The sequence below is a fragment of the Brassica napus genome, chromosome C8 (assembly GCF_020379485.1).
Source record: "Brassica napus cultivar Da-Ae chromosome C8, Da-Ae, whole genome shotgun sequence".
In the NCBI taxonomy this organism is placed as follows: Eukaryota; Viridiplantae; Streptophyta; class Magnoliopsida; order Brassicales; family Brassicaceae; genus Brassica; species Brassica napus.
Genome location: NC_063451.1, coordinates 36,641,038 through 36,706,922, shown reverse-complemented (window position 1 = coordinate 36,706,922; position 65,885 = coordinate 36,641,038). Strand labels below are relative to the sequence as shown.

The window sequence follows — 65,885 nt, the reverse complement described above, 5'->3', positions numbered from 1 at the left end:
TGGTTTAGGGTATGGTAACATATGTTGTAGTATTGTTAGAATTTTTAGGGTTAGATTTTGAAATCTCATCTTATTTAAAAAAAAAATTTGACCTATATGTGATTAGTGAATATCTAATAACTTGATTTAAACACTTTCTAAATATCTTAAAAGTTTAAGAAAGTGTTTTTTGCTTAGTTATTTGAATATAGGGTCCAGAAGACTCACACAAGACTTCTTGGAAGTCTTCTGAAATATCCCGCCTACATTTTAGTAGAATTATTTAACATAGATGAGTGAATGTAGAATTAGGGAAAGTCTTCCCAAGAAGTCTTTTGCCTAAATCGAAGTCTTCCAGATGTTTTATAGGAAAAGCCTTCTCATGTATTAGATCTTAAAAATAATTAATAATTTTAATAAAAAATATTTTGAAAGAGAAAAAAATAGAAATCATGTATTAATAAACATTTAAAAATGATAGAAATTTAGTTTTATTAAATTTGAATTATTTTTAACATAGATGAGTGAATGTAGAATTAGTCATGATAACATTTAGTTTAGGGTTTGATAACATATGTTATAGTATTGTTGGTATTTTTAGGATTAAATTTTGGAATCTTAACTTTAAAAAACTTGTTTTGACCTCCATGTGTTTAGTTTTGTGTATATTAAACACTTTATAAGTTGATTATAAGTTTAATGAATTATTATTTGTTATTTAGTTAGTTATTTGTTTAGTGGGTGTTTTTCAAAACCAACCCACAATTTCTAGTCAAACCCAAAACCAACCTCTTTTTTTTTGTCATTACTATTCATCAATAAAATTTTCATACTATCCCTATGTTTTTGAATTATTCACAAAATTGCCATTTTTATTTAATTTTTTATTTATTTCGAAATTAACAAAAAACCAAATACACCCTAACCATTTTTTCTTATTTACAAAAAAACCATCATCATCAATTTTTCCAACCACCATGAACCACCATTTTTGAGCTCTAAAGCTCAAGAATTCAATTTTCAACCACTTTTTTCTCATTCTAACCCAAAAAACTTCATCTCCTCTCATCTCCTCTACATTTCCATCTAAAAAACTCTCATAACTTTCATTTTCATAATCACAAACTTCATATTTTCGAGTTTCTTCATTAGTGAATAGTCAAAGATGTTTCTTTTTGCTCATATTTGGAGTTTGGACGGTTGAAAAGGTTGGAAACGAGCTTTACACAGGAAAAATGTAACTATTTACATGGTTTTCGTTCTTTTTCAGATCTGTGTCGCGACGGTAGACTGTTTTGTATGTCTACGCCTCCGTGGAGACTTACGATGCAGTCTATTTGTCAACGCGCGGGTTAGTTTTGCAATTGACTAAACCAAATTTTTTTTTCTGACGCAGACTTCCCCAGTAGTCTCTGTCTTTACTTTTGACAACAAAAATAAAACTTTCGGTAGACTTACTAAGACGTCTACCTAAAAGAGGTTAGTTTTTCATTTGATCAAACTTTTGACTTTTCAAAATAGACTTCAACGGAAGTCTACAAAATGTAGACTGCCAACAAAGTCTATAAAAGGTCAGTTCTGCATTTGACCAAAACTTTGACTTCGTTGAATAGGTTAGTTTTGTGTTTGACCAAAAAGTTTAAAAAGCCATCAAAAATTTATTAAATTGTAGACTTCATATGCAGTCTTCTTATCTTAGAAAAAAAAAAGTAGACTGCATATAAAGTCTACTTTTTTTTTTTTTTGGTCAAATGCAAAACCAACCCGTCGGATTTGAGAGTAGACTTCACAAGAAGTCTACACACCCGTAGACGTTCATTTCAATCTACTGATTGAAAGTCAAACTTGGTCAATTTCAAAACTAACCTCTTTCAAAAAAATTCAAACATGTAGACTGCATATGAAGTCTGGTTCTGAAAGTCAAATCTTGGATGAATTCTGGTCAATTGCAAAAACTAACATTTTTAAATTGTAGGCTGAAATGAAAGTCTACATGTACAAAATCACAGCTTTTTTTCAACTATAGAAAGCAACCCGTAAAATGGTCAATTGCAAAAACCAACCCAAAGAGTAGACCTATTTGACAGTCTACGTCTGTAAACTGAAACGAACGTCTAGATCTTCAGAGACTGAATATTAAGTCAGCATAGAAAAATCTATAAAAATGTGAATTTGTGTATTATTCATTAAGTTTTTTTTAGTTTTTTTTGTTTGACAGTGTGTGTTAGTTAATCCTAATGGGTTTGAGTGATTTTGAAAAGAAAATGTTTTATAATTATGAAAGTGTAATTCATTTGATTTGACAATATTGTTAGCTAATAATTGTAGACGTATTTGTAAGTCTTCTTTTGTAGTTTTATGAAACATGAAATATTTCTTTGCTGATTATGTAAACCTGTATTTTTTTGCAGGAAATGGCTCAGATACCTGTTGTATACGGAGAATGGGTGGTGAAAGGCTCTTTGCGGGAGTTTGTGGTCAATAATCGGAAATGAGGGAGTATGTTTCTTATGTCGGGTGGTTTTACACATGGTGAACTTCTTGAAATGGCACTAGAAGATTATGGTCTGGACAAGAAAATCGAGAAGGTGGTGCTAACATATTCCTTACCAGACGTCATTTTACAACAAATGGCTCCGGATACTCCTCCTATGCATGTCACGAATGATAGACAAGTGCGGAACTTGATCGAGTTAGCTAAGACACACTTTGTACGCCTTTGTGTATCAAGTCAGAGCCAACTAGAAATTTTTGGTGTTAGATAATAAGTGTAGACGTCTTTGTAAATCTACAAAGGTAGACTGTAGCTGAAATCTACGTCGTAAATTCTATTAAAAGTGCAATTGTATATTATTCATCATATTTTTTTCATGATTTAATTATTTTACAGTGTATGTTAGTAATTTAATGGTCTTGGGTGAATTTCAAAAGTTAATGTGTTATAATTATACACTTGGAACTTATTGCAAAAAAATTTGATTAGTTTTACTCTTGAAACTTTTTGAGAATTTTGTATAGATTTTCTTCTTCTCACATGTGTGTTAGTTATTATTTTAGCCTATGGTGGTTTTACTTGTTTGGTTGATTAGATCTTATGAAAAAATTGATATCTAACAAAAAATTAATAATATCATACAAGTGAAACACAACTATAAATGAATACAATCTTTATAGATTATGCATTAAACAATTATTTAAAAATTAATATTTTATTACGAGAAATTATTACAGAGCAATATATTAAAAATTATTCTTGAGTATGTTTGATTTTTCATAATCTTGATGCCTCAAATAAAGTCTTGAAAAAAGTACCTGCAAAATAAGATAGAGTTATGAGAAAAACATAAGATAAAAAAATAAATCGTATTTTAGTAGACTTTTTATTAAGTCTACGTAAAGTTATTGTTTAGTAGACTTTAGTTGAAGTCTACACTGACGTAAAGTTTTCATATCTAAAAGTGTACATTTAGAAAATTTGAAAATATTCTGTTCTGGAATATATTTCAAAAATAGTTTTTTTTGTCATCCTTGTAACAAAGCAAAAACATATAGTATGAATCTTTAAATTTAGTTTATTATAAACACAAAATATCTTATAATGAATATATGTAAAGCTTACATTTTTGGGAAGATGATTTTAAAACTTTGGAAGAGAATACCTGCAAAAAAAAATTAAAAATTAAAATCATATTTTGAGTAAGATTCTAATGAAATATGCTTAAAATTCAAGGCTTGTTGACTTCTTTTCAAGTCTACCAGCCCTAACTTTTAAGTTGAAGTCTACTCTATAAAAAAAAAAATAGATCTGAAATAAGTTAAATTCTAAAAAACTTTTAAAAATATAATTTAATAGATAAAATAGTAATAATTAAAGACATAGAATTTGAATATGTAACTTTATTTTAATATAAATATTAGAACACATATTTAAAATCTATAGATGTAAACATTACATTTTTGGGAGGAGAAGAAAACAACTATGGAAAAAAATAACTGCAAAACAAGATAAAATTATTAAAAAACATAGAAAATAATTAAAGTCATATTTTTGTAGGCTTACAATGAAGTCTGCTTAAACTTTGTGGTTTAGTAAACTTCATATGAAGTCTACTAGCTTTAGTAAACTTCTTTGGAAGTCTACACTGTCTTATAATTTTCAGATCTGAAAAAATCTATACATTTTGAAATTTGAAAATAATTTTAAATCTGAAAATACTTTTCAAAATAGAATTTATAAGATAAACTAGTAGCAAATTAATGCACAGAGCTTGATCTATAAATTTATTTGAATATAAACATATAAATACATATTTAAAATCTATTAATCTAAAACTTACATTTTTAGAGGAGAAATGAAATCCATGAGTGATAATACCTACAAAAAAAGATAATATTATTAGAAATAAATAACATAAAAATACACTTTTAAAATCTATAGATTTAAAACTTACATTTTTTAAAGGAAAAGATGAAAACCATGAATCATAATATCTAAAATGACAAGATAACATTGTGAGAAAGACTTGAGAAAATTTTAGAGAGAAAGAAGAGAAATGAGAGAGTTTTTGAAATAATTGAGAGAATTTTAGGGAGAAGGAAGAGAGTTTTAGAGAGAAGGGAGAGAGTTTTAAAAACTTGTGCGGCCACTTTAGATAGAGACTGTATTAATTTTGTTTATATAAGGAGACAAAAATGTAACTAGGTTAAAATTTACGATGCTGTAGACTTCTTTTGAAGTCTAATAAAATTAAATTTTGGAGTAGATTTTACTATAACATAGTAGACTTTTTTAGAAGTCTACTATAATAATTTCATTATTGTTGCTTATTCTTTATTATTTTAATAATTTTAATATATGATTTACTAAATTTATTTCTTTATTTTTTAATAGTTATAGTTTATGATTTAATTTTTTTATTTTTAAGGAACTTAACTTAGTTTAAATATAATGATTTTTTGTAAAACAAATTGAAAAATATAGACTAAAAATACGTCTTCAAATAAATAGACATTATTGTAGGTCTACGATACTCTAAACCACAAATTTCAAACCCTAAATGTTTTGCTTGATAATCAAAATGTCTCAATTATACAAAATATAAACTACTAAACATTAATATGCAGATTTAAGTTAATAAAACAAAATCAAAACAAAATCTAAAATCTAACCCTATGAAATCAACCACTAAAAGACATAACATGTTAGAACTTTTTGTTTCTAAACTATGAACATTGTCTAACACATGATAACCAAATTAGTATATATTTTTCAAAATTGTTCAATTATATGAAATTTTAATTTATTTACTTCATATTATCCATTATATTGATGATTAGTTAAAAATATCACAATAATTATTTTTATATATTTTCAAAATTAAATTATTAGATCAAATTAGAGTGTAGACTCCAAAATAAGTCTATAAGGTAGACTTCGTAAGAAGTCTATATATATGTAGACTTCTTTTATTACGTGTAGACTTCCGAAGGATAAAAACATAAAATATATTTCTGTTTTTTTGTTTGGTCATAAGGGTTAAATAGTACTTTCACTATCCCTTTAGGTTGGCTTTGCATTTGACTGAAAGTGGGGTACACTTTTAGGTTTGACTTGAATATTTAGGTTGTTTTTAGCAAATGTCCCTTGTTTAGGTCATGGTTTGGATTGTGAAGTCTTCTGATATATTCCCGCCTAAATTTAGTAGAATTTAAGTTTTCCGCCTAAATTTTAGTAGAATATAGGTTTTCCGCCTAAAGCGAAGTCTTCTCATGTATTTGAATTTAGGATCTAGAAGACTTTCCAAGAAGTCTTCTCTTAGAAGACTTCACAAGAAGTTTTCTATATCGAAAATATTTAACCTAATTGGAATTTTTATCTCCATATATAAAGAAAATTTACACATTATCTTTCTTCCTCTCAAATGGCTGCAACAAAAATGTAATGTTTCTCACTCTAAAACTCTTCAACCTTTCTCTAATCTCTTTGAACATCAAAACACCAAATTTAAATCCATTTCTCATTTTTTTCTTATGTCTTCTCACTAATTTATCTTCTTTTTGCAGGTTTTTCATTACATCGTTCTCATCGTTCACCCATTCAATGGTAGATATATAAATGTTGGATTTGTATTATTTTGTGTTTTATATCTTATATTCTAAAAAGGTATAGATTCAACCTATTGTGACTGTTTTGTTTATTATTTAAGCATAAAATTACATTTTTGAAATTTTTTATCTGTTTTGAAGTCATTTGAATGTTTTTGAATTTGTAGGTTTTCCAGATCTGAGACTGACTTTGAAAGACTTCTCAGAACACTCTCGGAAGACTTCTAGACAAGTCTTCTAATGCATTTTATGCTAGAAGAGTTCCCACGAAGCCTTCAGGAAGTATCTGCCCAAAGTGGTACAAATTTTGGATATGTATTTTTTGTGTTTTATTTATTGGATTCTAAAAGGTTATAAATTCAACCTAATGTGACAATTTTTTGTTTATTATTAAGCATAAAAAGGTATTTTTGAAGTTTTCTCCGTTTTGAAGCTATTTGAATGCTTTTGAATATATAAAATTTTCAGATCTAAATCAGACTTTGGAAGACTTCTCATAAGACTATTGGAAGACTCTCAGAAGACTTCTTGGGAAGTCTTCTAATGCATTTTATGTTAGAAGACGTCCCACGAAGTCTTCAGGAAGTCTTCCAAAGTTTGAATATGCAGATTTTTCAGATATGACTTAGATTTTGGAAGATTTTTCAGAAGACTCTTGGAAGACTCTCAGAAACTCTCGGGAGACTCTTGGCAGACTCAGAAACTCTCGGAAGACTCTTGGCAAACTTTTTGAGAAGTCTTCTAATGTATTTTATGCTAGAAGACTTTCCACGAAGTCTTCGGAAAGTCTTCCAAAGTCTTATGTCCAAAGTGGTACAAAGGAATGATGTCAAGTGGAGTCCAAGCTTATCTATATTGAAAAGACTTAAAAAAAAACTTAGTCAAATTTACTAAAACTAAGAGAGAAGACTTAAAAAAAACTTAGTCAAATTCACAAAAAGTCAAACTTGAATTTTAAGTGAAAGTTGAAATTTTTAAATTTTAGATAAGTTAAAAATTATATCTTATGATCTAAAAAGACACATTAAACCACATGACTTGATATTCTTGAAGTTACTTAACACTTTTGAAAGTTAACACTTACGAGGAAGACTTACAGAAGACTTCTCCATTTAGCTAGAAACATTATTAAACATCAATGTTTGTAACTTCATAATCATCACCAATTAAGTTATAAATTTGATTCAGTAGTCCCAATATTGATTAATAAACATGAATTAGCAAGAAAATATTAAAAATTCATTTTAATTTTGGATAAATTTGAAGTTTAATAAATATTTACGTAGAAGACTTCTTTGGAGGTCATCCACGGTAGACTTCAAAAGAAGTCTTCTGTTTAGGTCATTTTTGCAATTGCAAATTTACGAAGGAAAACTTCTTAAGAAGTCTACTCTACAGAAGAAAGTCTTCCTTTGTAAATATTGGCTTACTTTTGAAATTGAATTTTTTTTCGAAATTCTCAGAGAAGATAAATAGGTTACTTTTGAAGTATTCTCGGATAAACATGTTACTTTTGAATTTGACCGAAGTTGGTCAGAATTTTGACTTTTTGTACAAGACTTCTAGGGAAGTCTACCTGGAGAATACTTCAAAAGACGTCTTCTCTAAGTCTTCCGGAAGTCTTCTCAATGTCGCAAGAAGTCTACTGGGTTACTTTTGCAATTGACTATATTTGACCTTTCGAGAGAAGACCTCTTTAGAAATCTTCCGTCTGATGACTTCTCTAGAAGTCTTCTCTCGCGGGTAAAGGTTTGACCAAAACCCAGAATTAAACTCGAGAAGACTTCTACTAATAGAAGACTTCACATTGATATTAAATGTTTTACTATTATTTTTTCAAATGCAAAAGTAACCCACGCAGACATCTTCCGGCATTGAGAAGATTTAGGGAAGACTTTCACAAGACTTCTGTTGAAGTTTTCTCCAGAAAGACTTCTAAGGAAGTCTTCTACAAAAAGTCAAATTCTGACAAACTTCGGTAAAATTTAAAAGTAACCTGTTTATCCGAGAAGACTTCTAGAAGGTCTTCTCTGGGAATTTCGAAATTTTTTGTTTAGAAAGGAAAGTTAGAAAACTTCTAGGGAAGTCTTATATTAAAAATACACAAAAGGTCAATTGCAAAACTAACCTATGCATTGATGAAGAAGACTTCTAAATCGTGAGCTTAAAGAAGTCTTCTTCGTCGAACATATTTGAAAAATAAAATGTAGTTCGCGCTTTCATACCTTGAACTCGTGAGATGACTTGCGTGGTTTCTTCAATCACCCAGAACTTCACCAGAACAGCTACCTACTCGTTAATCACCAAGAATCGTGAGCTTATGAACCTTACATAATTTGTAATTAAAATCTTCAGTTTTTTTGATGAATTTTGAGAGAAAGTGTAAGATATATGGTTTGTATGGATAGGAAATGAGAAAGGATGAGAAAAATCGAAACTTTATGACATTAACATTCTCAATTTGGTAGTTCATGGTGGTTGAGGTATTGAGGTCAATGTCAATGTTATAAATATTTGGTGAAAATAATGATGGTAAGGTAAAAACATTATTTTCGGAAAAAATGTCATTTTCGTAAATGACTAAAATTTATAGGGTGAATAGAACGAAAAAAAGTTAAAAAAAAAAAGCCCATGTTTACACGTAGACTCATGCATTAAAAGCAAACGTTTAGATAAATGCCAAATGGGCGTTGGGTATTAATATCTACTATAAAATTGTGAGGCGGACTGCTTGTGTAATTACAAGTATATAAACAAATATCATTATATCAAGTTAATATCTTGATCGTGAGAGACTGGTGACTATAGTTGCAAGTTAAAGTCTAACGTATCTTGGATTTGTATAATTCTGATCAGGTACAACTTGTAAGTGTACCTAAAGAATTTCAAGTAATATTGTATCAAAATTCTTGTGTAACAACTCACAAGTATTTCGCATTGTCACACAGTTCGTGTTTTGACAATATTTCGTAAAACTGAAAACGTCGTATCGTGTTAAATTATGGACTGCACAAGCTCGTGATGTTCATTGATAGACTACAATTCTACAAGCGTACCACTATAAAACTTGTATATAGAGAACTTCTAAATTCACCAACTATATTTGAACAGGCGTTTACGTTTGTATTAATTTACATATTTCATTTACATTTCTTCTTTAAATAGTTTAGTCCTCACAATATAAAAGCGCAAAACGCAAAACAATAGTTGTTTTACAGTCTTTGTTTTGTTTCTTGATAAGTACCAAGAATTATTGATTTCAGACAAAAAAAACTCAATTTATTAGTTCTGGGAGACGTGCAATAATACAATCACAGAATTTGTTTCACAAGAAAGGAATCATAAGATTTCACTTAAACATCTGCTACACACAACAATGTTAAACATGTATATTAACTTTTGAAAATGCATTCATAAGCTATATAACATGTACATTCATGACCCTGCGCTTTCAACTCACCGATCACATGTCCATCCTAATCCAATGGTGAAACAACTCATTAAATGAATCAAGAAAATATTACCAGAGAAATGTTGATGTACTATTGAAATAATATTATTAATATCATGTGATGCATTTGTTTTTAAATGTTGGATCAGATCATTTGTAATTTGGAGTTATGTGGAATAGTAGCTGTAATTAAATTTAAATTCATATATTCAACCAAGTTGCTGAACTTTATTACATATTAGTGGTTAATACAGCATTTAAACTATCAGCAATTTTGTACTCTCTGTTACTAAATGCAGGAAGTTCCAAAAAAAAATCGATGTTCCAATATATAAGATGTTTTCAACTTTCTAGGTAATTTTTACTTTATTAAAAACTGTGTAACCAATCATATTTAATAATCTATTTTGTAATTGGTTGAATACAATTATTTTATAGTTTTAATGATATTTTCTAGAAAAAAAAATAATTTTTTCAATATGTGTATTTTTTCCTAAACATATTATTTCTAGGAACAGAGCGAGTATAATTTATCATTATATATAAAAACTCATATTTTAAAAATGGACGGTTCTGATGAAATCAGTGGATCCAACAACAGACAAAGCATCCAGGAAACTTCATCATTGGTCTCTCTTTCTCTCCTTTTCAAATCTTATAAGTTATAACTTTAACATTAGAAGCCATAAGCTAATCTTCTCACAATCTCTCTCTAAAAACCCCTGAAAAAACATCACAAGTTTGATCAAGAAAACCAAGAAATTAAGATGCCGAAAGACAGGAAGATTGGAATCGCCATGGACTTCTCGGAGAGCAGCAAGAACGCACTGAGATGGGCTATCGACAACTTAGCTGATAAAGGAGACACGTTTTACATCATCCATGCGTTACCAACATCTGAAGCTGGACCACGTAACTCCCTCTGGCTCAAATCCGGTTCTCGTAAGTCTTCTCTTTAGTCCACCGGTTTTTGGAATATCTTGCCATTGGAATGTCGGTTTAATCCGGTTTAATATGTGCTGCAGCTCTCATACCTTTGGTGGAGTTTAGGGAACCAGAAACTATGGAGAAATACGGTGTCAAAATCGATATCCCAGTTCTTGACATGCTCGACACTGGTTCGAGGCAGAAAGAGGTTTCTTTTTTACAAATATATTTCTTGACCTAATTAAAATACATTATTGTGTTTTTTGCAACCTTTGGTTATAATAAAATTGGAAACAGATTCATGTAGTGACGAAAATATACTGGGGAGATGCAAGAGAGAAGCTGGTTGATGCTGTTAAATCTCTCAAACTTGATTCTATTGTCATAGGAAGCAGAGGACTCAGCGCTCTTCAAAGGTTTCTCTTCAATTATTTATTTATTTGTTTTCTTGCCAAAGTGCCATTTATTGATTGGATGTTATTATTATCGTATACGAAATTTATAACGTAAATGGATGATCGATGTAATTAAATTATTAAAGTCGGTCCGTTATTAAAATTATTAGTTATCTGAAAGATAATGACAAATACCAGATAGGTATGTTGTCTTTGAGTTCACGGTTTTACAATCTTTAAACCATGTCATTTTGATGGCTCTTAATATTTTGTTAATTAGTCTTAACTTAATCAAATTGTTATGTCTTAGCTGGTTAAGAGATTTATTTGTATGGAAGATGAACAATTTTAGCTAAATAAAGCTTCTATGATAATAACTTCCCACCGAAAATTAGATTAGGTTAAGTTAAAAAAATAGATTAGGTTTCACTTTGAAAATTGGTCTTCATATAATAATTAAGAAACAAACAAACTATTTAGCCCTTCCTAGTTATTCTAAAATTGAAATCTAATCAATGCTTATAAATATTTTCATATCATTCATGAATTTTCCAAGATTATCATTTTTACCCCTGCAAGTGTAATGAATTTTTTTTCAAGTGTGAAGATGACTAATTAGTTTAAACACTGAAACAGGATAATAATGGGAAGCGTGAGCAGCTTTGTGATTCAACACGCCCCTTGCCCGGTCACCGTTGTCAAGGACTAAACAAAAGGCTGTGATCTCATATGTTTGATCAAAAATAATAATCGGAATTATGCTTTTAATAAAATCTTTCTTTCGTGGTTGTATTTGTATTTGAAATCATATCAATATATTAAGTTCGATATTTGTTGTTGACACACACAAACAAATAGAAGCGATGAGATTCTTGTTACAATGTTTGGTTTTCTTGCTAACTATTTCAAGTATTTTCGGTAAGTTTTTTTTTTTTTGCTGGAATCACTCCATGTGATCTTCGCATGAACATGCGGTGGGCTCGCTTAAACAATTTATACCGATCCAAAACAATTAAAATAAGTGAAATCACATGGACAGTTGTGTAAGTGAAGCCCGCAACAATATGGCCCAGGAAGAGCCCAAGACACTTCACCCTCACTTGTCTTCTCGGAAGACCTTCTTGTCGTATTGTAGAGCTGAGGAGAGGAGTACGGAGAGTCCTATCCACAACCGTTACGCTCCGCTGCTGTCGCTGTGTGCTGGCTAATATACTTTTGCTTTAACAGCTGTTTAGTTGTTTGGATCTAGATCCTTCTTTGTATCCTTTATATTGCCTTGTAACCCCATTGATTCAAGGTAATGAGATCGTAGTATTCAGTCAAACATCTCTCTTTCATTCACTTTCACATGGTATCAGAGCCAGGTTGGATGCCTTCTCCATTGGTCATTGATTATTGGTGGCAAAAATTGGAATATTTATTTAAAAAAACTTCCACAGCTTATATCAAAAAAAAAAAAAACGCATAGAAAAAAAATACTAATTTCCTTAAATATATACCAAATTTTGTTCTTAATACATGAATTACTAATAGACTTTTAATTAACACCATGGTTTATTTTTAGTTTCAGGGGATCATTGGTAAGTGAATTCTCATGAACTTTGAAAATTTTAAGAATTCATTGTTATTGGTTCTTGGATATACAAAAATCTTAGTAGAATCCTTTGCTATTGGTTTAAGAATTTTCAAAATTCATTCAAATCTCTTGTTATTCAAAAAATTTAGTTATTATTGATTATCCAATTATAACTAAATCTAGTGTTATTGGGAGATGAATTATTTTACTCATAAGACTCAACTTTCAAAATATCATATGTATCCATGTGATTTTCAAAATCCTTGTGATAAAAAAAACTAGAAAACAAAATAATTATTTTTACCAAATATCTATTGCACCTTAAATCCAAGTTATATGTTCAAAACTATAATTCATTACATTTATATACTTTTACATTTTTGAATAATTATTTTTAAAAATATTATACTTTTACATTACCATTACAAATCTTAATAATTTTAAATAACATTTTAAATAGTTTCAAAAAACATTTTCGAATTTCAAAAAGAAAATTTGAAAAAATATTTTTTTTAAAACAGAAAAATTATAAAAAAAATCGAATTTGAAAACATATAATTTGAAATTATATAAATTTTTTTTATTACTTATACATCTATACAACAAGGGGTAAAATAGTTTTTTACCTTTTTAATAAAATTTCTTTTGGTCATTTTTTTAATGATCTTTTTGTGACAAAATCTTTTAAAATGGTTATTTAAGAAAATTGTTCAATTATGTATGTATCAGTATTTATTTTTTGAGTATTTTTTTTTAATTTTAATGCAAAAAATAAATAATCATGCTATATGATTTAGAAAATAAATAGATTATATATTTATTTTACAAAAAATGATAGAAAATAGGTAATACAAATTAATGAAAATCTATATCAATCTAAAAAAATTATGATCAAATTTCATAAGTCAATGTATATAAATTTTCACAATCCATATAATTTTTTTAAATCTATCAACTCTCAAAATTAACAAACTCTACACAAATTCATCTCCCAATAATCCCTCCCCCCCAACTTATCATTCTGATAAGAGCAGCTTATCATTAATATGAGGAATAAGTTTTTCAAAATTGATTAATTTCTAATTAAAACAAAAAATAATTGATGGGGTTCTAATACCCACCCAATAAACTTTCAAAAGTTTTTTTTTTTAAATTTATTGGGTGGATATTAGAACTAGGCCTGAGACGGATCGGGTATCCGGATCCGGATCCTTATCCGGCGGATCCATAATTTTACTATCCTTATCCGGATCCGGAGTTTTCGGATATCCGGATGTCGGATATCCTTCTAAAAATTGTAATATCCGGCGGATATCCGGATCCAGATTTGGATCCTTAAAATAAATAAAATAATAATATTAATATATATAAAATATTAAAAATAATTTAAAAATAATAAAATATATAATGTTTTTAATTATTTCTATGTATAATATTACAAAATTTACATAAAATTTACATATACTATTATAAAAATGAAAATATATTAAATAAAGTTAGTTTTATATATAGATATTACTATTTTTGAAATAGTAATTAATAAAACTTACGGATCCGGATATCCGGACTAAAAAATCAAGATATCTGGATCCGGATCCAGCTCTGACGGATCCAACATTTTACTATCCGGATCAGGATTTGGCCCCTCCGGATATCCAGATTTTCGGATAGGATCCGGATCAGGATTCGGCCCCTCCAGATATCCAGATTTTCGGATAGGATCCGGATCGAATCTCGGATCGAATCCGGATCTCAGATAAAAGTCTCGGGCCTAATTAGAACCCTATCAATCATTTTTGTTTTAATTATTAAAAGAGAAGTACCCATTTGAAAATGTTCTTACTTCATAAATTAAATTCCCTATTTTTTTGGTTGTTTTTTTCAGTTACATTTATGATTATCCTAATTCGAATAAAACTGCCTAATTTATTATTTGTCTTTTCAGTTACATTAATGAAATATGCTTAAATGAATTTAAACTTCCTATTTTATTGTTTGTCTTTTTCAGTTACCTTAATGAAATATCCTTAAATAAATTTGGACATAATGTCATTTAATCAACAAAAAACCTCATTAGTTTACGTGCATAATTTTAATAATGGAGATTTTAAAAAACGTACATCATTAAAATGTTACCTAAAACATACAGCACTAATATATAACATGCATCAATAAAACTAAAATTTGACTCACACAATTGTACGGATATTATTTTCAATAGATTAAATTAAAAAAATATTTATCTATTTAAAAAATATTTAAGAATGACTATGTTTTTAAAAGTTATATGGTATTATTTGCTCATAACTCATTTGTCAATTGCTAAATTGTTAGAAATAAAATTTTAGCATAATATAACTCAGTTGTCATTTGCTAAATTTATGGTTTTTATTTATATTTTTTATTATTTAATTATAATATTTTCATTTTATATTTGAAAGAGAAATGAATTTTCTTTCAAACAATATTTTTGTAAATGTATTTCTTTTTTAAAATAATCAATTTAAATTGCTATTATCATTGAATATAATTATTTTTGACATAATTTAAGTTTTCGTTTACATCAAAACTTATCATATTTTAGGATAATTTTAATTTAAAATGTAATTTTCATATTTTTCAAACAAATTCTAAAAATATTTTTTAAATATTTTGTTATAATTTTTTAAAAAATATTGAGTTGCATTTCGAATAAAAAGGTAAAGATATTAAAAATATTCTAATTAAAATATGTAAAATTTAATATAGTTTTAAGGAAATAGTCAAAAAAAAAAATTACACATAAAAAAAATCATGATTTTTGTTAACTGGGCGGATCATTATTTATATGATATCTCAAACGAAAGAAAAATTTATGTTTTTACAATTATCTAATTAACTATGTATACTCATTTTTTATATTTTTTTATATGATATCATACATTCGTAAAAAAGTAGATAGTTTAAGATGCAAAAAAAAAATTACTTAATGAATATAATATGAATGAATTTTACAAATATAAAATTTAATAAAATAAATAATTAAAAACTGAAAATTCATACCCGCGCTCAGGATATAGTCTTTTTTTTATTGAACAACCCCTGAGATTGTCATCTAATTGTTGCCAAACCGTGTTTTTTTTCTTATAGTGGAAAAAACGAATGAGGAACGACGATACAGAAGCTCGAGCGAAACGAAACTGAGCCTTTCGACGCCAGAGCCAATAACATCTCTAAGACCAACACACGATAACAACAATACATTGAGAAAACTAAATTTCAGCGGTTCCTTACAATGGGAACACTAAACAAGTTTTAACACACTTATACAATCCATGCATGAGGTCGATTGGAACAGCCAGTGAGACGCATGTATCATAGATACATAAATTCATACAACCAGAAGCATAGTAGTTGAGATGCTGCTCTAGTTTTGAACTATCAAGCGAATTGATTCAGACGCTAACAAGAGAGAATTTCCAAAAGCTAAATAAGCCAAAACTTTATTTATTTATTTATTTATAGATCAAAGTTATAAACATAAGCAGACGCTAACAAGAGAGAATTTCCAAAAGCGAAATAGCCAAAACTTTATTTATTTATTTATTTATAGATCAAAGTTATAAACATAAGCAAGCAGCTATGCAACAAAAGCAAAGAAAGAAATAAACAGCTAGGGAAATCTTGACAAAAAAAAAAAGCAAAGATGAATTTATTACTAAGACCACATTTTCTTGTGCTTCTTTTTGAAGATGGCTACATATAATCTTAACCAAGCCAGCGGCGAAAATGCTGAAGATCGGGATGAACATCTCCTCACCTCCTTGGAGGTTGCCTATCAAGACAAGCGTCAGATAACAAATTTGAGTGTGGAATATATTTGTTCAATAAAAAAATTAGACTACCGTACTTACCTTCTGAACGGGCTTGGCTCAAAACCTGGGCCAAAATCTGGGCCAATAGGTGGAGGTGGATCATAACGAACACCAGGAGGTGGAACACCCCTGTCAAAGCCAAAAGAATCCATGTTAAGTTGAGAACTTTTCTCACTATATGAGCATTGAGCTGTGTATATGTGCACTTTGCGTAAAAGAAAACGATGCAATAAAGGGAGAGAGATTTTACGGTTGTGGTGGTATCATGAAGTCAGGATGATCACCAAATCGGGGGAACATGCGAAGATCATTTGGTCCTACAAGCATGCTTCCATCGCCAAAACCACCAATCACCGGAGGGAATGATGGAACAGGCCTTCGACGACCGTAATATCCAGACTCAGACTCTTTGTTACCCTCCGAACTACAAGCCACACATATGATAAAAGATGGAGGTCTTAGAATACACTTCACGAATTACAAAATCATATATCATCCTAGTCCAACTACTAACAAATGCCTTCACAACATAAATATAAGTTTAACGATGAGAAATCTATAAACCACGGAAAAAACCTTGTTCACAACAGAAACCGAGATACAAATACAATACTAGTAGTCTCTGCACATTGACGAAACAGTTCTATGTAATCACATCTATCAGGACAAAGCTAACTTTTATGTTCATTCCTACCCATGAATCTAAGTAACAGCTTATGAGCAATGTGGTTAGAGGGTTTACCTGGACTGGGACGTAGAAGCAGCAGGTTTAAGTCCTTCATCAAGCTTGTAGAGAAGCTGATCATGTAAATCAGCGACTAACTTACCCAAGTTCTTGAACTGTGCATCGTAATCACCCTCCACTCCGGACTCAGCAGCATACTTCTCAGCTCTGAACAAAAACACACACAAGTAAATTCAATATTACAATCACCATAGAGCACAAACAAAGAGGCACGATTAGATATATGAGCAGGTTCTTTTCCACCATCATCTACGGCATCAACAAGAAGCTTATCCTCTATCGCAAAACACTTAACTAGAAACTTCTTCGATCCTTTCGCATACACAAACGCGTACACGGTATATATATAGATACCTATTACGCATACATATAACCGTCAATGTGTAGATATTGGGCCTACGTCGAAATAGTTTTGGGTTCAAATGCGAAATAATGCACCAGCAGGTTATCGAACCCGGATCTGTACCGTGGCAGGGTACTATTCTACCACTAGACCACTGGTGCTTTACATTCTACTGGACTGGTAATATTCTTATTAGCGGATGTTTCTATTGCAATTCTAGCTTTTTTGAAAATATCGTTAGGCAATATATATATATATTTTACTGATAATATATTTATATTTTTTGTTGTTTAAAATAATATCAAAATTTGTACTTACTGACTCGTACGTTTACATTGTTAACACCATTGAATTTATTCTCTATGAATAGTTGTACATTAAGGTTTAAGGTTTGTAAACTCATGCCAAAGTGGATCGACCAGAGGCTCCACTGTGAAACGTAGAATGTGTAAGGTAATGATGATCTATCTTGACTAATTCAACTAAATACTTTATTCTATATTTTACGTCTGCAATCAATTAGTCGGTGCTTCGTTTTGGTTATCTAAGGTTCCGAAAGGTAAAAACAGTTCATGATCGATCAAATGGATCATGCAGATCAAGCATGACAAGTGTAAATCAAGCAAATCATGCAGGAGAGATGCAGATCATGCAGACAGATCAATTAGATCAAACAATTATTATAGTTTTGAATGATAAAAACAGTCAAAACACATACTATAGAAATATAATACATAAACAACAATAAATCTTGTACTAAAACCATGTTACTGCAATTTTGAAATCAAAATATGAAAACATTGAACTTTGATGAAAAAAAAAAATATATATATATATATATCGTCCACTGGTATACATATTTAAATTATATTGCTATATTTTGCATAATACATACTATAAATATAATAATTTAAATAAATTTAAAATTATATGATGAAAATAGAAAGAGAAATATATAATCAATTATGTTGTTAAAGTTATAATTAAGATAGAATGAAAATATTGTATTTATAAAGATAAACAACTATATTAAAAAAATTAATTACTTGCAGATCTCCTGCAAACATCATCAAATGTATAGCGGATGAAATCTGCATGCAAATCTCCTGCTTTTTCAACGAAAGACAAGAAAAATTAAACTGCATGCAGATCTCACGCTATCTGTTATATAAAACCAAAAACAGTTGAATGGTAAATGCAGTCCGGGAGAACTGTTTGAGCGAGAGAACTGTTTGAGCGGGAGAACTGCTTTTGTCCCACCCTTCCATTCGAACACTAAGAGTATTATGTGTTTCTTATGATCCATTTGCTTTCTGTTTTCGGCATGCATTGCACAAGACTGCTTAATGGAAGAAGTTTAGTAGTTTTTGTCAATCAAGTATCGTGTGGAAATCATATCTTTCCCCCTCTATTTCTCTCTCAAACATCAAATTCAACGCGAGAATAGAAATGAAGACTTTTAAGAGTATAACCGGACAGGAAAACGGCTTGTCAATGAAAGAATAGCAGAATCTCTAAGGTAAATTATAAATTCTATTAAAAAACAATTCAAGCACGATCACCATGTGCTATTTATTCTTCGCTTTGGACAAAACGGTATCTATTCTTGATAGTGACCTTACCAAGGCTTCTTGCTAAAGCATGCATGCACAGTCCACAATATGTATTTTGAGTTTTCCTTCGCAAAGTAATCTTTTTAGTGGTCCTATTGCCAGAGCATAATCACATTTGTGTGTGTATGACTAGTGTCGGTTTTGGACAACGCGTGATAAACATTTGTACAGATTTTAAAGAATTATTATATATATCACATAGTTTCCAAATTATAATTTATTAATATTTATCTTTATTTATGGATCTCTTCCCCTAATTTTATGACTGGTCCTGTGTATAAATGTATATAGTGAAAATGTATATATATGGTGCTGATAAAAAGACATGAAATTCAGTTAGCTTAAACTGACAGTTTAATTCTTGGAAACCACTCAAGACTTATTCCCTCTTATTTATATCACTGAGTAATAAACCGCGCCATGCGCGGAGAGAAATAATTGATTAGATTATTTATTTTACGTTATAATAAAAAATTTGTTGTATAGATTTTCAAGAGAAGGACATTCAGATATCCGTTCGGATCCAATTGATATTCAGATTTCAAATTTTTAGAGTTAGAAATTTAAATATGATTCGGATATTTACAAATTTTGGTTTGAATTTGGTTTAGATTTGGTTCAAACATTGTAGGTTCGATCGGTTCAAGTTTGGGTACCAATTTTAATAATGTAATGTTTTAACAAAAATCCAAATGTACTTAATCCTCAAAATTCAAAATTCAAAATACTAAAAAACATAAAAATTTGAATAATGTAAGACTAAATAATTAAAATTACATAAAAATAATTCAATTTAAATATTTAGATAGAGAAAAATATATATTTTCAGTATTTTGACCCTTTTTATTTTAGATATTTTCATATTAATGAATATCTAATAGATATAAAATTTCAAATAACTAATATATTTAAGTATATAATTATGTTTTAGATATTTTTGGTATCCAAAATATTTCGGTTTGGATCAAATATTAAACTTTTAGATCCATTTGAATACTTAATAAATTTTAGTTTTAGTTTGTGTTTACTATTATTTTCAAATCAAGTTCGGCTCGGTTCTTCGGATCCAAATATTTTACCCAGACTTACTTTTTTCTACTGATATAAAGAAAAATAAATAAATGTAAAACTAATATGTTTGGCTTATGTTTACATACAATACATAATTATTGGACCATACTTTAAGAATACCAATAAAAATAGTTGGGCGTCGTGTCAATATTTTTGGGCATGTTACAAAATTGACGTAGTTTATAACCAATAACATGTACTTTCTTACAAAAACATATTGGTATATATAATAAAAACATGATAAAATCGATTGAAATAGGTTAGAATTGAAATAATGTGATCACTTCATTTGGTACATGAATTCTGTTTTTCAATCGATTTCGAGAATTTTCTTTTCTTTTAAAGCTTTTTGATTTCTAATTTTTTTTCTAACAATATGATTATGTTTCTAATTCTTGGTTATGAAAACTCTGTAAAGAAAAATAATACTTGGCTAAACTAAAGATCCAACTTTGTGTGTGGTATTTTTCACCTCAGTTTCCTTAATTCATAACTAATCACAATTATTTGTTGTTTTCGTATGCATAAACCTCAACCATGGCCAAGTTCGGCAAATCCGAAACTTTCAATTTCTAAAAACATTCTAATTCCATCATTTTAGTTGATGTGAATCTTAATGATTTTGTAATTTATTTCTTTCAACAATGATATTATTCAGTTCTTGTCCGGACATAACTTCAATTCATTAATACAAACATTAAAAATCCAAAAACTATAAATGATGTGATTAAAAGAAATTAGTATGTGAACACATTAAATTGTCTGCGATAAAGTTAAGAAAATTAGTATGTGAACACATTAATTGCTAAATGCCTACGAAGATAACACGTAAGCATTCTAAAATTGAAATGATTGTGAGGATAACAAGTGTCAATGTGTGTGTGAACACATTTATTGCAAATGCTTCTCTTTTAATATATAATAGATTGGCTATCCCTACAAAATGTAGCTTAAAAGCTCGGCTATGAACTATATTAATGAACAAGGAAAATAAGAGATGTAATCAATTGTTTACAGAGTAAGGCTCGCCCAAAACGAAGCATTGTGTAACTTCTTCACTTCTTTGGTTCCATAGTATTTTGTAGACAATGCTTATGAGCATATATTAGAAAAATATAGCTTGTTAGAAGATATATTCTCTGATGTGTCTAAACCTCGATTCAACCACTAAAAAAAGGGTAATGGGATAAAAAAACCATTTATCCATTGTTCTTTAATTTTCTTTTCATTTCATTGAAAATGAACTATTATACTATATACTCTACGTAAAGTTAATTAAATGTCTCAAAAGTAGAAAATTTTTTTAACTCTGGATTTTATTATTAAACCTTTTAGGTAAAATTTTCTAAAAAACGACAACTATCAAAATAAATGTAGAAAAAAATACACCATTAGATTTAAAGTAAACTAACATACATCTTGATATGATCATGGACCAGTCAAACAAAGAAGATAATGAGAGCATGGATGATCCAGCTGATGGAGGAGCTCTAGCCATATCTGAAGGTCCTATGACTCGAGCCAGAAGCAAGCAACTCAAAAAAGCCATTGGAGGATTACTTAAGACATCACTTAAACAAGAAGAGAGTCTTTGAAGAAGTTTGATCAACCAAGACACACTTACCACAATTCAAGCCATCTCAGCTCCAAGATAGACATCAAATGAGCAAGTAACATATGTGTGCTCTTTTTTCCTATCTTTGGTTTTGTCCCACTGAGTTTTCCAAATATAGGTTTTTAATGAGGCCATATGTTGCTTTCCTATCACTCATTTGATGATCTAAGTTCAAGACTGTAATTTAATTATTTATCTTTGTCGACATGAAGCAGAATTAGGCTGCTAGACTTGAGAATTAAGCTGCCAGACTTGAAAATCCTTATAAGGTTTTATAAGGTTTATTTTCAAGGCTCATTTAGAGACCAAGGAGCCTGTTCCTTGCCTTCTCTATAAATATGTGTCTGAAAACCCTAATAGAACTATCCATCTTTTTATCAAAAACCTTTGTTTTCTCTTTTCTTCTTGCTTGTCGAGTTGATTGAGTGTTGGTGTGTAATATCCAACTTCTGGTGTGTAATATCCAGAGTCTAAGAGCTTCTTATTTGGTGTGTCATATCCAGATCAGTCGCCTAGGAGAATCAAGAGATCATTCATCCCTCTTGTGTCACCATTCGATCCACATACCTTGAGAAACTTGAGTCTTTTGATTCGTTTCTGCAAGGATTATCCCATCTGTTCCAGAGCATCATCCTAGGATCTCATTATGTGGTATCAGAGCAAATCTCTGGACGGAAGTTTCTAAACTATCTATTTCTATTTTCAATTTCGAAATTTTCTTATGAACCCTAGATCTGAAAAAAAAAAAAAATTGAAATTCTTCTTATTGTTTTAGATATGTTCTTGCTTGATCTAAATCTCATCATCTGTTATCATATCATCTCTGATCGTGTGTTGATTGATCTTTTGAAACCTGATCCGTGTAGTGCAAGTTTGATTGATTTCATTTTGATATTTTTCTTTTGAAAAATCTGTGCTTGAATCTGAAATTGAAATCTATCTCTCCATTTTTTGTGTTCTAGTTTCGAAATCAATCTGATCTGATAGGCTTAACATTTATCAATTCCGTTCTGATTAGTTTTGATCTGTTTTAAATCATTGGTTGAGTTTGAATTTGTTCTGAGAATTGTCTAAAGTTTTAAGCTTCAATTTGAATCTCTGATTTTGCAAATTGGTTGTTTGTTTTCTCTGTAGAACTACTTACTGGCTTAGTCTTTCTCTTGTCTCAGGTACCATGGCAGGAGATCAAAAAGGAGAACTCAGCAAGAAGAAAGAAAAGCTTTTTCTTGAAGAATTCACAGCCAGTCTGGATAAAGCCTGCAAAGATCAATTGAGAAAATTCAGACAAGACATACAGCAGCAAAGGAAAGGCAGATCATCCAGAGATGAGTACAAGAAAAGGGAGTTTGATCAGATGGACAGAAACCGGAAGCATGCTGGATTGAAATATCAAATTCCTTCTTTTCATGGTAAGGCTGATCCTGCTGCATATGTGGAATGGGAAGAGAAGATGGAGTTGATTTTCGACTATCAAAGCTATGCTAAAGTAAAGAAGGTTCAATTAGCCACTGCTGAGTTTTGTGGTTATGCTTCAAGCTGGTGGAATCAATTGGTGTCGTCTAGGAGACACTATGGAAAAGAACCTGTTGCAACCTGGCTCAAATTGAGGGCTTTGATGAGTCATAAGTATGTTCCAAGACAATACCACAAGGAAGTACTTCGAAAACAGTCTGAAACAAAGCCATGCTCTTCAAACTCAGTCCAGGAACAACAAGGCAGAATGAGATCAAGTTCAACCAGTGTTATTGGTTTACCTAGCAAGACAACGAGCTGGTTCAGTGAGGAGGACATAAAGAAGTTGTCTCAGGTGATTATGGATGTGGAGAAACAATTCAGGGATACCCATACTACACGTCCATCCTTAGAAGAACAGAACCAGGAGTTAATCACTTCAGTCTCAGAACTTAATTCAGCAGAGCCGGTATCAACTACCTCTATTCAAGGAGATCAAGCCAAAGAATCATCAGTTGCCATTCAGAAAGATGAGCAGCCTGTTCAGAACGTCATGGTTCCTTTCAAACAAGCCATAGTACCAGAAGAGACACCCAGGGAACCACAGACAGCTTGCAAAAAGGGACAACTGATTGTCTTTGATCCGTGTGATCTCCAAAAGACATTCTTGGATACTTTTCTGATCCATCTCTTTGTCTGGAACAAGACCAGAGCAGTAGAGCTTTCAAGACACGAACTGGGCATGGAACATGTTGTATTTGAGCCTGGAGGAGATTTGTGGAATCACAGGAACAATCCCATAGTGATTGAGAAGAAATCGGCAGCAACAACAATTGTTTTTGGTGATCTTTTACCATCTGAAGTTAAAGGGATGCACGTCTCAGCTCAGCAAGAGTTTCACTACGAAACCAATTGGAGAATGTTACCCACTCTTTCCTGGATCCAACAAACCAGACAACGCAATTGGGCTGGAAGGTTACAGATCTACTTGTGAAAACCTGGACCATATGACAGCATACTTATCATCCCTGGAGAGTGCTCTGCTCGTGCTAGAACCAGCTTGGGTAATAAAGAGTTGGAAGCTGATCAAAATGTCTTGCTTCTTGATCATGTCAAGGTGTGGAAGCCACTAGATTTGCAAAAGCTTCAATACCATTTCAGAGATTGTCAAACCAAGAGTGGAGATGGAGATTTCATTAGAGTTAATGGTGAAGTGATTACTGGAGTAGGAGGAGAACTCATGTTTTCTTCTCAAATCAAGGAGAAACCACCAGATGGACTCAGTCTACATCAATCTCCAAATAAACCAACCCGAGGTAATTATCTAGATTCAAAGAAACGAATGAAGCCTGATTTGCTTTCTATTGGTACAGGACAAACAGTTTTGAGTGCTATACTTTTCGAAAGGAGAGGCTATAGTAATGATCAGAGTATCAAGAATGGATCCTTGGCTAAATTGGAGATGCAACAATCAAATCTTGGAAGCTGTCTAGCCGCCAGCTTTGACATAGGAGCAGTCCGAGGATCATATCTCAGCAACCAGAAGGAATTAAGCAACAAACTCAACTGCCATGGAAACTTAACTCATCATGGTCTCACGTCGAATTGGAATCATGTCCAAAGGTTCTCAAATGAAAGAGTTATGGGCTCTACAAGTCGGGTGATTCTGTGTTTGCTTTGTCTGAACTTTTCTGAGTTTAGAACATCTCAATCCTATCTATGGCGACCAGGTGAGCATGCTAAAGTAAATAATCATGTTTTCAAAAGTTCTTTATTTAATTACACAGATATGATGCACTTGTTTTTGTCAAAAGAGTCATGTGCAGATTATATGAAAGCTTCGAAGCATACAAAGGGAAAGAACAAGCGTGAGGAAGACAAACGTTTCAAGCCGCCTGATCTAAGCCAGGAGAGACATCAGGACGTCATTTGCTTCATCCTCATCAAAGAAGCACTTCCAGATACAGCATACAAGCCAAAACCGAGCAGAAACAAATTTGGAATAAGATTATTACTCTATGATAACTTTTCATTTGCTAACTTGCATTGTTTCAATGTATCAGGTTTGAATAATGAATCTGGAACTAAATGGATAAATGCCTTCTACATATCCGAACCAGTCAGCAATAATGCCTATCAAAGAGGCTTGCAAGGTAAGTGTAATCTGATTATAAACTCTGATGTTACTGACTTGGTCCCTTCTATTGCAGGTAAGATAGATTTGAGGACAAATCCTTTTCAAGAGGGAGGGGATGATATAATCATGGACCAGTCAAACAAAGAAGATAATGAGAGCGTGGATGATCCAGCTGATGGAGGAGCTCTAGCCATATCTGAAGGTCCTATGACTCGAGCCAGAAGCAAGCAACTCAAAGAATCCATTGGAGGATTACTTAAGACATCACTTAAGCAAGAAGAGAGTCTTAGAAGAAGTTTGATCAACTAAGACACACTTACCACAATTCAAGCCATCTCAGCTCCAAGATAGACATCAAATGAGCAAGTAACATATGTGTGCTCTTTTTCCCTATCTTTGGTTTTGTCCCACTGGGTTTTCCAAAGATAGGTTTTTAATGAGGCCATATGTTGCTTTCCTATCACTCATTTGATGATCTCAGTTCAAGACTGTAATTTAATTATTTATCTTTGTTGACATGAAGCAGAATTAGGCTGCTAGACTTAAGAATTAAGCTGCCAGACTTGAAAATCCTTATAAGGTTTTATAAGGTTTATTTTTAAGGCTCATTTAGAGACCAAGGAGCATGTTCCTTGCCTTCTCTATAAATATGTGTCTGAAAACCCTAATAGAACTATCCATCTTTTTATCAAAAACCTTTGTTTTCTCTTTTCTTCTTGCTTGTCGAGTTGATTGAGTGTTGGTGTGTAATATCCAACTTCTGGTGTGTAATATCCAGAGTCTAAGGGATTCTTATTTGGTGTGTCATATCCAGATCAGTCGCCTAGGAGAATCAAGAGATCATTCATCCCTCTTGTGTCACCATTCGATCCACATACCTTGAGAAACTTGAGTCTTTTGATTCGTTTCTGCAAGGATTATCCCATCTGTTCCAGAGCATCATCCTAGGATCTCATTACATCTATTTTGCGTATAAATGAATAAAGTTTTTTCATATAAAAGCTTCATATTTGCTTCTGGAATAATTGAATCAAGAGAGATAATCTTCGTATTAATCCAAAACATCACACTTCAGACTGAATTGAAAACAATTGTCACTCTCATTTTAATACTCCAATAAGAGTCACCGAGACAAGACAACTCTTTATATTGCTCTATTGATAATAACAGAGTCAAAGAGATTACTGTTCCATATAATTTCATGATGCATTTCAAAGTAACCATAGTTTACAGCAAAAACTCTATCACCATCAAATGAAGAACCATCAACAATTAAAGCTGGTAAGACCCATCGCCACCATCCGTAGTAGATCTATCAATTACCTTTTCTAAACGGTTCAATCGAACCGAATTTTTTGTCTTACCAAATCTATTGGAAAAAAACATACAAAAAACATTAAAAACTTTGTCACATTTAAAATAAATAGGCAATCAAACAAACGAAGTGACCCGAAAAAATGACCAGAAATAAAGAAAATAAAAAAAAGAAGCAAAACGAATCAAACAGGCCGAAGTTGGAGCTATAGAAGTCTCCGACCATCGGCTTGAAATTATAAAAAAAAATCTCTTTATTTCTCTCTTCACGGCTAGGGTTTTTGTGTATGTTTGGCTTGGATTTATAAAGAAAATCGTTTTCTTTCTCTCTTGATGACTAGGGTTTTTGCGTATGTTTTTATTAGTTTTGAAATAGAAAATTTTTTGTACACAAAATATATTCTAATATTATTTTAATTTGAAGCTAAAGAGGCAATGATCCAGGATCTCCTATAACCTTGCTGTCTCCACTTAGTTGTTTTTGTTGGAATTGCTTATAGTCATAGATAATGAGAAGCAACCAATGGTGGTATCAGCACTATGTGAAAAGGTAAAATCCACTTTCCTCAACCACAACCTCAGATTTCCATTAATTTTCATACATGAAGAGTTGACTCTTAATTCAAACAATAATTATTTTTAATTACTATTGAATCCTTACTTAAAAATTCAAAATTTGGGAATGATGTATTTGGTTTTGGTAGCATATCCATTAAAGATTCACAACTTTCTCCTGGCGATGATCACCAATAAGCTAGCAACAGCCACTTAAAACTCATTAATTAAAAGTTTAAAACTTGAATTGGTCTAGTAACTCCCTAACCACATATCTATATGAGGATTTCTAGAAAAGCTATATGGATCACTCTAGAGTCTAGAAGTAGAGGATAATGATCGTATAAATGTCATTAAATTGGATGGGGGTTACAGTATTAAGCATAATTGACCCACTAATTAATTAACATGTGATTATTACTGTTACAGTTGGAGCTATATGATTATGCTTAAGTGTGTCTCTTCTTTTTCATCCTTTATCGTGAGTGATTATAGATTTATAGTAGTAATAGTGTAGAATACTGATCGTTATAACGTCATGAATTTGGATCGGGGTTACAGTATAAGCATAATTAATTAACATGTGATGGTTACTATTACAGTTGAAGTTATATGATTATGCTTAAGTGTGCCTCTTCCTTTTTTCCTTTCTCGCAGACTTAAAGTAGTACTAGAGTACAATACTGATCGTGAAATGTGGTGGTAGTGGTTAACAACGCCATTAATAGATGAGATGATAGTGATAAAAAATACTACATTCTTTCCCGAAAGTAAAATGTTTTAGATTTTTTCCTTGTTCAACAAAGATAGATTTTCTATATTGTTAAGGTGCTTTTTTATACTTTTGAGGAACATTAAATGAGAATATTTGAATTGATTAAATTTCATTGGTGGAAAGTTATTGGAAAGTGTATAATCAAGTAAAAAATAAATTAAATAATAAACATTTATTAAATTCTTAATAAGCGTGCATACTCTAGAAAATCTTACTTTCAGGAACAGAGGAAGTAATTTTCAAATATGGCGGCAAAATATTTTTGTCATTGCTGAATTTTAGGTATGATCCTACCTATTTTTGGGTAATATCTACCTAACTAAGGACTTTTTTACTCAATCATGGAGTTGAGATTGGTTTTGAAGTAATTAAAGAATGAAAATTGTTGTTTTACGAAGTTTATATAGTTTTACTGGTCTTGTTTGTCCTCCAATGAGACTTCAGGAACCAGTGGTTCAAACGCTGTTTAAGAGGAAATTAGTCAAATTAAAAAGGTTGTTGTATTATTGTATTGACATTAATAATAAAAATCTGCATGAGTTTACAAGGGGTTTGTTTCTCTATTCGGGACTACGTCAGAGACTACGTCAAAGAATCTGTCAGGGACTTCGTCAAGATTTAACGATGGAAATCAAATAAGATCGCATAACTTAAACCAAGACAAAGACATCATATTAGGAAAAGAAAATATCACTTTTATGGAGTTATGGAAGTTGATAGGTTCCTTGAAATATTATTTTCATTGTTTATAGAAGTTGCAAGTATTTTGAAATATTTTCTAATAGGTTTATGGAAAATGATGAATGCTCTAATCCAACTAGGTTAATGTAATTGACCTCCACTATATAAGGGGAGCTCGTGTGTTCTCCTCTCCTTTGTCCAAGAAAATACCGAACTTGGTTTGTAAGCTTTGGTTGTGAGAGAGAGAGAGGTTCTATATCTTTGTTCTTAAAATTATAGTGAATTGCCTCTTTACCAGGCCCTAGAGACGTAGCCATTTTAGATGAACTCTGGGTAAACAATTTCTTGTGTCCAAATCTTCTATCTTTTCCGCGTTCTTCTTATGTTCTCCATTATTCTGCAAACACATACTTTCTAACTTACATCGGCGAGTGTGTCAGAGAGTGTGTCACGAGTTTGTGTGTTTGATTCTGGTTTAAGGTCAAACTGTTCTTGCCATTGTGGTTTCAACAAAGTGGTATCAGAGCTAGGTTGGTGGGTGTCAATGGCGAATGCAAGAATTGAGGTGGAGCGGTTTGATGGGAAGGGATACTTCTCATTGTAGAATAAGAGGATGCTAGCACATCTGTTTGTCCTTGGTTTAAAGGATGTATTAGAAGAGTCTATGTCACCTTCTGTATCAGTGATTCGGAAGATGAAGACGAATATGTTTACATGAAGCGGTTGGTGAAAGAGGAAGTCGAAAGGCTTGAAAAATCAGAGAAGGAGATGAATCTGATCATTCTCAATGTTGGGGATCATGTGTTAAGAAAGATCGAGTTGTGTACATCAGCTGCTTCTACATGGTATACACTGGAGAGGTTATATCTTTCAAGGACTCTACCGAATATAATTCACTTGCAGCACAAATTATATACCTTCAAGATGGTCGATACTCAGAGTATGGTAAAAATATCGATGACTTCTTGAAGATTGTCTCTTACCTATCAAGCGTGAATGTAACTGTGTCAGAGGAGGTACAAGCGATTCTGCTCCCGAATTCGCTTCCTTCACGGTTCAACTCTCTTAAGAAAACACTTAAGTACAACAAGGATACATTGTCATTGGAAGAGGTGACAAGTGCAGCAAGGTCTAAAGATCAGGATCTCAAGACATCTACGGCTTCACATGATAATGGTGAAAGATATTATGCTAGAGGAATGACTGAGAAGAAGGATCCTGTGAGCAATGATAAGGGCAAGTCTAGATCGAGCTCAGGGTCTAGGATAACTTGCTGGTTCTTCAAGAAGCAGGGACACACTAAAAAGGAGTGTTATGCATACAAGAAGAAGTATGGCAGAGGAGAAGACGAGGCTGAGGCATCGGTTGTGATAGATCCTGATTTAGAGGATGATGCACTGTCGGTAGGAGATATGTGGCATCATGATAAGTGAGTGATTGATTCTGGATGTTCCTACCATATGACGTGTAGGAAGGATTGGTTTCACATGTTCTAGGAGCTGACTTCGGGACAAGTTCTTCTTGGTAAGGATTGTGCGGTTTGAGTGCAAGGGATTGGTACAATTAACATCAAAGCTTATGGCGGTTATGTGAAGACACTCACGAAGGTCAGGTATATTCTAGAATTAAGAAGGAACTTGATATCTACTAGAACCTTGGATATTTTAGGCTTTGAGCACAGTGACAGACATGGGAAGACTAGTTCTTCTGGGAATGTTGTGTGGGTCATTGCACTTGTTAGATGGTGAGCCTGTGTCAGGTGAAGTTAACAGCAGTGTCATGAAGAAACCATCTAAGGATGAGACAGTCTTGTGGCATAGACGTCTTGGGTACATGAGTATGAAGAATCTACAGATTTTAACCCGGAAAGAGGTGATCGATAAGAGGAGGATTGGTGTTTTGGAGTTCTGTGAGAGCTGTGTGATGGGGAAGCAGAAAAGATTAAGCTTCAACATTGGGAAACATGATACATGTGAAGCTCTGAGGTATGTACAAGATGATTAATGGGATTTCCAAATGTGACGCCAAGTCTGTCAGGAAAGCAATACTTTCAGTCTATTATTGATGATTACACAAGGAAGGTCTGGGTTTATTTCTTAGCTGAAGGAGAAGCATTTAGCAAATTCTGTGAATGGAAGAAGTTGGTGGAAAATCAAGTCAAGAAGAAGGTATGTTGTCTGAGAACATATAATGGACTTAAATTCTGTAATGCAGAGTTTAACAACTTCTGCAAGCACCATGAAATCAAGAGACATAAGACATGTGCACATACACCACAGCAGAACGGTGCAGCTGAACGTATGAACATGACTCTGATGGAGAAGGTGATATGCTTTCTGGTTGAGTCGGGTTTAGAGGAAAAATTTTGGGCTGAAATGGTGTCTGCGTTAGATGGGAACATTCCGAGGAACTTTGGTTGGGCAAGAAGCTTGGTTATCTGCACCTGAGAAGATTTGGATCAGTGGTTTACGTCCATGCAGATCAACGAAAGCTCAAGGCCATGGCTAAAAAGGGAATCTTCGTCAGTTATCCATCAGGTGTGAAAGGATACAAAGTTTGACTTCTTTAAGAGAAGAAGTGTGTTATTAGCAGGAATATAGTATTTATAGAAGATAAGGTCTAAAAGGATTTGAACGTCTGCGAGATAAAAACAGATGACACAGAAGAGTTAAGAAATCAGACTATGCTGGATGATCAGGTGGAGCTGTTGACGAAACAGCTGAATAAGCTATTGACGTAGATGAAGAAGGTGAAAGTCTTGAAGGATATTAGTTAGCCAGGGATAGAGTTCAGAGAAGAATAGTGCCACCTGCACGGTACTCTGACTCGGAGGATATAGCAGCGTTTGCGTTATATGTAGCTGATGACTTATGTGCTGAGGAACCTCAAGACTATCATGGAGCGATGAACAACAAAGAGAGAAGGCAGTGGGATGAAGCATGTGGTGAAGAGATGACTTCACTGGATAAGAACCATACTTGAAAGCCTGTGAGAAGGCCTAGTAAGCGTAAGGTGATAGGCTGCAAGTGGGTATTTAAACTGAATTCTGGTATACATGGTGTTGAGAAGCCTAGATTCAAAGCTCGGTTAGTTGCTAATGGATACTCTCAGAGAGAGGGTATTGATTATCAAGATGTGTTTTCACCCGTCGTGAAACATTTATCCATAAGGTTCATGTTGTCAATTACAGTGAATCTGGATTTGGAGCTTGAGCAACTTGATATAAAGACTATGTTTCTTCATGGTACACTTGAAGAAAATATTTACATGAAGCAACCAGAGGAATTTCAGGTTTAAGGAAAGGAAGATCACGCTTGTCTACTTCAGAATGCTCTTTATGGACTAAAGCAGGCACCAAGACAATGGAACAAGTGTTTTGATTAGTTTGTGGTTAGTCATGGATTTTGTAGAGAGTGAATATGATCATTATGTTTACATCAAGGAGGTAACCAAAGATACATACATCTATTTGTTGTTATATGTGGATGATATGTTCGTTACGTCAAGGGATGCAACAGAGATCAGAAAGGTAAAGAAGCTACTTAACAGCAGATTTGAGACGAAAGACTTGGGTCCAGCAAGGCAAATTCTGGGGAAGGATATTGAGAGAGATAGTGGAAAGGAGATTCTGACACTATCTCAATCTGATTTATCAAGAAGATTCTCAGGGTATTCGACATGGATGAGTCAAAGAGTGTGTCAACACCTGTTAGTGCACATTTCAAATTGTCTACCATAGTAGATGATGAAGCAGAGACAAGTATGGATGATATTCCTTATGCTAATGCTATTGGACACATAATATATGTTATGATAGGCACGAGGTGTGATCTGGCGTATGTGTTGGAGTTGGTTAGCAGATTTATGAGTAAGCCTGGTATGGTTCATTGGACTGCGGTTAAGTGGGTATTAAGCTACCTGAAGGAAACACAAAATCTGAAACTGTGCTTTAGGAAGAATGAGATGTTTAAGGTTGAAGGTTTATGTGATTCTGATTTTGCCTCAGATCTGGACAAGAGAAGGTCGATCTCAAGTTATGTTTTCATGGCTGGTGGGAATACAATCAGCTGGAGATCAAGTCTACAAAGTATAGTGGCTCTGTTAACGACTGAAGCGAAGTATATGGCGCTAGTTGAAGCGGTTCAAGAAGGAATGTGGTTAAGGGGCTTGGCGGAGGAGCTTGGATTCAAGAAAGACAAAATGGAGATATCGTGTGACTCTCAAAATGCATTGTGTCTAGCAAAGAATAATGTGTATCATGAGAGGACTAAGAACATCAGCAGAAAGATGCACTTCATCAGGGATATTATCGCTCAAGGTGATATAAGTGTGAAAAAGATATGTACTTATAAGAATCCTGCTGATATATTAACCAAGGTTGTTCTGGTTAAGAAGTTTGAGGAAGCGGTAGACTTCCTTGGGATGTCCGAACTCTGAGGAGCATTCGGCATCGCCCGGAAAATCATGGGTTTGCTTAACCTAAGTAGTGGATCATGTTTGATGTTATCAATGTGGAGTTTGCTGGGATTTGGGACTACGTCAGAGACTACATCAAGGAATCCGTCAAGGACTTCGTCAGAATTTGGTGATGGAAATCAAATAAGATCGCATAACTTAAACCAAGACAAGGACGTCATATTAGGAAAAGGAAATATCATTTTTATAGAGTTATGGAAGTTGATAGATTCCTGGAAATATTATTTTCATGGTTTATGAAAGTTACAAGTATTTTGGAATATTTCCTAATTGGTTTATAGAAAGGGATGAATGGCCTAATCCAACTAGGTTAATGTAATTGACTCCCACTATATAGGGGAAGCTCGTGTGTTCTCCTCATACTTTGTCCAGGAAAAGACCGAGCTTGGTTTGTAAGCTTTGGTTGTGAGAGAGAGATGTTATATATCTTTGTTCTTAAGATTATAGTGAATTGTCTCCTTGTCAGGCTCCAGAGACGTAGACATTCTAGGTGAATTCTGGGTAAAGAATTTTTTGTGTCCAATTTTCTATCTTTTCCGCGTTTTTCTTTTGTTTTCCATTATTCTGCAAACCCGTACTTTCTGACTTACATCGGCGACTGTGTTAGGGAGTGTGTCGCGAATTTGTGTGTTTGATTTTGATTTAAGATCAAACTGTTTTTGCCATTGTGGTTTCTAACACTTTTGTAGATATTAAGGATCAGATCCTATACGCTACAAGGGGTTTCTCCAGAATCTTCTGGACCAAAGTTTTGGTAATTTGGAATCATGTGAACGAGAAGTTTTGTGTGATGATTCTAAATTTTTACTCTCTACTCTTACTCTTAGAAGTCTATGTCTTGGTGGTAGCCAAGAGGGAATCTACACTACAGGCATCAAATCAATATGATATATAGATTCTTCAGAATCCATAAGATTTTCGTATTTTATTTGCACAGCGACAAATCCATGTTAAGATTCTTTTGAGGTACAACTAAGAGCACTTCCATGAAGATTTTAACATTGATTTAATTTTAAAAAGGAAAAAAAATATAAAGAGTGATGTCTCAAATGAAATAACATTAGAACTCTATCAGATATTTAATTTATAAATGATATTTTCTCGTTGGTTTTGCGGATACGGGTGATTGCGGTATCAAGTGTTATTAAGCGTTTTGTATGACTGACACACCATTTAAAAATTGTTGCATTTGCGAAATATTTGTGACTGGTTAAGTATAAGATATTGTAATGGTTTAATAATAAATTACCAATATTAACATATTATAACATTATAAAAATATAAAAACATACTATTGTAATAAAATATAATAATTATCAATATAATATGATTAATAATAATATTATGTTTATTTATTTTATTTTTTTAATTAGTTGAAAGTTATAATTTTAATTACATTTTTTGAAGATTCATATTAAACTTTTAAAAGAATATTTTGTTTCGTTTTATATATATGTATATCTTTATATATGTATGTATGTATATTAATTTTAAAAAATTCTAATGAATAGTTAGTTATTTTAAAGTTTTTATAAAACAAATTATGATAGTGTTTGTGAATTTAAATTAATACATAAAATATGTATATAATTTTATTTATAATATTTCCATTTTAAATTTTAAATTTTTAAATTTTTTAATATTTTTGAAAAAAAATTATATTTATTTATCCATCTGCAACACTCTGCAACCGCAAACGCTAGTTGGAACAATCTTTTGATTTTAAGAGGTTCAGAGCGGCTTGAAACGATTTTTAACGGTTTATATGATTGTTGCGAAACGCTGTCAACCGCTACCAACCGAAAAAATTGTGTTTGTGGGTGGTAGTGAAGAAACCAGTCAAACCCTTAAAGACCTGACTAGGAGTTATAACTTTAGATCTTTTGATATAGAACTAATTATGTTAATTTTGATTGTGACTGTAATTATTTTATTTTGGTTGTGGATTTGAGAATTTAACGATTTATTTTAATTTTTTAAAAAAATTAGTTATTTTACTTTTTTATAGACATATTTTGTAGCCTTAGAAATCTTTTATAGAACATGATTGGAAAACATTTGTATTTTAGAGGAAAAAAGATTGGTTGTGGAGAGACGGTAAAACACTTTTAAAGCATTTAACAATCAAGCCTTGAAACTTTAGTTTTTGTTTCACTTTTGGTTGGAGTCTAAATTTATTTATTGGCTTTTTAGCTCAAAGTTGTTGAACAAAAATCACAAATGGTCATCAAATCTATAGTGTTCAAAAAAAGGTCATCAAATCTCTCTGATTTAGTTCATTCAAGTTCATAGAACACTTCGATCATAATGTGATCCAATTCTTCGATTTGATCTTAATTCTAGCTCTTTTAAACTTTGGAGTTAATAGAAATTTCAACTTCTATTAATGAGACTCGTGAGGTCCACAGAGCCACAGAAATTACAATCTGAAAGTGATCGATTGGAAAAGATGTGTACCACATCACACCGAAATTTGTACTTATCTGAACCTAATCGAAACTTCACTATCATTTTACTTCCATGTATTTATTGTATAAACTTTAGTACTAAAACTATCGTGTGAAACTAAATGTAAGCCTTTTATGTACGTATTTATTAAAGAACCAGAATAGTACCTAAGTTCTTGCGTACGTGTCTTCTTTTGTCAACTTAACTTGTCCTTTTCGTGGTTAATTCCTTTGAGAGAATCTCGAAGCACTAAACAAGAAGACTCAACATAGCGAATGTTATCCATTATAAAGAGAACCAAGCTTGCTTCTCCACAAACACATTACACATCAACAATCCTCTCTCTCTTACAGACTCACTCAATCTCTCTCAATACAAAAAGTTATGGAGCAGAGAAAGAATGATATAGAGTCATACGATGATCAACAAAAATGGGTTCTTGATTCTTCTCTCGATAGTAGAGGGGAGATTCCGGTTCGGGCTAGAACCGGAGCCTGGAGAGCTGCACTCTTCATCATTGGTTTGTATATAAACTTTGTGTAGAGACCTCTTGTATTAAATGTGTACAATATAATCTTATGGTTTGATATATGTGTACATGCAGCAATCGAGTTCAGTGAGAGGCTAAGTTACTTTGGGATCTCGACGAGCTTAGTGGTCTACTTAACGACCATTCTTCACCAAGATCTTAAGATGGCTGTACGAAATGCAAACTACTGGGCTGGTGTCACCACTTTAATGCCTCTTCTTGGAGGCTTCGTCGCCGATGCTTATATCGGCCGCTATGCCACTGTCCTACTTGCAACCATCATCTACCTTATGGTAATATCTTGTACTCGGAAAATTGATACTGAGTTCAATATTTAAAATACAAACCTTATTTATTTATTTAGTTTGTTGAAAACCTTATTTATATACATTTTTTAGTTGTTTTGGTGGTGGGCCTTTTGTATATAGTAGCATATCTTGCATACATATATTCTCATAACCGGTTCAATAATACTCCAAAATGTTAGAACTGTTATCGATATTTTATATCCAAACTGTCTGTTAGCATGTGCTACTGATGGATTCGAACAAAACTGTTTAAAAATATTTGGGACCCTTGTTTAAAAAAATTCTGACAGTCACGTTCTAATTATATACTTTCTGAAACATCTTTAAATCAGTTATATACTTTGTTTATGTTATATAATTTGAGATCAGTCAAAGCTTGATGGTTTGTTTCTCTTGTTTTCTTATGTTTATATTATTTCTGATAATACATATTTTATAGGTTTTTTCATCAAAACATATTTTATAGGTACGTTTGAGAGGGTCACGTTTTAAATATGTACATTGTTTATAGTATTGTTTGATTTGAGATCAGTCAAAGCTTGATGGTTTGTTTCTCTAATTTTCTTATATTTGTTGAATTTATTTTTCAATGTACAGGGATTGATTCTGTTAACATTGTCTTGGTTTATACCGGGATTGAAACCTTGTCATGAAGAAGTGTGTGTTGAACCAAGGAAAGCCCACGAAATAGCGTTCTTCATTGCAATATACTTAATCTCCATAGGCACTGGAGGTCATAAGCCATCCCTTGAGAGCTTTGGAGCTGACCAATTCGAAGACGACCATCCTGAAGAACGGAAGATGAAAATGTCTTACTTTAACTGGTGGAGCGCCGGTCTATGCGCTGGTGTTTTAACCGCCGTGACTATAGTCGTCTATATAGAGGACCATATTGGTTGGGGTGTGGCTGGTATCATACTCACCGTAGTCATGGCTATTTCGCTTTTGGTCTTCCTTATTGGTAAACCGTTCTATCGTTATCGAGCACCTTCTGGTAGCCCATTGACACCGATGTTGCAAGTCTTTGTTGCTGCCGTTGCTAAAAGACACCTTCCCCGTCCCAATGATTCTTCTCTTCTTCATGAGTTGTCTAGAGAAGAGTATAGTAAAGGACGGCTTCTTTCCCGCACAGAAAAGCTCAAGTAAGTTTACGAGTTACAACTATATATATGTTCAATTTTGGTTTAGGTTCGGTTTTGGTTATTGAACAGCAATACCTACTAAACAAAGTAAAATATAATATAATCTACTGATTTGTTACATATTCTATTTGAATTCATTTTTTTCAAAATACAAATCTAGTTTTTTGTTTAAATGGTTCGTGATTTTTTTTTTTGTCGAATTAACTCAGAGTCGGGTTAGAAAAGAACAAACGGTGCAACTGCTCCAGAGCCCAACATGATGTCCCAATATAATAATAATTATGAGCCCTGATTTTGGTATATAATATATGTAAATTATATATATATATATATATTTGTAAGTTTTTAACTGTTTAAAAATGCCCAAGAATCATTTGATGTAAATGTTTTTGTTTCCATCACAATTCTTTTGAAAAGTATTAGTTATAAAGTTGTACATATTTTTTTTATATATATAACTGTAGAGGCACTTTTTTTTTGCAGGGATGAATTTAGTTTTGGCTTTAACTTTTAAGATTATACTGGTTTTGTTTTTATTTTTAGTTGTTTATCAGGATTAAACACTTAATTTCCAACTATAACATGTTTCTTTTACATCCATACATGAAACTAATTTTATACGGTTTTCAGATTTTTAGACAAGGCATCCATCATCGAAAACCGAGGAAGCGATAATGCTATGGCCGAGAAGGAGAGTCCATGGAAACTAGCAACGGTAACAAAAGTAGAAGAACTGAAGCTACTCATCAACATGATTCCAATCTGGTTCTTTACATTAGCCTTTGGCATATGCGCTACTCAAAGCACAACATTCTTCATCAAACAAGCCATTATCATGGACCGACACATAGGTCACAGCTTCATAGTTCCTCCATCTTCCATATTCGCCCTCGTAGCTCTCTCCATGATCATCTCCGTAACAGTCTACGAGAAAATCCTCGTGCCTCTTTCGAGACGCCTTACTGGAAAAGAAAGAGGTATTAGCATATTACAACGAATTGGAACCGGTATGGTTTTTTCATTACTCGCCATGATCATTGCTGCTTTAGTTGAGAGAAAAAGATTGGATTATACTAAGCAACATCACGTGCCCATGAATGCTATATGGTTAGCTCCTCAATTCATAGTCATAGGCATAGCAGACGCTTTTACCCTTGTGGGTCTTCAAGAATATTTCTACGACCAAGTCCCTGATTCAATGAGAAGTTTAGGCATAGGGCTTTACCTTAGTGTGGTTGGTGCGGCTAGCTTTGTCAACAATCTTTTGATGACGGTTACTGATCGTTTAGCTGAGGAAATCTCTGGAAAGACCTTGTTCGGGAAAGATCTTAATAGCAGCCGCTTGGACCGCTTTTACTGGACGCTAGCCGCTTTGACCGCTGCAAATATATGCTTCTTTGTATTTGTAGCCAGAAGATATACTTACAAGAGTGTACAATCAAGTGTGGTTGTTGCTGATGGTGGCGATGACGTTGAGGCACCCTCGGCGCCTAATACTTCGAAGTATACGTAATAACATTGCCATAGGCCTGGTCCAGAGCCGGTCCTTGTTTTGGTGAGGCTACAAACCAAAAATAATAATGATAATGTGACTGGTTATGTATGAACCTCTCACCTCTAACAGAAGAGAGAAGCAATTGACCACTGGAGTAAAGTTGCTTGCGTAATTTGGTGGCCGATATTTTAGTTAGTAATATAAAGGCCGCAAGCCCATACTTCATTGGCTTCTAACAAGGGCCGGTTCTGGCCTGGTCATATGATTACAACTATTTTATGTTCTTTTTGTTGTACTTTTGTTAAGTGTTTTCGTACGCTTATTTATGTAGTGCTGGTTTATGTGGATACTAATAAACTAATGTTATCGACATATCGAAATGTGGACATAAATACCAAACCAAATCAATCTATAACCTTAACTCAACCAACAAAAATAAGAACCGTTTGTATACAAAATTTATTAACTCAAGCAACAAAACAATTCGATGTGGCAGAAAAAAAAAGGCAAAAGATCAATTGCATATAGAAATAAAGCCCAATGGGTTTCTAAGAAAGGAAATATATATAGCCCAATCGTAAATTATTATGACCCCAAATTATTCGGTACAGATTGTGACGGCCGGTTTATTATCCAATTATCCATCGCTGATTACTCTTATCGCCTTTCCAAAATTTCTGGTAAGACCAGAGATTCGAACATCGCCGTGAATGGCGTGCTCAATTAGTAGTAACGCTGTCCGGTGTTACACCGAAACGCTGCGTTTAACTCCCCGACAACAACAACAATGCGGCCGCGTAAAGCCTACTCCTTCCTCTTTCGTCTCCTTTAATTCCTCCAATCAGGTATCAACCACTATTCCAACAATGCTCACTCGAACTGAATATTCATTTTGATTTCGAATTTCGAATTCTACAGACTCTGGGTGCTTCTCCTTCGCCTGTTCCCCGGCGGAGTATTCCGGTTAGAGCCAAAGTGGCGGCGTCGGAAGGCTCCATTACCGAAAGCAATAGGATGCTGGTAAAATTGACTCCGATTAATAAGATTTTGTTTTAATATATTTAGAGAATTAATAAACATTTTTAGAACCAACCAGTAGCTGTCAATTGTTTTTAAATAAAAAAACCTTTAAATTCAAATTTAACATGTTCTTACAATTGTCCACCATGAAAGAGAATATAGATGGGGAGCCTCCAGTTTGGTATACTGAGTCTGTTGTTTTAGGTTGATGATAAAAAAAAAAAAAAAGAATATAATTAATGAATGAAAGTCTTAGATCAATAATTGTATTTAAAAAAAAAGAAGAACTAATATATAAAAGTTTTGCGTGGAAAGTTGAATTGAATCATGGTCTTTCAGGTCTTCGTGCCACCACATCCTTTGATCAAACACTGGATCTCTGTCCTGAGAAACGACCAAACTCCTAGTCCCATTTTCAGTGAGTATATAAGATTAGTGTTTTGAGTGTTAGTGGAGATTCTACCACTGTTTGGTTGTCTGCGTTTGGAAATGAGTATTCAGAGACATGTTTTCTGTTTGCTACAGTAAAGTATGTGTCTTTCTTTTAAATCTGAGTTCTTTTGAGCATTCTTCTTTTAGGGAGTGCAATCGCTGAACTAGGGAGGCTATTGATGTATGAAGCATCTCGAGAATGGCTGGTGACATCTCTCTTTTCTTTGTTATGTTTGCTTTATTGTTTCTTGATTTTTTTTTTTCTTTCACTTATGTGATGTGTAAAAGCCAACTGTTGTTGGAGAAATAATGTCTCCAATGGGTGCTGCTTCTGTTGAATTCATTGATCCTAGAGAGCCTATAGCGGTTTGTCTCTTCCCTGAGACTCTCTTGTTTTCAGTATTTTTCTTCTCAATCCAAAGATATTATTAAGACATTTCTTGTTCTTTGGCTTTTGTGACTCTGTGTAGGTTGTTCCGATTTTAAGAGCTGGTCTTGCTCTTGCGGAACACGCGTCAACAGTTTTGCCTGCAAATAAAATATATCACTTAGGTAAAAATATACTTACTATCTGTTGCCTGAAGATAAGATGTCAAAAGAACGTTTAATCTATAGCTTCTCATGTCCTTTCTTACCAGGAATAAGCCGGGACGAGGAAACACTTTTGCCTTCTGTGTATCTAAACAAGTAAGAACTTATCCACATCATTGTGTTGTTAGGACTGAAGCGTCTATATGGTGACAGATTTGATACATGTTCATCAGGTTGCCTGACGAATTTCCCGAAAATTCTCGAGTGTTTTTGGTGGATCCAATGCTTGCTACAGGTTAGGAAATCTTGTAAAAAAATTGCAATGTAGCCACCATCATAGTAGAACAAGTATAGTTAGTGTTTTGATGCGCCTCAGATGTAATACCGAATGTTTCTCTATGCGTTACAACATGGGTTTGTTTGTATTTCAGGCGGTACCATAGTTGCGGCGATGGATCTGTTGAAGGAACGTGGTTTGTCTGTTCAGCAAATCAAAGTGGTAAGCATATATAAACATGTTGGCTGTAGAATAACATATATTATGCTTTATCCTGTATCTCCATGATTACAGATTTGTGCGGTTGCTGCACCTCCTGCACTATCTAAGCTTAATGAGAAATATCCAGGGTATCAATACCGAAAGATTTGACTCTTTAACTTGTTTGAAACCTGGCGGGGGCTTTACTTAACTGTTTTGGTTATTGTTTGCAACATTCCAGGCTTCATGTGTATACTGGAATTATCGATCCTCAAGTCAATGAAAAGGGGTAAGTCAGGCTGGAGTTTTGAAAGTTTGGCTTTCCATTACTGGATTCTTGATTTTCTGTAAGAAAACTAGCATATGGTAAGGAGTTATAAGGTCCTTTATACGTTTATAATGGGATTAGGTTCATAATCCCTGGGCTTGGAGACGCTGGAGACCGCAGTTTTGGGACATGAAAACAAGTTTGAGGTTTTGGTTAAGCTTTTGATGAAGTGATTCTTGTGTGAGTTCTTTAAGTTTTACAGTGACAAATCACTAGATTGATGTTTTTTGGTTTCTTACCGCTGTTTATTGACGTGTCTCCATCTCCAGTTTGATGAGAGGTTTATGATGTAAGAAATCACATGGAGGATATGAATTCCTCATTGTATTACGAAACAAAGAAGAAACTTGTAAACATCAGTTTTGCTTCGTCCAGATTTGTATGTGTATCATTGTTAGTGAGACAACTTTGTCAACAAAACTATTTTTTGGAATAAAAATTGTACGAGAAAATTAAGCGTTATAATCTTGTAATTAGGATGGAGCTACTTGTTTATTTCATTTTATATGTTCCACGTTCTGTGACAAATGAGCGCAAACTAATGAAGTTAGTTGGATGCTAATTGCTGCTATAGAGACTGTTATGCGGTTCAGTTCATTCGATATTAGCTGGAACCGTAATATTTTTGTTTAATTCAACTTTTACGTTCTCATTCGGATTACTAATAAACCGAAAGTATCTTGTATTTAGCTCCGTTCGGTTCGGTTACATATTAAGGGTATAACAGTCAATAACAATCATTTCATATAAACCAAAACCCTAACAGCCCGCGACTATAAATAACATAAATTGCTTCTCAGTCAATTTTTCCATCGCCGCCGCACTGCTCTCTCCGTTTTAGAATCTTCTTCCGCTCAGGTTATCTTCTTAGGCCCTTAATATCCTCCTTCCTGTCATTTTTACCGTGAAACGATCGGAATCATTGCCATATTGATTTCAGAAGTCGGTCCGTATGATTTATAGCTGGCTGTAAATTACTCATTGTAGAATGTTTATCTATTTACTCTGGATGACCTCTGTTAGAAGCTTAAGATTACTCTTCACACCAATGTGCATCTGTTTCTAGCGAATCTTTCTATATTTGAAGACGATATTCTATTGCTCATCAGACCTTTTTTTTTTCCTTAATGATCAGATCGAATTTTCCAAGCTTAAAATCATGCAGAACGAGGAAGGAGTCGTCACTGAGCTTTACATTCCGAGGAAATGGTAAGCTGTTTTATTTTTTTTTCTACACAATGTTGGCTGTTTTGATTAATCTTTAGCTTATTCTTTTTGGTTGGCTAATTTTGTAGCTCGGCGACAAACAGATTGATCACCTCAAAGGATCACGCCTCTGTTCAGCTTAACATTGGTCATCTTGACGCCGACGGTATCTACACTGGCCAGTTCACCACTCTTGCTCTTTGCGGATTCGTCCGTGCTCAGGTTTGTCATATCTCTCCTCCTTTTAATGCTAGTATTGATCTTTCGCAATTGTTTTATCAAAGTGTAATATGATTATTGTGTTTGTCTGTTAACCATTTGGCTGAAATTGCAGGGAGACGCAGACAGTGGCGTCGACAGGCTCTGGCAGAAGAAGAAAGTCGAAACCAAACAACAGTGAGATAGATAGAGACATAGAATCTATAAGCTGTTGCTACTTGTTGTTTTTGCCATGTTTCATTATTGAGTTTTCTCTTTCTGCGAACTCGTATCTTTGTTTAATGATTTATGAAAAATAATTACGTTTTGGTGGCATTTTAATCAGTCCTACAGTTCAACTACATTTTTATTTTCTACACACAAGAGAACTGCTACACAAATCAGTGTCAGGATTTGCAACGGGAAATTGTGAACTTGTGTTGCGTATTATTGCCATCGATTAAAGGCCTGGCTGGTTCAACCGCAGCGGTTGCGGTTGCGGATGCGGGTGGTTGCGGTTTCTAGCGGTTTTAAGAGATTTATACGACTGGTTCTGCGGTTAGAAATTGGTGCGTTTGCGGGATACTTATGACTGGTTAACTACCAAACGCAACAGCGGTTAAATAATAAATTAACAATATTTACATTTTATATCATTATAAAATATCAAAAATAATAATATTATAATAAATATAAAATTTATATTTAGAAAGTTATAGTTTAAACTTTTAATTAGAAAATATTTTCATTTTAAAGTTTTATAATATTAATTAAAATATAATAGACATATTTTAGTATTTTTATAATTCTAATTTAAATTTTTTATTAAATATTTTTATTTTTGTATTTAAATTGTTTTAGAAAAAAAAAAAAAAATTTATCCTCCCGCAACCGCAAACGCTAGCTGGAACCAACTTTTGAATTTATGAGGTTTAGAGCGATTTGGAGCGGTTTGAGCGATTGTTGCAAAACGCCAACAACCGCTACCAACCGCAAAAGCTGCGTTTGCGGGTGGTAGCGGGAAAACCAGTCATATAGAAAAAGGAGGAAATAGTTATGGTTAAGCATTGAAATTCAACAAAAACACATTTTTGAATCATATTTCACCATCCCAAAGCTCTTCAAGTGTCTTGTAAGGACTCATAGTCTCATGAACGAACGATGTACCTTGGACCAACCTAGCCTGCGCAGTTAATACAACAACAACAAAAAACCAATATTTAGACTCTTCGTTGAATCACAATTATGCAGAAGAGATGTGGTTGTGGTTTTACTTGCCTGTTCTATCTGAGAAAACTTGTCAAACATTTCTTTTGGAATTGACCATCCCAGTACATCGAAGTTCTCCCTGATCCTCGCTTCATTTGTGCTTTTGGGAAGCACACTATGACCCATTTGAACACCCCATCGAAGCGCGGTTTGCGCAGGAGACTTACCGATTTCTTTAGCCACCGTTTCCAGGACCGGGCTCTTTAGAACATCTGCTTTCACCCACGTTGTTCCTGGAGAACCCAATGGCGAATACCCCTGCAACAATCAAACACTCTCACGCGTGTATGAAACTGAAGATTTCTGATTCCTTTCCCTTGAGAGACTGTAATGATTTTGGACAATGTTGGGTGGTTCAAACTTACTGACAAGTGAATCCCTTTGGACTTGCAGAACTCATGAAGCTTATGTTGTTGCCATGAAGGGTGACATTCCACCTGGTTTACCGCTGGAGGAACCCGAGCAACCTCCACGAGATCCGAGAGTTTCTTTGTAGAGAAGTTGCTTACCCCAATGGCTCGTGCCTTGCCTGAGTCATACAGTGCTTCCATTGCATTCCATGTGCTAGGAATATCGATAGGCATAATGTTCTCTGGCTTAAACTCAACACTGCCTTTCTTCAACCGAACAGGCCAGTGAATCTGAAAAGAAAGACCAAATAAAATCTCAAATGAAGTATACGAGAGCATAATAAGAGTTCCAGAGAAGCAGATGCTTACTAGATACAGGTCGACATAATCGAGCCGCAGATCCTGTAGAGTTCTGTTCAATGCCTCAGGAACATCCGGTGGGTCAAGCTCAGTCAACCTGTCACGACATAATCAAAGCTAGAGGCTAAACAGACGCAAAGGAAACTGAAAATACGTAAGCTATGAACAAAATACCAGATCTTTGACGTGATGAACAGCTTCTCACGCTTCACTACGCCATCTTCAAACAACTTCTTCAGAACTTTCCCAATCTGCAGTTCCAAAAGGGCCTTATCAGTATCGAATAACACAATGAAGCCAACACACTTTAAAGCTAGTTAACAAGACAATCCTATAACTCTATAAGGATGATCATACCATACTATATAGCATACACTATAGTCCATGAACCTCAATAATCTAGAAGATAATGGAACCTAAAACGCCATCACAGACTAAGCTCAACAGATACCTAATGTAATGTTTAGAAGATAACACAAACTCAGATCGGTGAGGCATATAATGGATTTACCTCAGCTTCGTTGCCATATCTGGAAGCACAATCAATATGCTGATACCCAATCTGCGAAACCAGAAAGATAATGTTTCGATAGTTAGTTATACTCCTGAAACGGATCTTCAATTCAATCACTAAAAATTCTGAGACGAACCTTCACAGCGGCGGCGACGGCGTCTCCCACGACGCCAGGAGCGGCCTGCCATGTTCCGAGACCGACGGATGGGATCTTTGCTCCGGTGTTGAGTTCGAAGGATCCGATATCGTTCGCCATTGTTAGAGACGCAGAGCTTTAGGATTGCGATTATAGATCTCGGTTCTTCTGGGGTTAACCAGATCGATAGAGCGGGAAAATCGTGAGATTTGTTCGTACAGAGGCCAGATTACACACACGTGGATGAATACTAAGGGTGCATTTTCTAAGTTATCTATTACAGAGTGACCTCTTGCCTAATTAACCCACTAATTAGTAATTACAACTGTTTAAAATTCAATGGAAATACCAAAATAAACTAAAATTAATTTATATCTGAACAGAACCGGAATAAAACCATAAATATTTTAAAGTTCATAATAAAAATACAAAATAAAATCTGGGTAAATATTCAAAAAATATTTATTTTGAATAAATATTTGATTAACTAAAAAAGAATTAAATTTTAAATTAGAACTCGAACGAATAGTTGAAATTTGATTTGAATCCCACAATGATTCTAATTTCTAACCGAACTGGGAATCTACTACTTACACCATCATATGAAAAATCGAAAATCCAAAATAACCAAACCAACAAAAAGCAAAACAAAAATTAGTCAGGCGCGCGACCTCGTATTCCACATCGACTAGCTCAAGAACTTAAAAGCAAGCTTAAAAAAAAAAAAGAGTAAATGTCAAAAGAAGAAAGACGGGGCGAAGAAGCTTATAATCGAATCTAGAGCAATTTCGGAAACTCTTATCTATAGGTGTCGATCATTCGTAAAAGGTGCCGATCATCTTCTAGCGTTCGTAAAAGCTAGGGTTGCGTAAAAAAAAAGTGTCGATCATTAAAAGCTAAGGTTTCTTGCTAACGCCTCGATTTCCTCTCTGATTCATCGGAATTTTCTGAGTTGGGAAGACAAAAAAAGACTGAGATGAAGAAGATTATCGGAAGACCAGGAACGGTGTGTGGCCTTTTACTTAGAATCGGACAATGTACTTCTGCCGCCGCATCAATGGTCGTTATGCTCTCTGCGAAGGACTTCTATAAACGCACAGCTTTCTCGTATGTTTTTTCGTTTCTTCTAAGTCTTGATTCGGTTATGTTGGCTTAGATGTCGGATTTCAAATTAAGAAAGAAACTGACCTCTTTTGGTTTCAGCTACTTGATTGCTTCAATGTGTCTTCAAATGCTGTGGAGCTTTTGGCTCGCATGTGTTAATGTTTATGCTCTGAGGTACAAGAAAAACCTCCAACACCTAACCGCAGTTAGCTTATTCATCGGTGGCGATTTGGTATAGAAGCTGCTTCTTGTTGGACTCTCTAAATCTTTACAAACGGTTGAATTGTTTTCTTGTTGAAACGCAGGTGACTGCAATTTTATCTCTTGCAGCTGCATGTTCATCAGCAGGAGTTGTAGTCTTATACGCTAGAGATATCAAGTATTGCGATGTCCATGACTGTCTTAGGTATGAAGTAGCGGTTGCGCTTTCTTTCGTCACTTGGGTTCAAATCGCAGTTTCGTTTCATGTCTCATTTTGGATCTATGCCTCGGTTTAGTTTCTTGAACTGTCGAGAACATCTTGTAGCTCGTTGTGATGACATATAACATTTTAGCTTCATATGAACAACCATCAGTGTTTTCTTAAAAGCTCATATCACTTGATCTATGTACATTGACCAGAAGAAACAAAAATTTAGTGATACTTTAGCACCATGAGTCACGTGAGATTAGATCATCTACTAGATCAAATTCACATTTCGTAAGAAGACACTCTATCTTGTCATCTCATACTATGTACGAAATTCTTAAACGACAACACAAAGAAACTTCGTTTTACAATTTTTTTTCAAAAATTCGAATTATATCATTCACGGCGCAGAAGCAAAAGTCCATTTAAAATACTTTCAATCTCCTTGGCAGCAGCTTTCATCGTTGGCCGGCTCTGCCTCGTCTCCTTCACGCACCGCTCGGCAAGAACACCAAGCTCCTTCATACTCTCCATCTCCACCTCCGTCGCTCCTTTCAACATCAACGGATCAATCATCTCCTCCAACCTCCCTTCCCTCAACGCCTTCCTCAAAAACACCACAAGATTCACGTCTTCCTCATCCCGGTTAAAATCAATCGCCTTCTTACAAGTCAACAGCTCGAACAACACCACGCCGAAGCTGTACACGTCACTCTTGTCCGTCAACTGGAAGTTAAGATAGTACTCCGGATCCAAATACCCTAACGTCCCTTGCGCGCACGTCGTCACGTGGCTCACATCGCTCACGCCCAATCTCGATAACCCGAAGTCTGCTACCTTAACGTCGAGATTCTCGTCGAGGAGAATGTTGCTCAGCTTCACGTCTCTGTGGTAAATCGGCGGGGAGGCGGATGAGTGGAGGTAAGCAACTCCCTGCGCCGTCTGGTGAGCGATCATTAAACGGCGCCGCCACGGTAACGGCTCGTACGTTCCGTTAGAGTAGACGTGCTCGTGCAACGTTCCGTTAGGGACGTATTCGTAAACGAGAATCGGCATATCCAACTCGATGCAGCATCCGAGTAGCTTCACGAGATTCTTGTGGCTTACTTGGCAGAGGATCTGAACCTCGTTGACGATCTGGTATATGCTCTTCTCGTTCCCGAGCTTGGCTCGCTTCACGGCGACTGTTGTCCCGTCGTCGAGATCGCCTTTGAAAACCTCGCCGAATCCGCCGAAGCCGAGGAGGTTGGATTTGGAGAAGTTGTTCGTCGCTTTGACGATTTCTTTGCCGGAGAAGATCCTGTCGAGTCCGGCGCTGTTGGTGCTTAAGAGGTGTCGGTGGAGTTTCCTTATGCTCGCCCACGATTGGCTTCCGGCGACGACCCGATTCTGCTTCGAGATTATGATCTTCATTACGCCTCCCGCGATCAATAACACACCCACACCTCCGGCCAAACCTGTTCAATAACTAAACCGAATCAGTTACATCAAACCAAATCGAACCGTACCGGCTTGAATCTGAATTCTGTTGTTTGTTTCTTTTCTACAGGTTAGCTTCAACCAAAGTACTTCGCGTATCAACAAACCGAATCTGACCCGTTAATCATAGGACTAAGCATTTTTAATAGAACCCGAGAACGAGAACCGAATGTGAACCAAAAAAAAACCGAATCTGTAACTAATCCTGTCTATAAAAATTTCAGAATTGTTATGAAATAACTTATAATTTATAGTATCGAGAAATTTAAATAAGAGTAGAATTTAATACCCGTAGGAAGCAAATAACACTAGTATAAGGGAGAGAGTTTATTATAAGGAAGAAGAAGAAGATGTAATGGTTCTTTGATTATAAACTCTTGTTCTTGTTTATGGTGTACAAAAGAGTGAGATGAGTGATGGTATTTATAGTGAACAACAATACATAAAATAACAAAGATAGTGCTTAATTTGGTAAATGAGTGGGTGATCATAATGCTTGATGAGTAGATGATCATAGTGCTTGAGTTGGTAAAGGAGTGGATGATCATAGTGCTTGAGTTTGGTAAAGAAGTGGATGATCATTTCAATGCTTAATTTATAACACTCCCCCTTGATCATCCATCTTGTATTACGTGGTGCCTCGTTAAAAACCTAGTCATGGAAAACCCAATGGGAAAAACCGTAGTAAAAGTAAAAAGAGTACAACTACGTAAGCTCCCCCTCGAATGAGTAGTCATAGAACCTTTAGAACAATGATAGATTTTCATCTCTCAAATTGTAACATTCTCTTTGGTTGTCTATCTTTTGTATGTTCTTTGTTGCCTCGTTAAAACCTTGTCATGGAAAAACCCAATGGGATAAAAAAAAAACCATGATAAGGAAAAAGAGTACAACCACACTTACTATCATATTTCTTTCCCTGGAAACAATATCTTCAGGATATGCATTCCAATCAACTCTCTTCAGAGAATTAAGCTTAAGAGAATAAACTCTATTCATTTCTATTATGATATCTAGGTCCTTTAGACTTCTTGTCCATAATTCTCTTTTGACTTAGACAATAGTTTATTGGTCTATTTGGATTTCAAACCAAATTTCTTACATATAATCGTATAGAAATTCGTCTCGTACATACGAATTATTCATTTGTAACTATAGAAGTTACTATTATGATTTTCTTTCTTTTCATATGAAATTACATCTTTCAGTAATGAAAAAGATTAATAATTTTCTTAAATAACACTCTTACGTATGGTATTTCAGGACCAAACATATACGAGCGTCTTAAATAAAATACTTTAAGGATCTTTATGATAACATCTCAGTTTTAGATCTCCAGTTTAGAATACATAAAACAATATAGTATTGTCAAGAGTTTTCTTCCAAAATATAATTTTTCTATAACTCTTCAGGAGTTTTGATTATATTCAAATCATGATTCTATTGATTTATAATCTCTTGATAAATACAAATGGATACATTTGTTAACCTTATAATATTTCATATATCCCATAAAATAGTTTGTTTCAATTCGATCGAATATGCAGAGTTCCCGGGAACATGATTTTGATATCATCAATCCTTCATGGATTATACTTTCAGGGATTAACATTTTTCAAGTGGATTGTTTTATTCAAGTTCTTCCTTTATTACCAGACTATAAGGAACTTGAAACTAGTTGCATCTACCACATGAAATTATGTCTCTTCACAATTAATTTCATATTGATCCTTCTTTGTGTGCAACGGTTCATTTACATCTCACTTGTTTTACACCTTTTAGTGTATGGACTACTGGTCCAAATACTTCTCTATTTCACAAGAAGTTTATATCTTTGTCTATTGCATCTTTCTGATTTGGCCAATCATTTCTTTGTGTACACTTTTCAATAGACTTTCTTTCATGATCCTCTTTCTCATTTATTATATCAACTGCTACTTTGCATGTATAATATCATCGACGTCAATTTTCTTATCGGTTCCATTTTGTTTCATACATGACATAACTTATTGAGATCTCTTCATTTGTCTCAGGTACCTGAATTTTCGTCAGTCATGTTTAATTTCTCTTCTGGAGATCATACAAAACTATATTGCCTCGTTTTGACCATTATCAATATATGCTCCTTTTCATTTACGAGGATTTATCTTGGGAACCAATCTGTCTACCACGCTGCAGGCGTGACTAGCAGTTTGATATTGTTCTTGTAGAACATTTATTCTTATTGGAGCATTTACAGCTGGTATATGTGACTTGATCACTATATTTATATGGGTCGTGTCTGGCAACTGCTTTAGTAAGTTTTGAAATGAATTATCTTTTGGACTTCTATTTCACATTGTGTTTAGCCCGAGGATCAATGATAATTCATTTCAACTTATTTTCTTTTCCAGCTGTTTATTTTCTCCCCCTTATGTTGGAAGTACTAACTCACTTTTAGAATTCATGTATAGCCTTACTTATAGTTTTCGGGGATGGCTCTGGATTCTTAAGTGTCAATAGAGATTTATATCCAACATATATTTCCAACCTCATTTGAAAACACATCTTCATTTGAAGCTCTGTGGCGGAGCAACATCCAACATTCTTAGATGAAAATGATTGGTTTCTGATTCTATACCAATGATGGGGAGAACTAGTGAATATTTATTGGCTTGATGCGATCCAATGTTGCTCAAAATGTTTAGCACTTATCTCAGTGAATGTGCTATAGTCGTTAAAGACTTTAAGAAGTGAATTCACCAATATTATAAAAATGCATAGTGGGTGATCAGTCCACTAACATCTTCGTTATTTATGCCAATATCTTATTTTGGCTGGTGAAAACCATATTACCCTTTTATCTTATGGGTAAGCAACATATGTCAAATCATTCGGAAGAATCTTCTGGTTCTTATATGACTATGCATATGACCTTTAAGTATATATTCGCATTATTAATGAACCAAAATGGTCTAACTGATTCATGCCAAATGTAAACTTCTAGTTTACTATACATTTATCTTCATTATACTAATCTTTGTGTAGTACAATATATAAGAGGCTGTAGATATTTTCTCTAAAATACTTATACTGCTTTGAGAATTATTTCTGATTGAAATGTATATATCATTTCGTTTGCTTATTGTCTCAACATAAGTGTCTCAAAATCTTACGGATTTACTTTGAGAAAAATTCATTAATCTTAGTTTTAGTGTAAACATAATCTTCTGGATGTTTGACTTATCATAAAAAGTGAGATTCTTTAACTCTTCCCCTCGAGAGTATAATACTACAGGTTTATCAATCTCGAATGTATCTCATTTTCTTAATCAACAACATATCCTACATGGGTTATGTATTTTTCGTAGATCCTTTTAACTTTTGATACTTATAAAAATACAATACCTTAAGAACTTTAAATTGCATTCTTAAGAACTTTAAATTAAATTTTTATGTGCAGTAATACTATGTATACTTCTGGAGCATCATATATATCCTCTTTTTAAGCATTCTATAAGTTTTACTACCTTGTATTGTACACACAATAAATTTTCTTTCATCTTCAGATGAATTCATAATTTCTTTTCTTTATTACCATGTTTATTTTCTCAACTTTAAGTGAGAGTATGAGTTCTATAAAGAAACTCTTTGGACCTTGACCTCATTTATGCTCACGTCTAAAACCACAATTTATGAGTTTTTAAATGTCATATTCTCTTCAGGAGAATGAATCATAATCAACTAGACGTGATTTATCAATAGATATTTTTTCAATATATATGCATCATAAAACAATTTCTTGAAGAAATTTTACTTTTAAACTTAACATCCAACATAGTTGGCTTTATTTACCGACTTCAGGTCTTGTAATCTTTAAATGCAAAATACAAAATGAGCTTTAGGTAATCACTTCAGGTGATAATACATTTTTTATATATATTATCTTCCAAAACTTATGGATCTTTTAGAGTCAAGCTTTAAACTTAAAATCCTCAATATAAATGGTAATAAAATCAAAATATTTCAAATATATATAAATATGTATTAACAAAGGTGTCTTATTATATCAGAAAATAAATAAAACTTTCATAGTAATTATTATATAGACTATATTATTACTCTCATGCTTTTTAACAAAGTTTAACCTATCAATCAATTTAATGAACAAATTTATATCACTGCCAACTTCATGTGCATTGATTTATCTAATCAAGTTTGTTAAACTTGTATATAAAGCATAAAAATACTTATCTTATAAACAGAAGTATATCGGCGATGAAAGTTTCAGCTGTTCACGTTTCTGAATTGGCTGATAACTTGTACATATCTTTCCGAGAGAATACACAATCCTGAAAACTTTAAATTTTTGCTCATATAAACATGGCCATTACATTAGTAAATATCAACATATAATCCAAATTCTTTTATGATATTAGACCAAAGACTAATCGACCACAAAACTAACCGATTACAAATAATTTCTTTTATGATGTTAGACCATGAATCATAAAGTATGTTTCCTTAATACCATTAAACCATGAAGCATATTAAAGTATAATAAGCAAAATTTAATTCATCAAATAACTATTATTCTTACATATAGACAAGCGTTGATATATATATATATATATATATATCATTGTCTAAAATGACTATATATACATATATATATATTTAGAATTTCGCAATTTTAAAATGAACCATTTATTATGAACTTCATAATTTAAAAACCGTTTACATTAATCATACAAGCAATTACAAGGAGAAGCGATGTAAAGAAAATTAAACCGATAATCATCTTAAATTCACTCGGAGTAAATTCTCCATCGAATAAACCATAAATAGAAACACAAATAAAAATGGCACATAAAAACAAAAGTGCGCGAATCATCTTTCTTGAAAAATCGGAGGAGAGCGATTTTGAAATTTTTGAGAGAAGATGAAATGTTTTGGATGATGAAATGAAGTGAAAATGAGTTGTATTTATAGATGAAAATTACTGTTCATGACCGTTGGAGAAAGAGGAAATTTTTGAAAAAAATTCTTTGTGACCGTTGGGGTTAAATCGAGTGCACCAAAAATTAGTCCGAAAATATCGTATTAAACGGTCAATCAAATCTATAAAATTTCATAAAAGTGAAAAATTATGACAATGAAATATTTATGTTATATGACAATAAATCATGCGACGGCTCAGCCGATCAATGCATAATATCAAATAAATTATACGGCGGCTCGGCCGACCAATTAATAATAAACAGAATATAAGGCGGCTCGGCCGACCAATAAATAATAAACAGGATATAAGGCGGCTCGGCCGACCAATAAATAATAAACAGGATATAAGGCGGCTCGGCCGACCAATAAATAATTAACAGGATATAAGGCGGCTCGACCGACCAATAAATAAATTAAATTACTAGTAAATAATATAGGCGGTATTCCGGCCATTATAACATGATATAAATAATAGTAGAGGCGGTATACCGACCATTATAACAGGGTATAAATGATACAAATAAATTTTACCGAATCGCAGAGTGATCGTGCTGATAACGTGTTATGAAATAACTTATAATTTATAGTATCGAGAAATTTAAATAAGAGTAGAATTTAATACCCGTAGGAAGCAAATAACACTAGTATAAGGGAGAGAGTTTATTATAAGGAAGAAGAAGAAGATGTAATGGTTCTTTGATTATAAACTCTTGTTCTTGTTTATGGTGTACAAAAGAGTGAGATGAGTGATGGTATTTATAGTGAACAACAATACATAAAATAACAAAGATAGTGCTTAATTTGGTAAATGAGTGGGTGATCATAATGCTTGATGAGTAGATGATCATAGTGCTTGAGTTGGTAAAGGAGTGGATGATCATAGTGCTTGAGTTTGGTAAAGAAGTGGATGATCATTTCAATGCTTAATTTATAACAAGAATGATTTTTTTAGGACGGTATTTCGAGACATGTGGATTATTGAATTGTCCGGTTCAAACCTGAACGAATATCAGAAAAGTTGAAAATTCTTAAATTCAAAAACTAGCTAAACTTACTGTATTTGAAATCTAAATAATTAACTTGATTACCCAACTCAAAATATCTCCATAATATCATTTGAAAAATCAGTTTCGTCGATTTTATATTAATTTTTAGAATAGTTAATTACAATAATAACCTTACTGAATTAAGTTAATTATTGTAATGACATTATTAACATTTTTATTTAACTTTTTCTTTTTTTTATATTTGTTTCCAAATCACCTTATTTTGAAAAGGCGATATATTTCATATAAACATATAGTTTTTTATAAATTTAATAAAAACGATTTAAATTTATACAAATCAAAAAAGAATTTAATAGAAAAGGCAATATCTTAATTAAATATAAATATATATCAATCTTATATTTAAAGTATGTAATTTAATAAAAACGAATTTATTTTATATAAATAAAAAGAAATAGAAGGTAAAAAATAATAACTTTAATATAAAAATATATCAAACTTTTACATTTAAAGCCTATAATAACATCTAAAAATATTATATATAATTTCCATTAATAACAACTATTTTTATTTCATTTTTTCTTGATAAAATTTAACTAAATTTTTGTTTTTGCACTAACTAAATTTTTAACTTAACTTTTAGCTTAAATTTCCTTTTTACAATAGCACATAAAATACAATTAAATATTTACAAAATGTAAAAAGATAGATTATATACAAAAATAAATTATTTTTCTTTTTATTTGTCCAAAAATCATAAACAAAAAGGAAATATCTATAAATTTATAAAATATAGCCATATATTTTATTGAAATACATATATAAAATAATACATATATATATTTATATTTATTTATCAACCAAAGGAAAAACTAAACAAAGTATAATTAACAGTATTATTCTTATTTTAGTCTAATTATAACAAAAAAAAATTATGATATAACCCAATACCAAAATATAAATAGCAAAACCAATCAAAATATGAATAACTAAAGCAACCAATTATTATAAATTATATATTATATATAAATTTATACATGTTTAATAATTTTCAAAATACTACAAATTATGTTTATTAATGTATATCTGGTTTAATATTTATTGTTTTCAAATTTTCAAAATAACATATATCAAACTATACAAAATTTTATAATATATATTTACAAAATTTTATAATATATATTTACAAATATAAGAGTATAAACTGAACTACCTACTACTAAACCAACTTTTAACCTGATTAAAACAAAAAAAAACATCATCAATTTAAAATAATAGATGCAAATCAACATACCGTGACGAATAGTTAAACTAATATAAAACATTATATTGCAAATCACATATCTGATTAAGTTTAGAACAAAAAGATACTTAATACAATTTTTATCATACAAACAAATGAAAATTTTACTTAAAACCTATAAACATGCAAAACCAAATATTTTTCAATACTATAATTTGTTTATTTTAAATTTTTTATTTTCGTGGCTGACTGCGGGAGAATCACCTAGTTATTAACTAAATCTGAAATAAGTTCGGAACCAATATAAATATTAGACAAAATTATAATATATTTGATTTCAGTCTAGAATATATACAAAACTTAATACCTGAATTAATATGCATCCAAAACCCAAAAAAAATTATACGAATCTGAATATGTACCCAGGGATCGGATCATAATGCAATTAGAGAACTCGTATTTACCTCCGATTAAAGGTAAATTGCTCCGTCGCTTGCACTTCTTTCCGTTTGAGCACCTCTTGACTAAATTAAACAAATTTTAATTTTGCTTTTAGTAAATAAAAAAGAAGACTTAAATCTCAATAAATCAGAAGTCATATATCAAAACCGGACCTTCACATACTGCGTTGACCGCGTCCCATTGTAACCCTTTCTTGCATAAACATCTCTTCTGTCCCAAACTCTTTGGATCAACCGAACAAACAGAATTAACCAAACCCGTACAATCTCCCGGTATCTTACAAACCGGCTCTCTCGGAGCTTCCCATAGTATCTCCACGGCCGGTTCGCCCCATTTGCTAACCGGCATCGTCAGATCCAAATTCATAAAACTCTGATAAGCTGTACACTTCTCTGTCCTAGCCCTATAAACTTTATAAGTATTAACTGATGCACCGGTCTTATACCAGCAGCACGATGTCACTCCTCTACACTTGCCTCGTGCCTCAGGATTCTCATTTAGAAACTTGTGGCACAAGCTATTATCTGAACAGTTGAAACCTTGAGAGATGTATCCATCTAGGCCGTCTTTCGTACAGTTCATGATTATAACTGTGTTACTACTACTTACATTGAAAGGAAGGGTTGGGTCTAGCTGAATACCGTGGCTCTTGATATCGACTGATACACATGTGTTGGGTTCGAACCCGGGTGGAGCAAGGACAAACCGTTGGCCTGATGGGTCAATGAGTTTGATCGGATTGGTTGATCCGTTGAGGGTATCAAACCATAGGGAACCGCGGATGTCACACCGGATCTTGTAATCCGGATCACCACAACCGGGTCCTGTGCTTAGCGGGTATGGAACTCGGGTGGAGCCACAGTTAGGGCATCGTTTGAAAGATTCAGCAGTAGAAGAGAATGAGAGTAGTAGACAAAGTGTGAATGGGGTGAGGAAGAGCCATGGAAACTCCATTTTTTTATGGGCAGGTGCTTTCTCAGGGTGTAGAAGGTATGTATATGAGCTGCGTACTATGATTTCTGATTTTTCTTTTAAGAAGAAATAATGATAACACCTGTATTTTTATTTTGTCAGTTAGTGAAACGAATAGATTATTTCAATGTTCCCATTGCATCATGGTACATTAAAAGCTGCGTTCAGATATCTCGAATTTGCACAAAATTCTGATTTGTTTACTTCTTAAACAAATACCGTACTTTTTTTTGTAACTTCTTAAACAAATAGTTCATGAGTAGAAGTCATGTGGAAGACGTTTTTATTATTGCATGCATATGTATGTATACGTGTTCATTTACCAAAAAAAACGTATGTATTTTCGTGCGTGTATAATATTAAACATTAATTTGGCAATTTGTGAGGAAATCATAGATTTAAGGAGTTATAAATATTTATCATAGGTTTTAATTAGTTTTATATAATTTGAAAGCTATAAAATTTATATATCATCTTTCAAAAATTTTGAAGCAAATGTGTCATTTGAATCCCAAGACCTTATAAATATAATATAAATGGAAAATTCATGAGAAATGTTTAGAATATCTATTCAAATACTCACTCTGTTCTTTAATGATAGATTTTTTAGAAAAAAAATTTGTTTCTGAAAGAAGTATTTTTTGTGTTTTCTATGAGAACATTGTAAACTTTAAAAAAAATTAATTGACTTTATTGAATTACTATTGGTTAAAAATTATTGAAAATTGAAAATTATAGAAAACAATACATTTATTATGGTAATTTAATGTGTTTTTTAATATGTGTGAAAATACTAAAAAATCTATCTTTCTGATGGATTATTTAAAAATTATTATGTATTTTTTTGAGCAACTACATGATTATGTATAGACAGTTAGCTAGTTTTGTAATGTTTTTTGTGAAACTAAATTGACCAAAGATTTGCTGTAGCAACGGGACAAAACCTCCTGCGACGTGGCGTGAGTTCCCAGGAATATATTTCTTTATACTTCTATATTCAGTAGCCAACTGGCCTGCTATAAAGTGGCACAGTGCCAAATTAACCTAAGCATAAATTGACTAAGCTAACCTTCGGTGTAATCATGTCTGGTAGTGCCGTAGTGGTAATGAGACTTTTTATAAACAAAACTCAGTTCAAACGTTGGACTGTAACTCAATAGTATTAGAGTATACTTTTTAAAATGATGAACAAATTAAATTCAAAATGGATCTTCGAACGTACTTGTCAACTACGTCAACACATCCTATGGTATATACCCGAAAACAAGTGTAACTTAGGTTAGTTTTTCAAACGCAATTCTTAAACATAGATCTCTAGCATCCTTATACCGTCTTAGGTAAGGTAGCAAAGTCAGAGATCTTAGAATCCTTAAACCGTGTCTTAAATAAGGTAGCAAAGTCATAGTTCTCTAGAATCATTTGACATATAAAAACAGAATCTTAGATCCTTAAATCTTAATCTTACTGACTTTTGGCTGTCCATCCATATTAAGTGGAGCCTCGTGCCTTCCAACATATAATATTGTACTAATTATGACACTCTTTGTTTTTTTTTTTTTTTTTTTTTGCTAAAAGGTAAATATCATATTAATGAAAGTTAGATTTACAAACATAGTAAATCTAATTTATGTTACACTTTGGCAAAAAAAGATAAAAACAAGGTAATAACAAAATTTGGATGAAGTTAGTGCATCCACTTGGCCATGAGGTCTTGGAATTGCTTCCTGTTCCTCCTAGCAGTTATGGTGTTGCACATTTCCCTATCAATGAGTCTGTATATTGCTGATGGAGGTTGAGTGATCTGGTTTTGTTTTTTCTTGTTTTGTTTTCCTTGTTTTGTTTTTTCTCCTAGCTGTTACATTAAAAAGTAGTGGAAGGACGTTCCAGTGTTTTAATTTAATTTCTTTTGTCAAAACTTGGTTCTGATTCGTTATATATATGTATACCTGACCTTGGATCTTGGATTTGTTATGGAATATGTTACAGATCCAGTCATCCTGCATCCACACTCAGGCCACACTAGTCTGCGTCTCTACCTCCTGCTTTTTAAGCTAATTTTTATATTTTTGTCCTTCCATTTTTTTTTTTTTGGATTAATCAGAAATAGTTCAGGCACACCAATCCTTCCCTGTGCTTGGGACCAGCCGTTGATAATATCTGTTCTTAGCACGTAGTGTTTAAATTTTGCAGAACTAACTAATTTTATGTTGGATTTTTTTTCACAAAACTTATACGAATCGTCTAAGCACATAAACACACAATTTTTTTCATTGTCAGGACAACTGAAGGTGATTTGTATGAGTGGCTCCCTGTCACTTTGACTATGTCGAATATCTAAGTGTCTAGATTATTCTGATTTCTTGATCCTTGATTTTAGAGTTTTTTTTCTTTGTAGTCAATTAAGATGATATATTGTTGTTTTCAACCCAATTCTTCAGGTGGTTGCTTTAAACGCAAGTTAGACTTGATGCTCTTTGGCGTATCACAACGTCCAAAGCAAAGTAGATTGCTGTGATATTTGTTTCTAAATATAATTATGCAACCTTTCGGCAATACGTAATTTCACAATTTGGCCACATTATTGTGATCACCATATATTTATACGAGACTGTGACTTGAAATTTCTATTAAACGGTTTTCTTGCAAAACTGAATAATTATTTCAGGATTCTGATGTAAAGATCACGGTTTCTAGGGTTATAACATACACAAAATTGATACGAAGCTTTTCATTACAACGTTTTGAAACAAAACCGCAAAACTAATACAGCTACTTATTGGTGACACGGTTACTAATCGCATTTTACTTGCAACTTTTAATTGCAATTTTGGACATGTACCATTTAAAAAATAACTAATCACACTTAGTCTCACCTTACTGGTGTCTCTACATAAATCCTTTTGTGTTCGTTTATTTCTTAGAGAACCATAAGTAAACGCTTCACCAAACCATGAAATCATTGCAGTTAGCTCCATCATTATACTCATGCTCTCCTTATTCTCTCTGCATCAGTGTATGAATTTATATTCTCATATATATATATATATATATATCGAATATCTTTCTGTTTTTTTCGTTGTTAAGGTTTTGTTTCTGGTTTCGAATCAATGAGTAGGTGGAGGATGGAGGCTGGAGAGAAAGAGAGATGGAGCAAGGTGTTTTATATTCCAACTTGTATGAGAAGCAGCACTACTGCGTAAGAGAGATGCCTCGGTGTGCGCCTGACAAAGAGTAAAACTATTATAACTATATATTTTAATTATTATTTTGCGTAATGTGTATTTGATTTGATTTTATCACATTTTTCAGATTGGGTTTACAAAATCTATGAACTTGATGTTCAAGCTTCAGCACCACTAACATAACACACAAAAACATGCCATGCATTTGGGCAGATTCTAAGAACATTATATGCTTTTATAAAAATAGAGCTCCTCTTCTTTTATGTTTTTCACTTTTTATAAAAGGTTTTGAGTTGAAATTGCAAAAGGAAATTACAAACTGTGACTCAAAATAGAACTGTAGTAGATTAATTGTGAAATAAATGACGAGAGCAAAGAAAGAGCTAAACAAGGCTCTCAAATGATCCCTACTTGATAGGTCGGCGGCCATCTCGACCTCTTCGGTCTCGATTAGTTCACTGCATTTCTTGCATCTTTTGACTCAGTTTTATTAACCATCCTCTTTAGTTTTTTTTCGGGAATATGCATCTATTGACTCTAGTCCTGTGAATACTCCATTATCATCAATAAACTACTACCACCTTCAGCTCCAACTACATTCTCATCGACCAAAAATGGAGGTCCCTCTTGAGAAGGCAGAGTTAAAAAAAACTATGTATGGTAGCGTCACGTTTGCTATATTTTTCGATCAACATACTTGCTAGGCTCTAATATTTTGTTAAATGCTATATAGTACATTTAACTTAAGGTCCAATCGTTAGTGAAAATTGTTATATGCAAAAAAAAAAAGCATATTTGCTTAGTATCTTGAATTTGTGTTTCAGAATTTAAAACAAAATGCTTAAGCCTTAGTTAATCATATAGTATTTTACAAAACGCATCAAAACCATATACCGTTACGTACATACAAAGTTAGAATTTTAGTGCAATATTAACAAATCAACAACTAATCAAATCAAACGAACAAAAAAATATCCACATATTACATATATATATTTTGGTGACTAAACTATATATTCACATAACTACTTACTTGGTGATTTCTTATAAGGATCTAATCCTAGACGAAGCTCAAGGTCTATCACTTCTGCACTTTTGGACAAAGCTTTTTGAAATAACGACCTCATCTTCTTCTCTTCTTCATCTCCCAAATAGTTTCCACTTTTACTATTGTTTTCTTTTCTTGTAGGACTTACCGTGTCAACGAAGAAAGGCAATTCAATCGGAACTTGCTCGAACCTGGTTCTTGAATTGGTGCATATGGAGTCTTCAGGATTATCTTCCTTTAAGTTCGCTTCCCGCAGTTTTGCCCTATCTTTTCTGTGGATGTTCATGTGCCCTCCTAAAGCTTGTGCGTTGGAGAAACCTCTCTCGCAAAAATCGCATATGTATGGTCTTGATTGTCCAGACCATGAATATGATCTTCGATCCAAGTATTTTCTATTCATTTCTGTATGATCAAGAGAGTATATAAATAACGGGAAGCAAAGGGGGAGTTTTTATTTGTGAAAAAAGTGTAAATTGGATGAATCATGTTGGATAATGAGAACGGTTAAATATACATTGTGAATCTGACCGTGGTCATTGTTATATTAAAGTCAGTCGACTTTGAGATAGCGTGTGTAATGATTAGTTAACTTTAATTGTTTGTTCTTAGATTTTCGCCTTTGTATAAAATACTAACATATCAAACCGACAATAATTACTATATTACTTAGAAATATATAAGAAAATGTTTTCAATTTGGTTTGTAGCTAATGAGAAATTCTTAGGGTGAACCTCTAGATTGAATATTTGATATTTGATATCTTTTAAAAAAGAAAACAAAATTAAATTTCTAAATAAGATTATATTTTTAAAATAAAACAATAAAAATACATAAAAATAGTGACAAAAAATAAATAAATAAATATTGTTAAACCGTTAGTAAAATACTAAATCCTATAACTTAAATCCTAAACTTCAAACCCTAAATTATAAACTTTAAATCTTGGATAAACCGTAAACCATTGGAAAATTTTAAACCCTAAATCATACATTAAAAACTAAATCTTAATAACACTAAACCCTAAACCCTAATCACTAAACCCTAAATCCTTGGATAAACCTTAAACCCTTGGATAAACCCTGAACCCTTGGATAAATCATAAACTCTAAATCAAAAATATTTAAAATTAAACCCTAAAGTTCTTATTTATCCAAAGGTTCAGAGTTTACCCAAGGGTTTAGGGTTTAGTGATTAGGATTTAGGATTTAGTGTTATTAAAATTTAGTTTTTAATGTATGATTTAGGGTTTAAGATTTTTCAACGGTTTAGAATTTATCCAAAGTTTAAGGTTTAACGTTTAGGGTTTATGGTTTAGGATTTAGAGTATAGAGTTTAGTATTTTGCTGAAGAGTTAACAATATTAATTAATTTATTTTTTGTAACTATTTTTATTATTTTATTTTTTAAATATAATCTAATTTGGATATTCAATTTTATTTTCTTTTTTAAAAGATATCAAATATCAAATAGTCAAATACTATTGGTTGAGGTTCACCCAAAGGGGTGAAACCCAAAAATTTCTCGTAGCTAATGATGTGTATTAGTGTAGTCGACTTACCATTATTCGAGTTCAAATTAGGATAAGTCGACGGCATATACATCTCATATACGCTACATGATGACGACATTTCCTTAGTTAATAACTTGTTAACTTAATATTATTTCTACCTTTATCTATCTTATTAAAACTCAAGTACAAAATTGGAGTGTTTGGAGATTTGAATAAGACTATTAAAAAAATTTAGAGTGTTTGGAAACATGAATTGTAATCTTTTAAAAAATTAATTTTGTTTAGAAACAAGGATAGTAGTATTAAGAAAAAAAATAATGGGCTTATGTTATTAAGAAAAATTAAAAGTCCATCATATTATAAGAAACTATCTATTTGGTCCAGATTTAAAATATACGAAAATTGGTCAATCTAATTGCAAAAAACTTTTTCTTTTCTAAACTAACCATAAAACAAAATTTAAAATTTATACACATATTTCAAATCAAAATAATAATTTAAATTTGATTTATATCAAAAATTGATTAAAAAATAATACATATATTCAAAAATGGATTTTTACTAAACTATTTTTCAATAACCATTATAAAAAAATGTTGTCAATATATATAATAAAAATACAATACAAAGCCCAATTTGAAATACCAACTCAAATTATGGTTTTTATATTTCATATTAAGTTTTAATAAGATAGATATATGTAATTATTTATATGATGGTACGTATAAAATACTATTAATTATATGATTACTTATATGATGGTACGTATAAAATACGATTAATTATATGATGACAGTATACGATATATAATAATGAATAGGGATGGGATTTCGGGCACCAATACGGGTTTGGTTCTGATCGGTTTGTGTTTAGGGTTTTCAGGGTCAAAGATTTAAGCCCTGTTAGGATATTTCTAAATTTTGGTTTGAGTTTGATACGGATCTTTGCGGGTTTGATTCGCGTTTGGATAACCCATTTAAATTATTTTTAAAGTTTTAAATCATTATCTATTTTAAATTTCTCAAAATCTATAAATAAAATAATATATTACCTATAAATTTGAATAACATATGTCAGAATACCTAAGCTTAACATATCAATTGGCTTGATTTAAAATTTTGGATACGAAATCAATAATTATTTTAAGTATTTTTGGTGATTTGAGTATACTTTAACTATTGCAGATATTTACTTTTGACTATATATATATATATATATATTCAAGTATTTAAACCAATTTAAAAGTACCATTCTTAATGTTTTATATACGTTAAATCTAAAAATAATTAATATATATATAAGTATATAAATCTATTTTTAGATAAATTCGGGTACCCGAATACTTCGGTTCGGATCAGATTTGGTTTTCTAAATAACAAAATTTCGAATAATTTGAATATTTAATCAATTTATGTTCGGGTTTGGTACTATATTTTCATATCGGTATCGATTCTATTCCTTGGATTCATTTTGTAAAACCCTAATAATTACATGAAAAACAAATATCAACATATTTTTCAAAATATACACCTGCGCACCTGCTAACATTAAAGTTGAAGTTGAAGTACACATTGGGATTGTTTGGCAATATGAATAGTAGCTAAAAAAAAATAGTACTATTTAGAAACATGGATAGCACTAAGTTAGAAAAAAAAATGGGCTTATGCTACTAAAAAAATTGGAAGTCCATTATATTAAAAAGTAATGGGTCTATGTTACTTGATATATATATTCAAATCAAAATAATAATTTAAAATTAATTTATATAAAAAATTCATTCAAAAAAAAAAAAAAAATATATATATATATTCAAAATTTGATTTTTACTAACATATTTTCCAATAACTATTATAAAAATGTTTTCAATATATATAATAAAAATACAATACAAAGTTCAACTTCAAACACCAACTTAAATTATGGTTTTTATATTTCACATTAAATTTTAAAATATAATATATGTGATTATTTATATGATTGTACGTATAAAATATTATTAATTATAAGAAAACTTATTTGATGGTACGTATAAAATACAATTAATTATATGATAACAAATATTTTGTAACCTATAATGACACATATAAGATATATAATAGTGATTAGGGGTGGGCGTTCGGGTTCGTTCTCGGGTCTTTTTGGGATATTCAGTTCAGATCTTTGAGGATTTGGTTCGGATTTGGATAACCAATTTAAATAAGTTTGGTTTAAATATTTGGATAGATAATTAATAATTATTTAAGTATTTTTTGAGTTTTTAGTATTTTTTTAACTATTTAAGATATTTACATTTAACTATTTGTAAATATTTTCAAACATTTATGTGAACTTAAAAGTATCATATATATTCTGGATGTTTTTATATATATTAAATCTAAAAATAATTAATATATATAAGTATATAAATCTATTTTGGATACCCAAAATATTTCGGTTCGGATCGGATTAGGTTCCAGTTCTTCAAATACCAAAATTTTGAATATTCGGATATTTAATCAATTCCGGTTCAGATTTAGTACTACTTATTCGGATTGTAATCGGTTTGATTCTTCGAATTCGAGTTTTTTGCTCAACTCTAAATAGTGACATAAAAAGAAAATAGCATTATATTTTTTTTTAAAATCTCGTGCGGGTCAAAATCTAGTAAAGATGAAGTTTTATATATACGCGTACGTCGTATA

At 32.5% G+C, this 65,885-nt stretch overlaps 11 protein-coding genes and 1 pseudogene across 13 annotated transcripts; 8 read left to right on the top strand and 4 right to left on the bottom strand.

Annotated features, from left to right (window-relative positions):
• Positions 1–10,205: 10,205 nt before the first annotated feature.
• LOC106413874 (universal stress protein PHOS32) lies at positions 10,206–11,738 on the top strand. Its single transcript, XM_048764620.1, has 4 exons — positions 10,206–10,477; positions 10,561–10,670; positions 10,760–10,878; positions 11,494–11,738. Exons 1-4 carry the CDS (start codon positions 10,303–10,305, stop codon positions 11,564–11,566), a joined length of 477 nt encoding a protein of 158 aa, XP_048620577.1. The 5' UTR covers positions 10,206–10,302; the 3' UTR covers positions 11,567–11,738.
• A 4,423-nt stretch (positions 11,739–16,161) lies between these two features.
• Positions 16,162–17,184, bottom strand: LOC106414747 (annotated as a pseudogene).
• A 2,859-nt stretch (positions 17,185–20,043) lies between these two features.
• Positions 20,044–25,973, top strand: LOC125591119. 2 transcript variants are annotated; one of them, XM_048764619.1, is made up of 4 exons: positions 20,044–21,237; positions 21,499–21,729; positions 22,178–22,325; positions 22,844–25,973. In XM_048764619.1, the coding sequence occupies exon 4, from the start codon at positions 22,849–22,851 to the stop codon at positions 24,118–24,120; it is 1,272 nt and encodes a 423-aa protein (XP_048620576.1). In that variant the 5' UTR covers positions 20,044–21,237; positions 21,499–21,729; positions 22,178–22,325; positions 22,844–22,848; the 3' UTR covers positions 24,121–25,973. The 2 variants fall into 2 exon arrangements, 1 of the variants encoding a protein (XP_048620576.1); XR_007327110.1 differs by lacking the exon at positions 20,044–21,237 and having other exon boundaries at positions 21,284–21,729; positions 22,844–24,442; positions 24,500–25,973.
• A 4,304-nt stretch (positions 25,974–30,277) lies between these two features.
• Positions 30,278–30,592, top strand: LOC125591997 (uncharacterized mitochondrial protein AtMg00300-like). The gene has a single exon (XM_048766961.1). It carries the CDS (start codon positions 30,278–30,280, stop codon positions 30,590–30,592), a length of 315 nt encoding a protein of 104 aa, XP_048622918.1.
• Positions 30,593–32,266: 1,674 nt separating this feature from the next.
• On the top strand, positions 32,267–33,025 carry LOC125591996 (secreted RxLR effector protein 161-like). Its single transcript, XM_048766960.1, has one exon. It carries the CDS (start codon positions 32,267–32,269, stop codon positions 33,023–33,025), a length of 759 nt encoding a protein of 252 aa, XP_048622917.1.
• Positions 33,026–35,812: 2,787 nt separating this feature from the next.
• On the top strand, positions 35,813–39,358 carry LOC106415556 (protein NRT1/ PTR FAMILY 5.7-like). Its single transcript, XM_013856305.3, has 4 exons — positions 35,813–36,032; positions 36,117–36,334; positions 36,947–37,491; positions 38,122–39,358. Exons 1-4 carry the CDS (start codon positions 35,897–35,899, stop codon positions 39,002–39,004), a joined length of 1,782 nt encoding a protein of 593 aa, XP_013711759.2. The 5' UTR covers positions 35,813–35,896; the 3' UTR covers positions 39,005–39,358.
• Positions 39,359–39,573: 215 nt separating this feature from the next.
• On the top strand, positions 39,574–42,149 carry LOC106411964 (uracil phosphoribosyltransferase, chloroplastic). Of its 2 annotated transcripts, XM_048764618.1 has the most exons (13): positions 39,574–39,831; positions 39,905–40,006; positions 40,346–40,424; positions 40,586–40,644; positions 40,727–40,804; positions 40,909–40,990; positions 41,077–41,125; positions 41,203–41,264; positions 41,401–41,468; positions 41,541–41,596; positions 41,689–41,736; positions 41,857–41,955; positions 42,045–42,149. In XM_048764618.1, exons 1-12 carry the CDS (start codon positions 39,697–39,699, stop codon positions 41,906–41,908), a joined length of 870 nt encoding a protein of 289 aa, XP_048620575.1. In that variant the 5' UTR covers positions 39,574–39,696; the 3' UTR covers positions 41,909–41,955; positions 42,045–42,149. The 2 variants fall into 2 exon arrangements, with proteins under 2 accessions (XP_048620575.1, XP_048620574.1); XM_048764617.1 differs by having other exon boundaries at positions 41,857–42,149.
• A 312-nt stretch (positions 42,150–42,461) lies between these two features.
• On the top strand, positions 42,462–43,515 carry LOC106382783 (40S ribosomal protein S21-2). Its single transcript, XM_013822843.3, has 4 exons — positions 42,462–42,633; positions 42,911–42,984; positions 43,071–43,203; positions 43,316–43,515. Exons 2-4 carry the CDS (start codon positions 42,935–42,937, stop codon positions 43,379–43,381), a joined length of 249 nt encoding a protein of 82 aa, XP_013678297.1. The 5' UTR covers positions 42,462–42,633; positions 42,911–42,934; the 3' UTR covers positions 43,382–43,515.
• Positions 43,516–44,123: 608 nt separating this feature from the next.
• On the bottom strand, positions 44,124–46,062 carry LOC106382782 (aldo-keto reductase family 4 member C11). The gene is made up of 7 exons (XM_022708753.2): positions 45,809–46,062; positions 45,670–45,720; positions 45,333–45,409; positions 45,168–45,255; positions 44,814–45,089; positions 44,458–44,706; positions 44,124–44,362 (listed from the first exon to the last, which is right to left on the bottom strand). The coding sequence occupies exons 1-7, from the start codon at positions 45,926–45,928 to the stop codon at positions 44,276–44,278; spliced, it is 948 nt and encodes a 315-aa protein (XP_022564474.2). The 5' UTR covers positions 45,929–46,062; the 3' UTR covers positions 44,124–44,275.
• Positions 46,063–46,453: 391 nt separating this feature from the next.
• On the top strand, positions 46,454–47,566 carry LOC111211708 (CASP-like protein 5B2). The gene is made up of 3 exons (XM_022712975.2): positions 46,454–46,915; positions 47,012–47,144; positions 47,218–47,566. Exons 1-3 carry the CDS (start codon positions 46,785–46,787, stop codon positions 47,407–47,409), a joined length of 456 nt encoding a protein of 151 aa, XP_022568696.2. The 5' UTR covers positions 46,454–46,784; the 3' UTR covers positions 47,410–47,566.
• LOC106382784 (wall-associated receptor kinase-like 15) lies at positions 47,490–57,951 on the bottom strand. The gene is made up of 3 exons (XM_013822844.3): positions 56,645–57,951; positions 56,495–56,554; positions 47,490–48,778 (listed from the first exon to the last, which is right to left on the bottom strand). The coding sequence occupies exons 1-3, from the start codon at positions 57,444–57,446 to the stop codon at positions 47,718–47,720; spliced, it is 1,923 nt and encodes a 640-aa protein (XP_013678298.2). The 5' UTR covers positions 57,447–57,951; the 3' UTR covers positions 47,490–47,717.
• Positions 57,952–61,122: 3,171 nt separating this feature from the next.
• On the bottom strand, positions 61,123–62,458 carry LOC106380372 (transcriptional regulator TAC1). Its single transcript, XM_013820135.2, has one exon. It carries the CDS (start codon positions 62,092–62,094, stop codon positions 61,672–61,674), a length of 423 nt encoding a protein of 140 aa, XP_013675589.2. The 5' UTR covers positions 62,095–62,458; the 3' UTR covers positions 61,123–61,671.
• Between the last annotated feature and the right edge of the window lie 3,427 nt (positions 62,459–65,885).

What these genes read in the sequence shown, in the direction of transcription:
- LOC106413874 (XM_048764620.1), top strand. Translation starts at nt 10,303, where the DNA reads ATGCCGAAAGACAGGAAGATTGGAATCGCCATGGACTTCTCGGAGAGC. An exon ending in CTGGCTCAAATCCGGTTCTC is followed by an intron (nt 10,478 to 10,560) that starts GTAAGTCTTCTC and finishes TATGTGCTGCAG; the next exon opens with CTCTCATACCTTTGGTGGAG. An exon ending in CTGGTTCGAGGCAGAAAGAG is followed by an intron (nt 10,671 to 10,759) that starts GTTTCTTTTTTA and finishes AATTGGAAACAG; the next exon opens with ATTCATGTAGTGACGAAAAT.
- LOC125591119 (XM_048764619.1), top strand. Translation starts at nt 22,849, where the DNA reads ATGGCAGGAGATCAAAAAGGAGAACTCAGCAAGAAGAAAGAAAAGCTT.
- LOC125591997 (XM_048766961.1), top strand. Translation starts at nt 30,278, where the DNA reads ATGGGAAGACTAGTTCTTCTGGGAATGTTGTGTGGGTCATTGCACTTG.
- LOC125591996 (XM_048766960.1), top strand. Translation starts at nt 32,267, where the DNA reads ATGGATGAGTCAAAGAGTGTGTCAACACCTGTTAGTGCACATTTCAAA.
- LOC106415556 (XM_013856305.3), top strand. Translation starts at nt 35,897, where the DNA reads ATGGAGCAGAGAAAGAATGATATAGAGTCATACGATGATCAACAAAAA. An exon ending in CAACCATCATCTACCTTATG is followed by an intron (nt 36,335 to 36,946) that starts GTAATATCTTGT and finishes TTCAATGTACAG; the next exon opens with GGATTGATTCTGTTAACATT. An exon ending in TCCCGCACAGAAAAGCTCAA is followed by an intron (nt 37,492 to 38,121) that starts GTAAGTTTACGA and finishes TACGGTTTTCAG; the next exon opens with ATTTTTAGACAAGGCATCCA.
- LOC106411964 (XM_048764618.1), top strand. Translation starts at nt 39,697, where the DNA reads ATGGCGTGCTCAATTAGTAGTAACGCTGTCCGGTGTTACACCGAAACG. An exon ending in CCGAAAGCAATAGGATGCTG is followed by an intron (nt 40,007 to 40,345) that starts GTAAAATTGACT and finishes ATGGTCTTTCAG; the next exon opens with GTCTTCGTGCCACCACATCC. An exon ending in AAATAAAATATATCACTTAG is followed by an intron (nt 40,991 to 41,076) that starts GTAAAAATATAC and finishes CTTTCTTACCAG; the next exon opens with GAATAAGCCGGGACGAGGAA.
- LOC106382783 (XM_013822843.3), top strand. Translation starts at nt 42,935, where the DNA reads ATGCAGAACGAGGAAGGAGTCGTCACTGAGCTTTACATTCCGAGGAAA. An exon ending in CTTTACATTCCGAGGAAATG is followed by an intron (nt 42,985 to 43,070) that starts GTAAGCTGTTTT and finishes CTAATTTTGTAG; the next exon opens with CTCGGCGACAAACAGATTGA. An exon ending in GCGGATTCGTCCGTGCTCAG is followed by an intron (nt 43,204 to 43,315) that starts GTTTGTCATATC and finishes CTGAAATTGCAG; the next exon opens with GGAGACGCAGACAGTGGCGT.
- LOC106382782 (XM_022708753.2), bottom strand. Translation starts at nt 45,928, where the DNA reads ATGGCGAACGATATCGGATCCTTCGAACTCAACACCGGAGCAAAGATC. An exon ending in TTCATCACGTCAAAGATCTG is followed by an intron (nt 45,256 to 45,332) that starts GTATTTTGTTCA and finishes ATGTCGTGACAG; the next exon opens with GTTGACTGAGCTTGACCCAC. An exon ending in AGTTTTCTCAGATAGAACAG is followed by an intron (nt 44,363 to 44,457) that starts GCAAGTAAAACC and finishes TTAACTGCGCAG; the next exon opens with GCTAGGTTGGTCCAAGGTAC.
- LOC111211708 (XM_022712975.2), top strand. Translation starts at nt 46,785, where the DNA reads ATGAAGAAGATTATCGGAAGACCAGGAACGGTGTGTGGCCTTTTACTT. An exon ending in TATAAACGCACAGCTTTCTC is followed by an intron (nt 46,916 to 47,011) that starts GTATGTTTTTTC and finishes TTTTGGTTTCAG; the next exon opens with CTACTTGATTGCTTCAATGT. An exon ending in TATTCATCGGTGGCGATTTG is followed by an intron (nt 47,145 to 47,217) that starts GTATAGAAGCTG and finishes GTTGAAACGCAG; the next exon opens with GTGACTGCAATTTTATCTCT.
- LOC106382784 (XM_013822844.3), bottom strand. Translation starts at nt 57,446, where the DNA reads ATGGAGTTTCCATGGCTCTTCCTCACCCCATTCACACTTTGTCTACTA. An exon ending in GGTCAACGCAGTATGTGAAG is followed by an intron (nt 56,555 to 56,644) that starts GTCCGGTTTTGA and finishes TGTTTAATTTAG; the next exon opens with TCAAGAGGTGCTCAAACGGA. An exon ending in CAATTTACCTTTAATCGGAG is followed by an intron (nt 48,779 to 56,494) that starts GTAAATACGAGT and finishes GTTATTGAACAG; the next exon opens with GTTTGGCCGGAGGTGTGGGT.
- LOC106380372 (XM_013820135.2), bottom strand. Translation starts at nt 62,094, where the DNA reads ATGAATAGAAAATACTTGGATCGAAGATCATATTCATGGTCTGGACAA.